Here is a 51,080-nt window from a genome sequence, read left to right on the forward strand (position 1 = left end):
GTTAGCTATAACGAGCCAGGCTCGAGCTATTCATCGAGCCGAGCAAACCATTGCTTGTTAGCTATAACGAGCCAGGATCGAGTTATTCATCGAGCCGAGCCCAGCGTTGCTTTATTCTTATTAGCTATAACGAGCCAGGCCAAGGTAGCTCTTTCCACAACCAAGGCCAAGACTTCATTCGGACTTGGATAGTTGGATTGGGGCTGGTCAAAGAAGCAATAGTTAGGGGGACTCCAGCTTCCAATCAGTCTTGCACCTGGAATTGCTTTCCTTGTTTCCGGCCATTAGGAGCCTTAAGAAACACACCTAAAGTTTACAAGAATTATATATCTTATTGGGACATGATCTAGCATATCTTAACTCCCTTTTAGACACTTGCTATGAAAATGCCTGGAGGATAACTGTGCAGAGGATCAGCGGGCTGATGAGATAGCAGACTGTGGCTTTTCGTCTCATGCTTCAATTTGACAAGGAGGTTTGTTGCAATTTTTTTTTCTTTTTGAGGGAACATGTTTGCTTGGTTTCAACCTTGACAAATAAGTAGTTTTAATTATCTGGGCATAAATTTTGGTTAATTTTTTTTAAGTAACTCAAACTAATTTACCATGTCCTTAATATAAGGACTTAGGCTGTGTTCGCCTACGTGTGTAAGATAACTTAGCTCCCTCTTTTTCCGCGCGTAAGCTTTTCGAACTACTAAACGGTGTATTTTTTGCAAAAAATTTTTATAAAAAAGTTGTTTTAAAAAATCATATTAATCTATTTTATATTTTTTAATAATTAATAATTAATTAATTATATACAAATCTATTACTTTATTTTTCACGCTGGGTAAGTTAACTTACCCTCTCCCTTACCGAGCACGGCCTTAACAGAGGATATCCTTTTCCTTCAAAATCAGAGTTAGGTGAAAAAAACAGTAAAGTGTATAGTTATAGTATTGTGAAACCTGATAATTAAGCAGCTGCTGATTAGATCAAATCAGTATGTTAGTCTACGTTGTTCTATTGTAGGTAGAACATACGCTTGTTTATAAACTGAGATGCATGACAATGGCGTCGCATAATTAATTATTAACATAACCTGCAGAGGGGCAACATACACTCTATAGACTACTACGCCACCAGACTGCTAGCAAGAGAGAAAATGATCATGTCATGATTCTTTTGATGTGTTTAAACCTCAACAAGGATCTGAACCATGAAATGAATACTGGATTTTGAAGTTTCAGGAATAAGTACACGAAAGGTCTTCAGGTTGACAGTTTTACTGCCTCTGTGCCTCTGTTTCGTATCGTAAGACTTGCCTCTGTTTCATATTATAAGATTTCATAGCCTTGTCTAATTCACCAATTAATAAATATATATAATTTATACATATATCTATATTCATAGCATCCACATAAATCTAGGCAAGATCAAAAAGTCCTACATTATGAAACAGAGGAAATTGATTGCAACGATATAGCACATTTAGTGTAATGTTGGATCATGAAAATGGCATAGTAAATATCATTTGGATAGGATATTTTCAGTAACCAACCATAAAAAAAATGGCACTTCCTATTCCTAACCTTTTCTTTTTTAATCTAAATTTAAATTAGTAATACATGAAAACCTTCACATCCAGGATCAAGAGATTCAAGGATGATACAACAATTCCAAATGCGCATATGTCCTCAAGATATATGACTTTTGATTGGGTAATCTAGCATTGAGTCATGGCCAACATATGTCCTCAATACTACAACAGACAATTCAAAATTGAACAATAATTAACAGACTCCGTTTCAAATAAAACGAAATGCAGAACTATTAAAAGCTATCTGCAGACTTTCCCTTCAACAACAGTAAGATACCAGAAATGAGGCTAAATCCTCAGCAGAGCACAACCAAAAATGCTCCCTCGACAATGTGTCATTGGTGATCCTGGTCGCCAGGTTGGTCTATCACTAGTAATATTCAAGATATCAACATCAGATAGCGGCTTGATGCACTGATTTCTTGGCCCAGGTCCGATCACTCCGCCAACCAGATATATGTTGTCTCCCAAACCAATCATCCCAAAACCTATCCTGCTTTGGAATTCAGAAGCACATGACACCATCTTATCAGGGAAATTCACACCACGCTGCTTCATAATGCAACTGTTGCTCAGCACATAAAGCTCCCCGCGAACCATTACCATTGGACCTTGCAGCCAAGAGTAGTCCTCAACAGCCCAATTATTGCCACCATCTTCAAGAATCTGTACTGTTGGCAGACCTTTGTGCAACACATGCATCTTACCCTTGATGACAAGTCCAGAGCATGCAGAGCTGTGTGCTTGACGTAGGTCAGGGAGAGGCTCCCACGTGTCAGCTTCAGGGTCATAAATCTCAGCCTTTGATATTGATTTGCGGCAGTTTGTGAAGCCCCCAGCAACAATTATTTTCCCATCCAGTGCACAACAAGCAAACATTGCACGAGCTACAAGCATCGGAGCCCTCTGGGCCCATACACGATGTAGAGGATCATAAGACCAAACCTCATTGCTTGCAAAGATCCTGTCATGGTCTCCAGTAAGTGGGTCAACTCGATCACTGCCACCACCAATTACAAAGAGCTTGCCTGCAACTGAGGCCACGCCAAAACGGGCAATATTCCTAATCTGAGATGGCATGACAGGGAGTGTTATCCACTTATCTCGAAGAGGGTCATAAAGTTGCCACATGTTTTCAGGTTCAAATGCTAACACACACAGCAGCTCTTCAGTCGCACTGATTTGATTCCTAATTTTGGAAAGCTCACCAGTGCGAACAGATGCTCTCCAAGAGTGGCAGACCAGTTGAAGAACAGGATGTGACAAAAATGGTACCCGTGCAAGGCACTGAAGAGCAACTTCATTAGGGAGACCATCAAGTAATGTTGACATCATTGTGCACTCAGACATACGGTCGCATTATACAGCAAGAAAGTGGCAACACTTGTAGCCTGAAAATAATCAAATATATAAAGTTATGATTACTCTACAGAAAAAAACGATGAGAATAAATTCAAATGAATAGTCAGACATTCATCTTAAAGAAATAATTGAAACTGATACTCTGTGAAAAATGATATGATGCAAGCAAAAGTACTCAAATTTGAAAACAGCACATAACGCACAATTAAGGCGAACACCCTAAAAGTGGCTAAAGGTGAGTGTGTAGGCTCCGCACATTGCATATATTCTAATATTACGGATTTTGCCACACAGAAATAAACATAATATAACCAAATTCATGATTGACTTCCTTGGCCATAGTGTTGGTAGCCACTATACATGTGGAAGGTCTCATGCAAAATATATTTCGACTGAAAGTAGAAAAATTCATTTTGAAGTAGAATGAATTTTATGCCAATAAAAATAAAAGTAAATATTAACTATGATACAAAATAAACACGCAATATGTTCTTCAAGTTTCTGACTGAATGGTCCTATATATATATACTCTATGGTAAATCTGTTTATCACAAGGAACATAAGAGAAACATACATGTTACTTTATTAGTATGCTTCAAGCCACATAATTTCTTTTTAAGTGAACACTAAGTTAGTAAGTTATATTATGAATGAAACCCAGAGCATAAAAAAATGGAATAAGGTCGTTTTGAATCAAAGGTTTCACTGAACATATCGAAGTAGAATAAAATAAATATATGTATGAAAGAAACAAATAGCGTGTAATCCAATGGTCCACTCGAATTTGGCATTTGTCTGAAGCCTATTAGAGAAATGGATTCTTAAGAAGGTGTGATAACCCTACAGGTCATTTCGGCCCACATTTCATACCTGTTACTACCTGAAATTAGCAGCAACCAAACCTAAAACAATACAAGAAAGGGCAATAAAAGATTGATAAGAAAGGTATCCATTGTATTAGTTACATTTTTCATATACAAAATTAAATGATGGCTAAGAAAATATGAGCAAGACAAAAATAAACAGAAAAAAAAGGTCGGGCAGTACAGCTACAAAAAGAAAGCACCAGCATCACATCTTCCATACCGATTATTTTTCGTTGGAACCAATGATGTTGACATGGATAGATTACTAACGAGAAAAAGCAATTGACTAATACGCCATACAAATACACACTCACAAACAAATGACAGAGAAATTGAAAAGCGCAAGGTTGTCCAACATCCATGGAACACGAGCAACCTACACAGATACTTCCAAACGGACCATCCGGCACAAGGAGAAGGAGACTCGCTCGGCCGGACGCCGGACGTGTCATTGATATCACATAGCAGTCGGCACGGAAATGACGTTAATTATAATGAACCAGCAAAAGAGATCAAAACAGCTAAAAAGAACACGGAATCCGCGTTACTCCGCGCGCTACAAGGCGGACGGGGAATCGGGGTTCACAGGGAGGCCGGGGGCACCGGCCGCGCCACGCCACCGGGAGAACCCGCGGGATCGGGAGGAAGGCGGCCGCGGCACGGGCCGTCCAAACCCAAAACGGCACGGGCATCCAGCGGCCACGGGACGGAGGGAGCGGGAGAGAGAGAGAGCTGACCTCGCGTGAGGCGGTGGTGAGGCCGGAGAGGAGAGGAGAGCCGCGGGCGGCGGCGGCGGGGGTCGCCGGGGAGGAAGCGGTGGCGGTGGCGGTGGCGGTGGTGGTGGGGGAATTGGGGATCGAGGGAAGGGAATGGGTGGGGGATCGATTGATGGGATGGAAACGGGTGGATAGCGTACAAGACTGGTATAGGTGTTGTTGTGTTATGGTGGGTTTTGGGTCTTGTAGAGAGCGGGCCAACCCGACAAGCGACCCGACAGCGGGCGGCATATTCCTCCAGAATTTCCGTTACGAGAATTCGCCACGAGTGGTTGTTTCAACAGTGGAAAAACATAGGGTTTGTCTGTACTGTCAGCCTGTCAGGTCATTTTTCCTATACAGGGCTTCCCCTCCAGAAATTTTTTTATTTTTAAAATTTTTTTAAAAAAATAAACCTCCGGTAAAAATATTTTCACCGCATAAACATTTTGGCCACGCAATTAATATTGACGTGACCAAACGGCTTGGCACGACATTGTCGGTGGCGTAACAGCATTATCTTACCATGCCATCGACAATAGCATGGTAAAACTACCACGGCATGCCCGAGAGGCAGTGTTGTCTTGCCACGCTACCAACACTGGCCCTCAAAAATTTTAGTTCTGAAAACTTTAGTAATAAAATTATTTCTTATAAATGTTTAAAAATAAAAAAATTTCTCCCCTCCACCAGATGCGCTCACCTTTGGTTGTTGTGGGTTTTTTTGGGCCACAGCAAAGGTCTGGGATTATTTTAATTATTTTTTTACCGAGGCTTGTGGCAGTAGGGAAAAAACGCATTGGTGTGGTTTTTGGCTTATTCAGATAAAAAATTAGACGATATACTTGTAAATAAAAAATATTTTATAAGTAAAAATTTCATATGCGTGTTCTAATGGATCTAAAAGCTAAGGTTGCATTTGGTTCCCAAAAATTTTTGGGACACATGTCACGTCAATGCGTACGGTTGCATATTTCAAGTATTAAACGTAGTCTAATTATAAAACAAATTTCAGAATTCGCCTGGAAACCGCGAGACGAATCTTAGAGTCTAACTAATCCATCGTTAGCACATGTTGGTTATTGTAGCACATCTGGCTAATCATGTACTAATTAGGCTCAAAAGACTCGTCTCACGATTTCTCCCATAATTATGTAATTAGTTTTAATGTTCATATATACTTAGTGCTTAATTTAGATGTCCAAAGATTCGATGTGATATTTTTAGGAAAAGTTTTTGGAAATAAATAGGGCCTAAGACTACGAAATAAACTACAATACGAACCCCAAAATCTATCTTAAATTTAAATTTTAGCTTATAAATATGAGCAAAAGTAAAAAAAAGCCAGGGATTCACCAGAAGGGGTAACACCAGCGGCAAGTTACGTATATCATGTATTCATGTGCTTGTCAAAAATACACAAAAAGAGAACTCCCAGTAAGTTCCAAAGAAGAGAAAGAAATAGATAGAAGAACAAGATCTATAAGGGAGGATGACAAGACGGTGATTTTGAAAAAAAAAACTGATTGTTTTTTTATGGGTATGATTTCTTCACTTTTATACATTTTTGTTTCAGAAAATCTCTTCCTCCCGTCATCTTCTCCTCCTGGATAGTCAAGATTAGGGGTAGGCTTTCGGTTACTTCAGTTTTTTTAGTTCGGTTAGTATATTCATATGGGAAATTCGGTGATCCGAAAGTTAGGACAAAAATTAGCTTAGGAAAAGTTACGACTGAGCAATTTGGTTTTGGTTAATTTGTTTTCGATTTCCGTCATGACTAAATTTGGTAGACTGAACTTGCAACAAAAAAATGAATTGAAAAAGAGTTACCAACACATCCTTTTATATGTCTTCTCTTTTGATAGTTCAATAATCGAAAATAACACCAAATCACAAATATATCTCTAATCATAGCATCAGAGTTGCACAACTTGGTGGATTTTATAGGGTAAGACTTTGTTGTATTGCTATTTAATTTTTTTTTTGAGTTAACCGACAACTAATAGGAATTATTTTGGTTATTCCCCCATTCGTGACCGAGCTTGTGACTGAAAAAATCAGTTTGTGCTAGTTCGGTTTTGATTCAGGTTATTTTGGTTCGGTTTTTCGGTGCCCACCCCTAGTCAAGATCATATGTTTTCTCTCTGCATCATCTTCCCTCTCTCGCTCACATCATTGACACCCTTCACTACTATAGATCCCTACAAATACGACGGCTCAGACGGAGCCCAAGAGGTTGTCACTGGCAAAGTCGGCCCATCACCAAAAGTTATTTCCGACCTTAGTGCAGCCCATTACCGGGTCACACGATCCGTGATGGGCACTAATAACTGGCGTATCACAGATGTATCATCTCTGATGGGCCAAACATTAAGGCCCGTCAGAGAAAACTTTTCTGTGACGGGCCGTTGATGATGGCCCATCAGAGATTTGCTTTAAGTGACGGGCCTTGAAATAAGGCCCGTCAAAGATGTTTGTTCTGTGACGGGCTTTAGATTATTGCTCGTCACGGATGTTTTGACCCATGGCGGTTAGATGTTTACGGCCCGTCAAAGAAGTGCTGGACTGGCCTAAGGGGTCACTATATATATGTATCAATGTCGATCGCATTCCCTATCCCACTATTCATATTTCTGGTGGGAGGTTGAAGGGGGCGAGTTGTTGATCCGAATTTAATTAATTAGGAAAAAAGTTTGGAAATATACTCAAGGATAAACTGCAATAAATATTAAATAATTTCAAAACAACTACTATGTCCAAATTTCCGTTTTTCATGAATTGCAGTGTTCTGTTCTTGTTGTTTTAAAGTTGAAGTGTGGAGAAGCATATCTTTCGCAAAGGTAAGAGAAAATAAAATATAAATAAATGATATACACTAATAAAAGTATATTTCAAAATTTTTTCATGCAGGTTTGACCATGGATAGAAATTAGATGTATGGAGTCGACCGGCTGAGCGAAGAGTATAGAAGTGGAGTCCAAGACTTCTTAAACATTCCCAAGGACCACATGAAAGGAAAGAATAAAAAATATATGACATGCGTTGATTGCAAAAACAAGAAGATGTTTGCCGATCGAGTACATGTACACTCACATCTGATTCGTCGAGGATTCATTAAGGGTTACATGTGTTGGACAAGTCATGGAGAGTAGGAGTCACTTAGTACCGTAGGACACGGAGAGACAGGTGAACAAATCGAAGAACAAGAAGAAGATGACATGTTTGTTCCATCTCCTTTAGACGGTGACATGATCGATATGGAGAATGATAGTCTTAATGCAATGTTGCGAGATGCTAAGTATGCCGATTATAACCAAAAGGACTATGAGAAACTCACAAGATTGATGAGCGATTCGGAGATACCGCTATATGATGGATGCAAAACCAAGCATATAAAACTATCAGCAACCTTAGATCTGATGAAGCTGAAAGCAAACAATGGTTGGTCGCACAAGAGTTTTACGCAGCTACTAAGTTTATTGAAGGGCATGCTCCCAAAGGATAACACCTTGCCACCCAAAAGGTCTACGACATGGTCCAAGACGTGTGTAACGAGTTCGGAAAGAAGATGAAACCATCCACCCAAAAGGACAAGCCGTTATGGAAGAAGAAGTCCATATTTTGGCGATTACCGTACTGGAAGGACCTAGAAGACTTGAACATTCGAACAGAACTTGCACCCGTTACCATTCCAGAGATAGGCAAAGTGTTTCTTCCTCCAGCGTACCACACATTGTCCAAAGAGGAGAAGATATCGATGCTGACATGCTTGAAGAATATTAAAGTTCCTTTGGGTTATTCTTCAAGGATCAGCAGGTTCGTGTCGTTAGAGGACCTAAAGCTAGTGGGAATGAAGTCTCGTGATTGTCACGTACTAATCACACAGTTGCTTCCGGTCACGATTCGTAATATATTCCCGGTTGATGTCCGCCACACGATTATGAGTTTGTGTTGCTTCTCCGATTCCATTGGACAGAAGGTTATCGATCCAAAAAGGCTTGACGATCTTCAGACAAACATTGTGAAAACTCTGTGCCACATGGAGATGCAGTTTACACCCTCTTTCATTGATATCATGGTTCATCTTCATGTCCATCTTGTGAAGCAAAACAAAGCATGTGGTCCATGTTTTCTACGGGAGATGTATCCGTTTGAAAGGTACATGGGCATTTTGAAGACATACGTTTGTAACCGAGCAAAACTTGAAGGGAGCATCATTGAATGGTACACTACTGAAGAAGTGATTGAGTTTTGTTTTGACTACATGTCGGAGACAGATTCAATTGGTGTTCTAAGATCTCGTCACGAGGGGCGACTAGTAGGTGTTGGCACCGTAGGTAGAAAAAGAATCATCCCGGATCAACTCACTTACGGTCAGGCTCACTTTATACTCCTGCAACACATGGTTGAAGCAGCGCCATACTTCGATGAACACCTAGCGAAGCTTCGAGATGACCACACCGGGCATTCGGAAGAATAGATTATCAGAACTCATAACTCTTGTTTTAATGAATGATTTAAGAACCGTATTAGAGCTTCACTAGATAGCCATAGTGAAACATTGGAGAGGCTAGCAGCTAGTCCCCTCATGGGATGTGGACATATGGCAAGGTTACGACATCAATGGTTACACCTTCTACACCGTTCGACAACGGGCAATCGACACAGGGTTGTTGAAGTGCTACTCCTTGTAAATATCGATACCCTTAGTATGGATTAATTCCGTGAGTACAATGCTAACTGTAGCTTCTTCACTTTTAGGTTATGTTGGAAAGAGTCCCGACGGACAAGAAGCCAAGTTGGCTTTTTAGACCCTCAACAGATTAATGACACACAGCTGAACAATGCTTTGGAAGTGGTCGTCGAATATCTTAAAAACTGCTTGTGGGCACACTAAGATAAAGACTTCATCGTGTATGCACACAACCAACAGTAAGTAATCCATTCATATTTAGAAACTATTTCAAAACATATATCCTCCATTCCTAACCAAAAAATATGTTACGAACGCAAATATTATTGAATTTTGGTGTGCATTGTCCCCAAATGGAGTAGGGTTTACTACCTCAACTCTCAAAAGAGTGATAAGTACAACTTCTCTGCTCTAACCTCCGCCTTGGACTCTGCATAGGACCAGTATGTCCTAAAGGGGGAAAAGCATCAAGGATGAAAAACAAACCTACACCACCACCTTGACTTCCCTATCCAACAACAGGTTGGCGACACGTGTGATTTCCACGTGTGCCACCACATGCAAAATCTTATTATGCAAGTGAAGAATTCAGATCTTGAGGTTCGTGTAATGTTCCATTACTACGGGTTTACTTATAGCATTCTAACCACGTTATGCAACTTTCTAATGTTTCGTCGTCATCTCTATTACAGGCAAATATAAATAATATTTCCCCTCACAACTTCAGCAATATTAGAGAAGAATTAGCTTTATTCTTGCTTTCGGAAGTTCTATCACCAAAAGGAACTTTTCATGCCACTTCGATGTCGTCCTAAACAATTTTCCCTCTAGCTTGTAGTGTAAAGCTAAACATTTTTTCCAAGTAGCTGTGTGTGCTATAAGGTATAACAATTTTCCATATAGCTTGTGGTGCAAAGCTAAACAATTTTTCCGTACCTTTCAGCTAATTGTGTGCTTCACAAATATTTTCCATTTAACATGCTGTACATAATGTGTTCTTGTATAGGGCATGGCTAGCAATCCAGAGGCTAGCCAAAAAACAAATTTTATTTTATTTTTATATTTTATTATCGGTGACGGGTTATAATAAAATACCGTTACTGTTGCATTATCCGTGACGGGCTTAAAACCTATTAGTGACGGGCTGTAATTTCAGCCTGTCAAAGATAAGTTCATGCCCATCCTACTAAATCGCCTGGATGCCTATCGGTGACGGGCTATAAATTGTGTCCATCACAGATGACTACAATCTTTAACGGGCTCTATTTCAAGCCCATCACTGATACATTATCCGTGACGGGTTGTAACACCTTCTGTGACGGGCCTACTTTGAAGCCCGTCAAAGATGCCTACGATCCTTGACGGGATTTTGTCTGTCAGTAATATATCGGCCTCATCAGTGACCACTCAACACTAACTAGGCCAGTGTCCGTCAACAAAAGGCCTTTAGGCCCATCACAGATGTCGGGTTCCAGTGTAGTGCTTGTTAGGTCATACAAAATCAAAAAAAAATCGTGTGTAAAGAAAATGTAAATAGAAAAATTGTGTGTTAATGTCTTGGATTTTTTTTCAGTTTCTAAATTCTCTGGTCCTCTAACCTCCTAGCCTAGTGTTCTCTAGTGAAAAAGATCCTCTTATGTAGAAGTTAGGGGACTAAGTAGCTGACATATGAGCCTATGGACATTGGAGACCACGTGTCAACGATCATGTCTCTCTAACTTTATGTTAGAGAAATTGTGTCCGCTCTGAGGGCCATTCTTCTCCTGTTCATCCCAAAAGTACCTTGGACTAGAAATCTCGATGCCATCCTCAGCCCATGCACGCTGATGCAAATCCATAAAACTAAAGCTACTACTGCTCAACAAAGTTCATACTACCTTTGTCCCTAAATGGTTGACGCCGTTGACTTTTTTATATATGTTTGACTATTCGTGTTATTCAATTTTTTTGTCAAATATGTAAAGCTATATATATATATGCATAAAAGTACATTTAATAATTATCCACAGGTTTCATAACAATAAAGGAAGAAACACAATCATAGTAAAAAAGTGCAGTGGTAGCAAATGCATGGAATGACCCATGGACCCCATCCAATTATGCCCCAGTGTGTCTTTAGTTGTTTAAACCTATCTCATTCATTGGTTACAAAACTTATTTCACACTTCATAGTTACTCCCTATGGACCTACAAACCTAGTCCATTGGTGTGCTGGTTGTGTGTGTGGCATGTTTTGGCATGTTTGTGTGTTCTCGTTTCGGTTGTGCTGGTTGGGCTCATGTGTTAGGATTGCTGTGCACAGGAGTTTAGATAGGTTTAGTCTAACTTATATACCCATTTCACCTCATGTATAATTTCTATATAAAAGTTATTCTATAAATTCATATCAATCCACTAGTACAGATCTCCTCATCTGTGACGGCCCATTGTATGCCTGGGTTATTGGGTCGTTAGAATGAAGTCATCTCAATCGGGCCTAAAATGAGCCCGTTGTAGATGTAGTCGCATAGCCGAATCCAGGTGCATATGTTTAGAGCCCGTCAGAGATGATACTCATCTGTGACGGGCACAAAATGTATGCCCGATTGAGATTATCTCAATCATCTCAATCGGGCCAAACTATCAAGTCCGTCAAAGATGACACTCATCTCAATCGGGCCTAGATTATGGGCCGTCACGGATAACTCTCATCTCTGACGGGCCTGATGACTCTCATCTCTGACGGACCTAAATTATAGCCTGTCACGGATAACTCTCATCTCTAACGGACCTGATGATCCTCATCTCTGACGGGCCTCACTGATGATTATTTTTAAATATGACAACTTCAAACTATATTTTTAAAGACTAAAATGATTTCAAATAGAAAAATTATCAACAACAAAGTTGTATTACTTACAAAGATTTACAACTTTTATTTTTGTCATTTTAGTATATAACATTTTTTTTGAACAATTTGAATTCGAATTTAAAAATATGACAACTTCAAAACAACATTTTCAACTACTAAATGATTTCAACTAAAAAAATCATCAACAACAAAGTTTTATAACTTATCAAGATTTATACAACTTTGAAATCATTTAGTATTCGAAAATATTGTTTGAAGTTGCCATATTTTTAAATTTGAATTCAAATTGTTTAAAAAATGTTATATAGCAAAAATTACAAAGTAAAAGTTATAGATCTTGATGAGTTATACGTCTTTGTTGTTGATGACTTTTTTAGTTGAAATCATTTAGTATTTCAAAATGTCGTTTGAATTTATTATATTTTCAAATTCAAATTCAAATTGTTTAAAAAAATATTTTATAGAAAAATCCACAAAATAAAAGTTGTAGATATTGATGAGTTATACGACTTTTTTGTTGATAACTTTTTCAGCTAAAATCATTTATTATTTGAAAATATTTTTTAAGGTTGTCATATTTTTAAATTTGAATTCAAATTGTTCAAAAAAATTTATATAGCAAAAATACCAGAGTAAAATTTGTATGAATGTGATTGTGTTAAATATATTGATGGTTGTGTTTGTGAATGAATGTATATGAATTGGGGATGTTAGGATGTGACGTCCTAGCCCAGGGGTTAATAGGATTAAAAGGATAATTATATCAACAAATTACAATTTTTTTTCCCGGAAGCAATCTTGAAAGAACTACGAGGTTAAGCGTGCTTAGTCTAGAGCAATTCCTAGATGGGTGACCTATTGGAAAGGCACACGAGTGAGGACAAAAGCTAACAAAATGCCCGTCAGAGATGGGTGACCTACCGGAAAGGCAATGAATGACCAACAAATGCATGTCAGAGATGACCAAAGGCACATATATGATAAAATTTATTTTTTCGGATTATACTCATTTGTGACGGGCCGTAATTATGGCCCGTCAGAGATGAGAATCCATAGATAAAAAAATTTATTTTTTTTCAGAGATGAGAGTCATCTGTGACGAGCCATAATTACGACCCGATTAAGATGAGTATCGTCTGTGTCGGTTGGATGCCCGATTGAGATATTTTCTCACATCACTGATCTTTGTTTAGTGACGGGAGCCATGTCCGATAGAGATGACACTTTAAGCCCGTTAGAGATAACCGGTTCTGTTCTAGTGATCCATTTTTATGTTTTTATATCTAATAGTTAATTAATCGTATATTAATCCGCTGCTATGTTTTCCGTGTAGGTTACTTGACCTACCGCTGAACGCGGCCCTCATTAGTACAGATTTTAGCATTTGTCCTAAACCGTTGTTCCGAATTAGATGAAACCAGCACGGTTAGAAAGATAATGACAGTAACTATAAACTTATTTTAAGAAACCTAATCTGAACCTCAATGATTAAGAATTTTAATTCACACCACTTGTGAATAAACCGATTTCTATTTGAACATTAAACTTCTATAGACTAAAATAAATTTACTGTGTTAGGAAAGAACTCAAGACTCAATAAGGAATTGCAGACAAGACATCTCGCAAATTAAAAAAAAAATAGTCTAAACAAGGAAGGAAATACATGAATTTTAGGAACCACCAAAATTATCCCCAATTTCTTCCCTTCGCCTGTCGCTCCTCTCCTTCCTCTCCTCCTACTTGCCTCCTTCCGTTTTCAGCAAACCGCAACAGAAACAGCAACGTGTGTCACGTAACACAGCCATGAACGCAGCAGCACACAGGCATAGCAGCATCGACCACGGCAGAGTTGATGACTAGCGGTGGTGTGAGGGAAAGCACCTAGGGCGTCGATGCAAGTGACGAGAAAAACTTTCAATCTATCTTTTTTTTTCTATATATAAAACAATTGCATAAGGCTTAGGAAACTTTACTTAAAGTTGAACGACCCAAAATTATTTCATAGCCAAAACTTCAACCAAACTCCAATTATAACAAATGTATAGTCATTTTGTATAGCCCGACGAGCTCTACGTGATTTATAGTCTCCGATCATCCACTTGAACAAATGTTTCAAAAGTCAAATTTTCACATCCTTACTTGTTTTTTTTTTTCATAAAACATCTTAATGGAAGTGCGGGGTATTACACCATTATCCAAACAAACCGATAGTTCAAGTTCGGCCTTGTGCCTGCAACACAAGTGCAAAGGATATCTTTGCTGTTTTGTACTCCCTTCATTCTAAAAATAAACCAAATTCTAGAGTTTAAACTGTATAAAAAATAAGCAAACATTTATGTACCTATTATTCATCCAAAAATAATAATCACTTAAATACCCTTTACCAATCCACGACCCAATACTAATTTTTCATTAAAGAGCAGAACTTTAGTCTTTTTCTCTCTATTTATATTGACTTTTTGATTCGAACTTTAGGAATCTATTTATATGACGGATGGAGTAAGTGAAGAATCTTTTTTTTTTATAAGACGGATGGATGAAATAAGTGAGCAGAACTTAAGTGAAAGGGGAGCAGACGGACGGTTTGCTTGAGTTTAGAACTTTTTAGATACTCCAGCATAGGGTAAAACGCTACTACCCCTGAGTCCCTGGCTCATTAGAAAATGTTGCTCACAATAGTGTTCATCTTTTCAACAGAGAAGAGTTTACCGTACCCGACCGTCAAGGCGTCAACAGAGAATAGTGTTCATCTTGACATTCACGAAAGGAAAACATTTTCTTTTGTGTAAATTTCTTTTGAACCTGCTGAGTTTACCGGGGAACAATAGCTCACATTACTGTCAGTTTTTACCATTTCAACTTATGAACAAACACACGTCACTTCGTGTTTTCCAACTCACACTTTTCCATCTTATGTTAGAATAGTCGTACATTAGAAGTTTAGAGAGTTGTACCAATTTAAAAATAAGAGAGTCTCTCAACTCTCAATATAGCTTTTGGGATAGAGCAATGCTTCCTTGCGGTTGAACAACTCTTTTGGTTTTAGACTAACATATGGTATTAGAGCTGGGGCCAATGTCTCCCGATTTTGGGTGTTCGGCCAACATCTCCGGTCTCTTTTACCTACGTATATGTGTAGTAGTCCAAAGTGATATAAGTAAATATGAACAGACTACATAGTTATTCTTGCTATTAGCTTTTCAATCCACATTCATTGTGGTTGAAGCATGTTATTTTAGACGGCTTATGCTTTTCCTTGTCCTAACATATTTTTATGTTTTTTTTCACCTTTTTGGTTAAATTTTGGTCAAATTGAATTTGAAATTCTCTGCCCCATTTTCCCTATATTTTTCTACCATAGTCATACTATTTTCTGTCCCAGACGGTAAGGGGTTGTCATCCCGGGGAACTGCAGGCGAACCATGGGCCTACGAAAGGAAATAGTGGGCCATGACGGCTCAACTGGCCAGCTGGCATGAGATGCGCGAGTGGGCTGGCGGACGATGAGATTGGAGGCCCGTGAGGCCTGCTAGGCCCATGATAGAGGGAGGGACGGCCCATTTGGATATATTTCCCTTCTCCACGTAGATCCCGTTTGAACTTTTAAATAAGTTCCCATTCCATGAAATATGGGTGACAAAAATTAAATCAATTGACCCTATGGTTAAACCAATAACAGCACAAGAAAAAAACAACACCAACATGCATAAACTGTCACGAGCTAGCAATTATCTCCTACATATGCCATGGCTAAACCAAACTCCAAATCAAACCCAAACAGGCGAGAAATTAATTAAGCATAAAAAATATATGCAGATCACTCCTACTTACACCATTCAATCCCTGCACAAACACCACAGCTAATTTAATTAATTAACCCACGGCTAGCACTGAGCAAGCTCTGCAGATCAGAGAGTGTACACACACACACAAACACGGTGATCGATCGATCAGCCATCTCCTCCCTCAGCACACGACGCTCCCTTCGGCGATGCTCGGCAGCGCCGGCCTCCACTGCCCGTGCCGGGAGACGGCGTTCATCCGCGCGCCGGCCGCCATGGCCGCCGCCACGAGCTCGGAATCAGGCCCGGGCTCAGGATGAGGATCGCTGGGCGGGCTTGGGCTGGATGGGTCTTCTTGATGAGACTGGGCCGCCACCTGTGTGAATTAAGTGTAAGAGAATTTTAGTAAGTGTCATGTGGAGCACGGATCGAGCTAATTATTTTCATGGTTAACAGAATCGGGATTTGAGACTTTAGTTTAGTGACATGTGTCTGTCCGCACACGTGCGTGGTTAATTAGTTTTTTGTAACGTGGTTGATTCGTTTGTGATTTTCATTTGTTACTTAATTTTGGTACCTTCCTATCTGTTTGAAAATTCTCCGGGCCTGATAGTTTTTTAGATAAATTTTCACGCTTTGAGAACTCTTGATGACCACACGATCGATATGATACCCCTAGATGAATTTTACACATAATTTCACTCAAAGTTGGCTCTGATTGTTTGTTTCATCTATAGCTGATAATCCTTATAAATACAAACAAATTAAGTAGCAAAAAATATTAATGGATAAAATTACTTTCGTATTATCTGTGATTTAAATGTTATTAATTAATAATAAACTACTATGAGAAAAACTACCATTAATCCAAAAATTTATGTTTTAAAATCTAATTTTCATCTGTAATAAAGAAAAGTAAATCTAATATGATCTGTGTGTTCCGAACTTTGATCATTTATCGGCCAGTTTAGTTGCTAGAACCTCTCCATCCATTGCTGGTTTGCACATCTTACCCCCATAAAGCCTAAACAATACTTGCTTTGTTTCATATTACCAGTCACGGTGAGTTTGTTTTAAGCCAAACGTCGTCTTCAAGTTTATCTAAGTTTGTAAAAAAAATATAGCAATTTAACAATGAATTAAATTAATAAAACTAATTTGATGTTGTAGATGTTAGTATATTTTTTTATATAAATTTGGTTATATTTAAATTAGAACTAACGCAAAGTGATTTATAATACGAGTATAAGACAGAGGGATCAGTAAAACCATTTCATAAAAAAAATCACACATGACACGGTCCTGCTAACAAAGATGCACCCTCATCTGAATTGTGCTTATGGTTATGTTTATAAGCTAAAATTTTATTTTTAACCTTAAATTTGTAGTTGAAGTTGAGGTTTTTTCATCGTAGTTTATTTTTTAGTCGTAGATTTTGGATCGATAAAAACACGTATATAAATATTTTATTTATAAATTATTTTTATTTGTAAATATACCATTTGAAGATCATCTGAATGCTCTTGTGTTCTTCCGGATAACCAGATGCAATTTATTTTCACAGTTCTTTTCCAAAGATATATCGAAGCAGTAATATTGACTTTCAAATGTGCCATGTTTGCGGCATGTTTAATTGATGCTTTGGGCTAGTACACCCTCCTACCTAAAAACGGAGGATTTGCATGCGCCGTGCCGACATTTCGTCCTTCTCGAAAGCGAAAAAAACAATGGAAACCGTTTACTGATTAACTCACGTCGCCAGCTCGCAACTAAATGCTAGTACAGCTCCAACAAGTCGCGCTAATTATAGTACTGCCTCCTCAGTTTCACAAGTTTGGTTAATTTTTTGGTGGTAACGTTTTGATCATTCGTTTTATTAAAAAATTTAATATAAATATAGAAAATAATAAGTTATACTTAAAATTATTTTGATAATAAATAGAGTCACAAGCAAAATAAATAATATTTTTATAAATTTTTAAATAAGACAAATGATCAAACATTACAGAAAAAAATTTAAATGATTAAACGGAGGGCATAGTGTTTTTTCTCTCGATCGGTTGGTTGCGACGCACCAATCGCCATTAATGGTGACCAAGAACTCGATCGTACTCCACCATACGACGTGCCTAGCTGGTCGCAAGTAACTGTACGTAAGTATGTTTTGGATATGACGTGTACCTTGGCTGGCGCCTTGCCGGCGGCGCCGCTGGCGCTGGCGCTGTCCCGTCGTCGCCGGTGGCCGTCGTTGTCGTTGTCGTCGTCCTCAACCGCGGCGGCGATCGTGCAGGCGTTCCGCTTCGACACGAACTGCTTCAGCACGTCTGCGTCCGGGGAAGATGATCATCGCCATTGACGCGCGCATGCACAAATCGCACGACGCGAGGATTGAAGAAGAAGCAGTACGTGCGTACCTTCGAAGCTGACGAGGCGGTAGACGCCGCCGAGCACGAGCGTGTCGTCGGGGCGGAGCAGCTTCAGCCGCCGCCGCCTCACCGTCTTCGGCAGCGGCGCCGTCCCTGGCGCGGCCGCCGCCGGCGCAGCCAACGGAACAACCGCGGCGACGTAGTGCCCCGGGTTGGCCGCCATCACGGCGGCCGCGGAGACCGCACCATAGGCGCGCTCGACGCGGCCGCCTCCGCCTCCGCCTCCTCCACCCGGCGACGGCGGGTGCTGTATCACGACGGCCGCCGCGTCCGCCGCCTGGCAGTTGCCCATGTACGTCGAGCAGCACGTACAGCCGCAAAGCCGAAGCGAGCGATGGGGAGTGGAGGAATTAATGGAACAGTGGATGGATGAGGGTAGGGTTGGGCGGGAAGGTGGAGAGGAGGTGAGGTTGGGTTTGGTCGACGACGACGACGATGGCCGCTCGGACGACGCGAGTATTAATTAGGGTGGGGGCACGTGCTACGAGGCGTGGTGGCCGGAACTCGTCTTGAATCGGCTGACGTGGCCTGCTCGGTCGGCCTTGCTTCCTACGCGGCACGAGCAAAGCATATTTATATTGTCCGTATAAAATGCAGTCTGCTGTTTTATTTATTGGGACAAACGATTTAATGTACGTCGTTACAGTGATTGGTGAATGGATGAAACGATTTTTTGTGTGTGTGTGTTTTGAAAAAATCAACTATGACATGTGACACACATTACGGCATTAGGCTACCAAACATTTCCGATGTATGTCAGAAACATTATTTACGTACGAGTAAACCAAACATCCCTATGTCATTATTAAATAACATATTTATAAACAAACAATAATTTATAAATAAAAATATATACGTGTTTTAGCTATTTGAAAGCAAAGACTGAAAAATAATCTTTTTTAACAAAAAATTCTAAAATCAACTTCAAATTTAATCTTAATATTTTATATTTTGACTTATAAATATAAGAAAAAGCGAAAGGATGCACCGCCTAAAGTTTACCACAAAATGTGACCATCAAAACTGACCATCGGTCATGCTAAGGGCATGTTCGAATCAGCTGTTGGATAAAGATTTTCTAATACATGAAACATCGTTAGTGTATGTTAAATTAAGTATTAACTATTATAAACTTAAAAAATAAAAATATTTAATTTCTGAAAGCAACTTCTATATAAAATTTTTTTATGAAGTGTAGTTTAACAAATTAACTGTGCTTTCCAGAAGTAATTAAATAACTCAGCCCATGAGCTGTTTACAGTGCAGCCTAAGAGGATTCACAAGTACACAACCATATTTTGTTTTGACAAAATGTACAACTGACCATCCTTCTGTCTTTGCTTAATTTGATATTTTAAGCGGACCGCTGGTGTCTGTATGACTTCTAGCCTTACTATTTGGCTGCAAGCGTAAGTCAAAGTAGTTATTAATAATTACAAAAGTATTTTGAGAGGAAACTTTTTTATATATATATTCTTAGCAATCTAAAAGCAAAAACTGAAAAATAAAGTACGACGGAAAAAACTATAAAATCAAATCTAAGTTTAAATTTTGAAATTTAAATACACATAGGCCAAAAAGATGGGGTGCTTGATAATAATTCGAATCCTGCATTTCTATTCCACGCCGTGTGCCTATAGGTCTGATGTAAGGTGTCTATTAAAGAACAAGTCAATTTTCTGTTTTTTCTCAGCTAACTTAAGACTTAATTTAAGATTTTTATTAATATGACCAACTACTGCATTCAGCTTGATTAGCACTTATAGTTTAGAAATACTTCTTCAAGTTACTATTTACATAACAAAAGTATAAGTTAAAATGATGTTCCTATTCTGACACGCTTGCCTAATCGAAGTTAACAGTTCGTGTCCTCAACGTCTACGACGAAACTTAGTCTTATTTTTACCCTGCAAACTTAGCTAGGGTCCAAGTCCATGCTACACTTTGATATTGTTGAAACTTGTCATCATCGAAACAATAATTCCTCCAAGACTTGTGTACTGTCTAAGCCAAAACGACGTCCAGTTTCTCCTTTCATTACCTCATGAACCCAGCGCCAATAATTAGGTTTGACATCATCGAAATGTATTTATATTTACACTAAATCAGAATATTATTATTTGACATTCTCAGAAAAGGAAAATACTGATAGACATTAGTTTAACAACCCAGAGAAAATGGGGTTATTTTTTGGGTTTTTCATATAAAAAGTCGAATAACATACGTACAAACGAAAACTAATTTATGAATGAAACTTTTATATACCTATTCTTAGCGATTTAAAAGTCAATACTAAAAAATAAACTTCGATAAAAAAACTCTAAAACCAACTCTAAATTTTAGGTTGAAGATTTAAATTTTGGCCTATAAGAATAAGCATAGGCAAAAGAGAAGTGTAAAGTAAAGAATTTTTAGAATTTTGAATTTTATTTATTAAATAATTTATAAATTTAATTTTGTATTTCAAAAATTCACAGAACTAACCTCCTGCCACCTCTAGGATGGCGGAATGACAACGTGGCAAACGGCCACCCGACCATGAGGGACTGCAGGTCGACCTATTTTGTATTTAGCCCCTTTCCGGCCTCTATGAGGGGGGGCAAAATGTCCATGGGCGTCAGGAATTTTTCGTGATTGAACCGCGGTTTGATACATATAAGTATAATGTTATAATTATTTAATTACAAGCACCTTTTTGGTTTAGTGGTCATTGTCATTCTCTTCTATCCTTGAGACTAGAGGTCGAACCTTGGTAGGAGCATATTTATTTCTATTTTTTGCTTGGGCTTTTTGGTTGGCAAAAATAGAAATAAATATGCTTCCATGGGGGATTCGACCGGCTTTTTGATTGGTGAAAATAGAAACAAATAAGCTTATGTGGGGACTCGACCTCTAGTCTTGTACATAGAAGAGGGGATAGTAACCAATGAGCGAAGGGAGAGGTCTTGTACATAGAAGAGGGGATAGTAACCAATGAGCGAAGGTAGTGCTTCTGATTAAATAATTACATATGTTATAATATATGTATCAAACTGCGGTTCAATTCGGAAAGTTCCTGGGTGCCCACGGACATTTTGCATTTACCCCTTACCACCTTTAGAAAGGGTGGACATAGGCTAAATGCAAAATGGACCGACCCGCCATTGCCGGTCATCCCTCCCGGCCGGGTGGCCATTTGTGTCACACCCAGAAATTTTACACCAAATTTCTGAACAATAGCATGCATTAATCTCGGTCCAGGAATCAGCCCGAGTACACACTATGACAAATTAATACACAGTTCCACGACATAAAAACAAATAAAAACAATTATCTATCAGAATGCAGCAGAAAAAGAAAACAAACTAAAACTCAACTAATCTTTAGCTTCAGCTGGCGATGACGGCTCCACACCACAGGCATTCTTGACGGTGGACTGAACCTCACTTTAACCTTGGGAACAACCTTCTTCTGACTTCTGACTCAAGCTCTGGCAGTTACTTTGGTGGGGAAAAATTAAGCAAGGCTGAGTGCAAACAACCGTACTCAACAAATAACACCCAAGAGAAAAAGAATAATGATTGCAACAGGGATTCAAGGATAGGCTAAGGTTAAATTGCACAAAGCTACAGTAACTTAGCAAAATAGTAGATAAAATATACTGAAATAAAAGTAAAGTAACATTTAAAATAATCATCCACTGTCCAACGTTACACCACGTTGCAACAGGCCCTAACCACTGTCCAGCGTTACACCACACTGCAACAGGGTCAACCCTATGTCCAACGTTAAACCAGGTTGCGACAGACCCAAACACAATGTTGATTACATAACCATCGTTCTTAGAAACAACTGAAAATTACACTTATTCTAGTGGAAATGCAGCGGAAAGAAAAAGGTAGACTAGCTCCAGCGGGTACGGCTCCAGTCCACAGGCAAAGCTTCGACGGCGGAACAGCTCACTCCGGAGAGGCACCTCCATCGGACTCAACTTCCAACTCTGGAGGAAAAGTTAAGCAAGGCTGAGTACAAACCACCGTACTCAACAATTAACACGGACAAGGGGGAAAATAATGATGCATAGGGATTATCAAGGGCAGGCTAGGGTTAGTTGCAGTAAAGCAGCAGTTAAACAAATAACAGAGATTAAAAAGAATAAAGGTAATTGAATACAATAAAGGATAAGTAAAAAACAGTTGTAAAATAGCACAATACTGTCCAACGTTACACCACGTTGTAACAGGTCCAACCACTACTCAACGTTACACCACGTTGCAGTAGTCCCGGGTGAAAAACCAATTTACTCAAGTTATTAGAGGTTCACTAATCACAGTGAAGCTGGGAGCTTGCCCGTAACCGTGGGCACGGCTAATTGAATAGATTATACTCTGATCAGAGGTGTACTACTGTACCCACAAGACACGACTCCACTACACTTGAACGTGCGCTGATATACCACTATGGTATACCGGAAAGGAGACCGTGATAGGACCCGTCACATAACCCTCCCTATTTAATCGCACCACACTTCAGGTTTCACCCCCTCCTTTACACCAAGTCGGGCAGTCCCCTCTTGTGCCTTGGTAGATCCGGAAGCAGCAGAGGCTTTCGTTACACCATGATTGCCCGTCCATACTCCATCACGCCTACCCTTGCCTCGGTACGTCAAATAGTTCGAAGTCATGCTTCAAATCCCACCTTACCCATTTCGGCATGTGGTTAGCACTTAATTACTTCTAGGGTTTCCCGTGAACCGGTCCTTAATTGCCATGGGTGTGACTCTCAAAACCATGCACCCACAGCCCACCATTATCAATATTTTAGTTGACATTAACCCGAACCGGGTAATGAATCAATATCTTAGCTATTCAGAACTAAGCATGATTAAATGTGATCCCATGAGCTATTTGTTCTAAGCAGAGCTAAGCATTAACCTAAGCCTAACTCTAATCAAGTTACCCCTGGTCCATCAATGAATAAAGTTGGATAAACAACGGCATAATAATAAGGTTTACCCGAAGAAAATAAATACAGTAAACACTTTAATTAAAACAATGCATATTTGAATAAATAAAGCGGGGAATTTGCAATAATGGGTTCAATATGATCAAAGATGAGTGTCACTTGCCTTGCTCTGGTCCCTGGGGAACTTCGGCGACGATCTCGAAGTAAACTGGCTCTTCGGCGGGGTCCGAATCTAAGCGACAAAGCACAAAAATAAATAAAACAGGCACAAAGTCTACTGAAACAGCAAAAGAAACTATTTTTAATGGATTCTTGACAATTTTATGAATTTAATGAAATTTGAATGGACCTAAACAGAGACTAGATGAATTACTTATGAATTTTAGAAGTTTTCTGGGTTTTTTAACTAAACAGAAAAGTCCTAAATCAATTATTGCGCAATTAATGGGGCTGCTGACGTCAGCGAGGAGAGAGGAGCGCTGACGGCTGACAGGTGGGGACCACCTGGCGGTGAGGGAGAGGAGGAGGGAGGGACTGACACGCGGGCCTGGGGAGGAGAGAGAGAATGGGAGGGGGAAGCGGTCGACTGACGGTTGGGGCCCGCTCGTCAGCGAGAGGGGGGAGGGAGAAAACAGAGAGAGGAGGTGAGCGCGGCCGGCGGCGGGAGCGGGCGGCGACGAGAGCGGCGACACACGGTGACGGCGCACGGCACGGCGACGATGGCGCGACAGCGACGACGGCGCGACGGCGATGACCGGCGACCGGCGACGGCGTGCGGCGGACAACCGAGACGGCCGCGCACGCGGCGCAGCCGAGCAAGGCGACGACAGCGGACTGGCGCAGCGCCGACGACCGGGCGGCGAGCGCAGACGCGGACGGGCGCGGGTGGCGGCGGTTTGACGACGGCGTCGCGAAGGCGACGACGACAGCACCGGGTGGCGGCGAGGACGAGCTCCGCTTACATCCAGCGACGGTGTGCGGCTCGGCGGCGGTCGGCCGGGAAGGGAGAGAGAGAGGGGAGGAGGACGGAGACGCTCACCGGCGGCGGCGACAGTGCGGACGAGTCGGCGAGATCGAGGCAGAGGTGGCGACGTGGGTAGGAGCGGAAGATCGGCGGTGGCGGCGGAGATCGGTTGGCGACGGTGAGGAGACCGGGCGACGAAGGAATGCGTGGCGCTGGGGATGTTCACCGGCGACGACGGGGCGGCAACCAGTCGGCGACGGTGGCGCGGAGGCGGTGACGTGGCTGGACGACGGCGAAGGTGTCCGGCAGCGAGATGGAACGGCGGCGGCGAAAGGTGACGGCGCGACGGCGGCTTGGGCTGAGAGGGAAAGTGGGCGACGGCGCGGCGGCAGGGGGAATTTATGGGGTGCTGGCGCCGGCTAGGGCGGGGCGGGGGTTGGAGACCGAGTCGGGCGCGGCGAGGACTCGGCGGCGGTCGTTGCGGCGGCGGCGGCGCGGACTCGGACTCGGCGCAGCACGGCGCGGCGCGGGCGTGGGCGCTGACGGGGGTCGGTCGCTGACAGGTGGGTCCCACCTATCAGTGGCGCGAGGGAGGAGGGAGGGGCAACGGACTTTGCGGCGCGGCGCGGGCGAGCTGGGCCGAGGCAGCGGCCCAAGCGGGGGCGCACGCGGGGAGGAGGCCAGAGGCCGGTCGGCTGGGCCGGCCGAGGGGAGGTGGGCCGGCTCGGCTGGGCCGGCCCGGGAAGGAGGAGAGGAAAAAGAAAAAGGAAAAAGAAAAGGAAGGGAGAAAAATTGGACTTCGGCCCAACATGAGAAGCAAGGGAAAAAGAAAGGAAAAAGGAGGGAAAAAAGAAAAACCCCACTTTTGCCGAGTTTTAAATTAATTTGTTTGGCCAAATTTTATACTTCTGCAATTTGAATTTAAATCCAGTTAGTCGATTTGCGAGCCTCGATTTAGTTGAATTAATTTCTTTAGAGGGATTTTTCCTGAGTTAATTAAGCCGTTTGTTATTTACGAATTTCTTCTTACGATTTAAGGCTTAGGACAAAACTCCGGGTGTGACACCCTAACCACTGTCCAGCGTTACACCACACTGCAACAGAGTCAACCCTCTGTCCAACGTTAAACCACGTTGCCACAGACCCAAACCACTGCCAACGTTACACCATGTTGCGCAGGGTCAAACCAGTTCCAGGATTAATCAGGTTATTAAAGGGGTTCAACTAATCCCATTGAATCTGTTGGTTCGCCCAATAACCGCGGGCACGGCTATTCGAATAGTTTTACTCTACAGAGGTGTACAACTTTACCCACAAGACATGGCTCCCAAGCATGTTACCATGCCCCAACGTATCACCACGATACCTCAGTACGGAAACCATGATAAGACCTTTCACCTAACCCTCCCTAGACAATCGCACCGCACTTTAGGTTTTATCCTCTCCTTTACACCAAGTCGGGCAGTCCCCTCTTGTGCCTTGGTGAATCCGTAAGCAGCAGAGGCTTTCGTTACACCACGATTGCCCGTCCATACTCCATCACGCTCACCCTTGCCTTGGTATGTCGAATAGGGACAAGCTAGATTACGAGTCTCACTGTTGCCCATTCTGGCTTGTGGTTAGTACGTGTAAGACTTCCAGGGTTTCCCGAGAACCGGTCCTTAACTACCATGGTTGCGACTCTCAAAACCATGCACCCACAGCCCACCATAAGCAATATTTTAGTTGTCATTAATCCACATTGGGAAATGGGTAATGATCACAAGCATTAAAGGTCTATCAAAGTCTAATCAATAATTAAATAATAATTGGTGAGCTAGTTGAACTAAGCATGGCTAAGCATTGCCTAAGCCCATTTCTAGTCAAATTAACCCTGGGATGACAATAATAATGAGTGGGAATCAACGGGTATATTGGTAATTGCCCAATAGATAAATAAAATAAATAGATTTGCATAAAACAATGCATGTTTGAATATAAAGCGTGGATTTTATAACCATGGGATCAATATGTTCAAAGAAGGGTGCCACTTGCCTTGCTCGGACCCACGAGGAACTTCGGCGACGGCTTCGAGAACGAACGACGCTCCAACGGGGCCAAAACCTACGACAAACAAGGCAAAACAAGCAAAAACAGACTATAAAACTACTGAAACAGAGAAAGAAACTATTTTTAATGGATTCTTGGTATTTTTCTGGATTTAATGAAACTTGAATGGACCTAAACGGAGACTAGATGAATTACTTATGAATTTTAGAAGATTAACTGTGTTTTTAAACTAAACAGAAAACCTTAATTGATTTATTGCGCAATTAATTGGAGGAGCTGACGTCAGCAGAGAGGGAGAGGGAGCCGATGAGTCGGGGCCACCTGTCGGTGGGAGAAGGGAAAGATAGGGGCTGAGAGGTAGGCCCAAGAGGGGGAGAGAGAGGAGACAGGGGAGGCTGACACGCGGAGCCCACGTGGGAGAGAGAAAGGGAGAGAGGGAGTGAGCTGGCGGGCGGGATCCACAAGGCAGTGAGGAGAGGGAGTATGATGGGTGGGTCCACCCGTCAAAGGAGAGAGAGGGGAGTGGGAGGCTGGCCGACTGATGAGTGGGGCCCGCTCATCAGTGGCCCAGAACAGAGGAGGACGGGGCGGCCTCGGCCGAACAGAGGGGAGAGGCGGCGCCGACCGGGCAGGCGGCGGAGGGCGGCGACCGGCGGACGGCGGCGCGGACAAGCGGGCGGCGACGGGCGGCGGTGATCCGGTGGACGGCGATGCGAGAACCGGCGGCGGCACTGAGAGCGGCGGCGCCAAAGGAGGACGGTGGCAGCTCGGGGAGAGCGACGGCTGTGACGTGACGAGCGCGGCGGCTCTCCGATGGTGGCAGGGTCGCGTCGGCGATAGCAAGGCGAGGGTGGCGGCTGGCGGACGGTCGACGGAGATGGCCGAAGCGCGCAAGAATGCGGCGGCAGCGTCGGCTCCGACGGCCACGGGCGGAGAGGAAAAGAGAGGGATAGAGAGGATAGCGACGGCTTACCGACGACAAGGACGGCGGCGGCAAGTCGGTGAGGACCGGGCACTGGCGATGACGCAGCTCCGTGGCCTCTAGCGGCGACCAGCGACGAGATCGGCAGTGGATAGCGCAAGAGCAGCGGCCGGGACGCGCACACGCGGAGGTGGCGAGAGGAGGAAAGGGAGCGGACGGGGAAGGGCAGCAGTGTCGGCGGCCCGATGCGACGGGGAGCACCGAGGGAGAGAGGGAGGAGGAATAGTAGAGGGGCTCATCGGCGACGAGAACGACGCCGGCGATGAGGATGGGGCAGCACCCCGACGGTGAGGGCAGCGGTGGCTCGAGAGGGCGAAGGGGGAGCAGCGGCGGCCGCAGAGGGGATTTAAAGGTGGAGGCCGGCGCGTAGGGTAGGGAGGTAGTTGGCGATGGGCGCGGGAAAGGGGGCGGCGCCGGGAGAAGCGGGGCGGTGGTTACGCCGGGCGATGGATTTGGCGGCGACCGGGGAAAGCGGAGTGGTGGTTATGCCGGTGTGAGGGAGCAAGGCGGCAGCGCACGGCGAGGCATGGCAGCGGCGCAGCGTGATGGCGCCGGCGAGGTGGCAGGCAGAGGAGGCTGGACGGACGCAGCGCGGCGGCGCAAGCGTGAGGGCGACGCGACGAGGCAGCGGCCGACGGCAGCCACGGCAAGGCAGCGGCTAGTGGCTCGGCGCGGCGTCTCGACGCGAGGGAGGGGCGGGCGCCGGAGGATGAAGACGCCTCCGAAGACGGCGGGGTCGCGTCGGCTACGGCGAGGCGGGGGTGACGGCCAGCCGAGGGGAGACGACAACGGCCGGAGCGCGCGAGAGCACGGCAGCGACAACGGCTCGGTGTGGGCGGTGAGCGGGAATGGGTGATGACGTGGCTCCGCGATGGCGACCGGTGGTGAGGCGCGAGCTCGACTGGCGGCGGCGAGGCAATGGGCGCAGCGGCGGCTCAGGGACGTGTGGAAAAAGGCAGCGACGGCTCGAGGAGAGGGGGATTTATAGGTGGCGGCTACCGCGCGTAGGGCGGGGGGGGTCGTTAGCGTGGCGGCGCGTGGATCGTGGCCGGTGGTTGGCGACGACTCGTTCGATACGGAGGAGGCGGGGGAGGTTGTTGGCAGCGGGCACGGATTCGGGCCGGCGGTTGCGGCACAACCGTTGGGCCGGCGCGGGCGGAGCGGCGGCTCGACCGACGACGCGACGACACGGGCGGGCAAAACCGGTGCGGCGAGGGGCAAGACAGCTGTGGCGAGCGGGCACGGAGCAGTGGTGAGCCGCTGCCGGGGCGAGCAAAACACGACGGCGCGGTGGTTGCGCAAGACACAGGCGATGGCGGTGTAGCGTGGGCAGTCAGCTCACGGTGCGGCGGGCGTGACCAAGATGGAGCAGTGCAGAGAGGCGAGCGCGAGCGCGGGATGAGGCGGCAGCCACGGCGAGTGCAAGACCAGCGCGGCGGCGAGGCGACAAGGCGGCGTGACAAGCGTGTGCGGCGGTGATGCGCACGTGCGGCGAGCGAACGCGGCACGACGACGCAGGTGAGGCATGGCTGGCGCGGCGGTTTGGGCCGTGGCCTATTTGGCCCAGGCGGGAAAGACAGAGAGGAAGGGGAGAGAGGGGCGAGTTGGGCCGGGAGAGCTAGCCTGCCGGGCCACAGCCTTTGGGAAGGGGCTTGCGCAAGAGAGAGAGGTCGGTGGGGCGCAACTGGGCCGAGGCTTGGGCTGGCCTAGCACAGGAGGAGGAGGACCGAGTGGCTGGGCAGCTGGGCCGTGGCCTTTGGGCCGGCCCAGTGCGGGGGGAGAGGGAAGGATGGAGAAGAAGGGGAGACGGGCCGGCGGGCTGGGCCTGCGGCCTACTGGCCAGGTGGAGAGGGAAAAGTAGTGGGCCGAGGGAGGTGATGCGGACTTTGAGCGCCGGTTGGGACACGACTCAGGAAATTGCACAGTACACGTATTCACACGACACAACCAAATCATGCACGAATTAGAGATTCGTACGACAAATTAGATCCGATATGTGAAACCGTGAACTGTTAGTGGAACAACGGCAGGAGTTAACGACCCATTAAATTGAGATTTAACGACTCGCTAAACTAGAATTAGACGACTTTAACGTTAAACCAATCTACGTGTACGAAATTGAATTTCATACCGTAGATCAATTTCACGCTAGCTAATTAGATAAGAAACCTAAGCAATTAAACAATAGATCAAAGATAGATTGATTCGCATGAGTAAAACGTATGTGAACCTGATATTTGGTGGAGAGATCAGCGATGGATTGCTGCTACTCCTCGCCGTTCGGCTAGAAAACCTGAACAATTAGATGGTGGATGAATTTAGATTGATTCGCAAGAATAAAATACATGCGAACCTAAGATTCGAGGGAAGGAAAACCAGCGAACGGCTGTGCTGCTGCTCGCTGCTGGACAGGAGGTGGCAGGAGGGGCACGAGAGAGGGAGAGGGGGAAAAGAGGCAAGGGTGTAGGGGGTATTTATAGGGAGAAGCTAGAGATAGATCTGGTTACCCATCTCCTATTAAAATAGATAAGGTTTCAAAGGGATAAGAAAATAGAATTCTAATCGATAGGAATTAGTTTTATCATGAGAGAGGAGGTGAAGGCGTGAACAGTGTGGAGAGGAGGAGGAGATCGTACAGGGAGGAAAAAAGGAAAAGAGAAAAAGAAGAGGGAAAAAAGGAAAAAGGGAGAAGGGAAAAAGAAAAGAAAAAGGAAGGAGGGAAAAAAAGAAATTGTCTCCAATTTTGCCGATTTTTATTAAGTTGATTTAAGCAAATTTTATTGACTGCAATTCAAATTTAAATCATGTTAATAATTTAAAATGCTTTCGGGACATTTTAGAATATCCGAAAAGCTTCCAATTAATTAAATTAATTTATACACTGCTTTTCTCCTGAACTTTAATTAACAAATTATTTTTAATGCATTATTTTATTGAGTTTTAGCTAGGGTAAAACTCAGGGCGTGACAGTTTGCCACGTCAGCATTCCGTCCTTCCAGAGGGCAGCAGGAGGTTAGTGCTGTGAATGTTTGAAATACAAATTAAGTTTGTAAATTATTTAATAAATAAAAGTAAAAATAAAAAAATTCTAAAATAGACATATATACTCACAGGTAGCAAAGGTAAACAATAGTGTTCTTAATTAGCGCCGCAATCGATGTAGCTATAGCGGTAATGGGCGTTATAAAAGCTAGCGCACCTAAGATAGTGTTTGTTGGATCTGTATTATGCTTAAACAATGTTCTTAGTAAATGGATATGAGAAGTTAACATTGTGTGACTTCTTTACATTTTATTTTTTATATTATTTTATATTTGTATACTATGAAATATATAATATAAAGTCATAGTTATTTTTTTGGTTTTGCTATTGGAACATAGCGCTCACGGTAGCATGCACCCTAGGCATGCCAATGGGTTGGATCAAAATGAATTAAATGGGTTGGTTCTAATTTGGATTGTCTTTAGTTGGGTGCGAACGGATTGTTACTTTAAATAGTTTGGATTGGATTGGGTTGTACAGATAAATAGATTGGTATGGACTCAATTTGGTTAGCTGATTTCAGGTTCTAAATAGATTTAACCCATGGACGGCAAATGGATCCTTTAATTAGGTAGATAATAGATAAGAGAATAGAGATGTGGGACCCACAGGTAGAAATTGATCAAAATTTGTACAAAGTTGCTCTCATACTTAATAAATCATCCCATCAAATTTCTGTCAAATTTGATAAATTTTTATAGTGTGAACACAAGTTTTAAAATTTTAGGTCCGAGTTTATACATATCAAATGGTGCATCCATTCCGCAAGAGTGGATTGGATCCATTTTAACCAAATGGATTAGAGTGGGTTGGGCTAAAATCAAAATTGGATTGTATTGGATTGCATCCTAATAAAAAATAATTGGTGCGGGTTGGTTTGGTACACTAACTGGTAAAGAAGATTGTTACCCCATGTTTTTGTTTCTACTTATACTTATAAGTTAAAATTTGTATTTTTAACTTTAATTTAAAGTTGATTTAGGTGATTTTTTTACTCTAGTTTGTTTTTTTTTTTTGGATTGTTAAGGACATGTAGATAAAATTTTTAGTCAAAAGTTATTTTTCGTTTGCCTACCGTTTGGCTTCTTTATTAAAAAAAATATGACCCGTCTATAGACAAAATACAGTTTCTCGGGGAGAAACAGGCTATAGTTTACTGTTATTCGGACTACGCAGCTCCTGAATCTTAATGCCTACTATACGTTTTCAGAAGAAATATACTATATGTATAACTGTGTTAGTGCTACTTGTTGACGAATAATGATGAATATTTTAACTTTGTACTTAGTATTAGGACGGGGCTAGCTAAACACTAGTCTTGGGTAAAAATCAGAAATTAAAAAAGGATAACAACTCGATCCATCATGGATAAATTAATTAATACAACTGACCCTATTAGCTGATGGAAACCTAATTATAATTAATATAGTTTCATCATTTGATAATTCGTCGTACCATTTGAATATATGACAATTAATTCATGATATTAAGGACACTTTGTTTATCATTGACATTTGATCGACCACATCCGGATAAATATGAACTTCAGTTGGTTGTGTTATTGCTTTCAGTTGAGGTAATGCACGGCGGTTGAGCTATATGCTTTGGGATGCTGAAGCTGCTATCTAGCGTTCCTCTCTAGCCACTGTTTTCTTTGGTCTCAAGAGTAGTTCCATAGCCCAGGCATGTGAATCGGTGGTGCTGCGTCAGGATGGCTAGCTAGCTGCATCCATTCCCTGGTCCCCTGGAAATAGGTTGGAATATATAATCACTTAATTGTTAGTTCAAAGCTAGCCATAGCTAGTTCTTTACCTTGCAATCCGATATACTTCACCCGTTTGTTAACGAAAAAGATCTGACTATAGTATTTGAGGCGGGCACAGGGTTTGTTCGATGATAAGGATATACTGTATTTACTATACTGTGAAAGAAAAAACATACATAGATTTTTATACAGGCTCGAACCTTTTATCATAGGTAATAGGCTTAGGCCCTGTTCGGCACCCCCATGTTAGATATCTAAGCACCCTCTTTTTCTGCGCGCACACTTTCCGAACTACTAAACGGCGTATTTTTTGAAAAAAAATTCTATAGGAAAGTTGTTCTAAAAAACCATATTAATCTATCCTATATTATTTTAATAATTAATAATTAATTAATTATGTACAAATTTATTACTACGTTTTCCGCGCCGGATAACTTATCCTCTACACCATCTAGCCGAACGGCCTTACTCCTATTGGTTAGAGCGAGTGTAGTCTTTATACCGATATCTCATTATTACAACATATGAGGAGAAAAACATTAATTTAGTCTCCACTGTTGTTTGACGTCAAAAGTTGATCCGATGACGCGTTACACACCTAGAACTAGGAGTCTTCTAATCGCTCTAGTGTATGACCTAAATTCTTAGAAAATACGGGTGTGACAGTTAGTTCGATCCTGCAACTAACAAGATGAACGGTAAAATAAGCCGATCGGCTATCAAGCTGACAGGTTTCTGAGAACATAGCCGATAGGATATTAATGTCGCAGCATTTAGCCGATAGGTTGAACAATTGACTATTGAAAGCTTGGGTCAGCTAGGAGTCCGATACGAATAATCTCAAGTAATTAAATAAATAATAAATCATTTGCTATGATCGGCCAAAACTAACTAGTATATAATCCTCATGAGCCAATGCAACACAAATAACTACAAGTCTAAATAAAACCGATTGGTATAAAGGTAATACAATAGGGCAATTGGCTATTCTACTGACATAAATACAATGAGTATGTGAACTGACAGGGATCATAGACTATAATCAACTAAAATATATAAAATATCTAGCCTAACTTGCTATGAATATTCTTAGAAGATCGGAACAAACCGAGACAGTTCAAGACTACGCCTAGAAATGTCAGAGAAGATACTGAACATATCATGATCAGTATCAAGCCGATGAGCCAATGACTGATAACTTATCGGCTAAAATTCCGATAGAACTATGAGCAAGATACATCGATATGATACCCAATCTAATAAATCGGACAAACTGAGACATATCATGTTGAATATGTCAAATAGCGAATATTAAACCAAAATAGATCATCCAATGTGGTCAACCAGATTAGCTCAAGATATGAAAATAACCTTAAGTTGAAACCGATATGATAACTAACAACCATATAACCAGATCAGAAGATCGGATTGAACCGAGACAATTTTGATCTAGCTGATATGATTGCTGGGGCCAGCGGAACATAGATCTTACCCCTCCGCCGGAGATCGAGACGATGCAGCCCCACGTGGGGTGCCAAGTTCCGTCGGTAATGAAACATCGGTGAGGAGGGTGGCGATGCACCAAAATTTATATTTGATCTGTGTATGTAGATATTTACAATGACCCCATATCACATATTTATACCCATGGGTGAATCCAAGTCCATACTAAACACAACACACGTTTTCTAATAGATAAAAGGAAATAAATTCCCGATCGAACTCTAAATCTAGTTTGCATGGTATGGGATACATGTTTCCTAAAAGATAAAAGGAAAACTAATAAAATTTGCATAATTAATAGGTAGAATTAAACGTCATGTCATGGTTTTGACGATTTTTTTTGAATTTAGACTCTTTTGGATAAACTTTCCATCGGTTGGTCGCGTCATTTCCTTAACTGAATTCACTATTTTATTTTACACTCACCGCAATCCCTTTTAGAAAAGTATAAAGGTAATTATATTTCAGGAAAAAATGGAGTATATGGAATTATGGATAGTGTACCAGTTGTTACGAGAGGAATATATCGGGTGCATCTTCATGTGTTCTCTCTATCATAGTATAGCATAGAAGATCTCTTGAAATTTCTAGTGAAATTTATAACATAGAATTCAAGAAAATTACCATCGGTTGTGAGAGAGAAAAAACTCCTGACGAAATATCGGGGGTGACAGTTCCGCTTTTTGATAAAAAAGACAAACAACATATTTGAAAATAAAAAATAATTTGTAAATAAAATTTATATATGTATATCCTTAGTGATCTAAAAGTCAAGGGTGGAAAATAAAATTGAGTAAAAAAACCGCAAAATTAACTAAATTTAAGTTGAAAATTTAAAATTTAGTTTATATGCATAAACAGAAGCGAAACTTTGGGGTGATTATATGCAAACTATTCTTCTTTAGCTATATATGTTGGGGTCGTGGTTGTGTAGGCCTGACATTTTTTTCCATTGCCTATGGAAAATGTTACCCAGAGATTCGTAGCAACGAAGCCGAGATTTACATGCATGAGTAATTCTCAACGGCAACGTATTGATTTTTATCTGAAAATCAAGCAACATCCTTGTCTCTCCCGAGAAAAAACAAACCGTTCAACTCAAATACGACGATCAAATTGAGATTTTTATTTTTCGGTTAGACGACGATCAAATTGGGATGGAGAGAGGGGCCAAGAGTGTCAGTCAGTTTTTTTAATTAATAGCATTTGAGTAAATTTTCCATGGTACAAGCATGTTTAATGGCAGAGTCTACAGTGAATTACTATTTGATTCATATCACCGATAAAAACCTAGCTTATAGAGTAGTATTAAGGTAGAGTCACGTATAATTTGTTGATCAATACAAAATATTTTTTATTACTCTATTTTCCTCTTTTTACCTATGCAAAAAATCCTTTAATAAATGATAAGAATTGATTATGATACGGTCCTATGTTATACAGTGTAATTTTTATTTTTTATTCTATCTCTATCTCTTTCGTTCTAGCTTCGTTATATTTTTTTCGTACGTGGCGTTGTAGAGAGCTACTCTCTCTGTTTTATAATGTAAGATGTTTGACTTTTTTTGCTTGTAATGTTTGATCAGTTTTCTTATTTAAAAAATTATACAAATATCATTTGTTTTGCTTGTGACTTACTTTATTATCAAAAGAATTTTAAACATGACTTGTCATTTTTTATATTTATACTAAATTTTGAATAAGACGAACGGTCAAACATTAAAAAAATCAAACAACTTATATTATAAAACGGAGGCAGTAACTAATAAATGATTTTCTTCGTACCATAACGTCGGCTACCTGCAGGGTCACCGACAGTTCACTTCCAGCTATTGCTTTGACCACGACAAGTTCTCGACGTTTGTATAATCCCAAATTCTCAAATTTGATTCAGTGCAAGCAAAAAATAACCACCAGAAATCCACCTTAAAAAAATCCGGGTAATAAATAAATACTCCTAGACTGGCATAAATAAGAAGAAATTGACGCCGCACCGGCCGGCCGAAGCATGACAGAGATGGAATTAATTAATGGAAGGAGAAAAAACAATAGAAAACTGAGAACAGAAGAAAACAAAATTTGCATCAATATATATACGATAATTTCTAAGCAACTTACATGTCTCAGTTGTGACATATACATAAAGTTCGATGCTATATTGGAATGGGCAGTATCTAGAGCTACAGCAACACACTGGATGGGGGCCCGGCACCGGTGTTTTTCGCCCCACATTTGCATGATGCAGGTTGGTGTCAATAGTACATCCAACTACCCCTCTAATTCATCTATAGTCAATCTAATAGCTAACTTATATAATAGTTACCTATAAAACATTCCCACATATCATACACATGTTTTATTTTAGAGCCCGTATACAGCTGGCTATAAATTAGTAGTTCACCTCTCTTCTCTCCCCTCTTATCTTTTTAAAATATGCTTATAGCTAGCTTATAGCCTTCGTACCTGCTCTCAAATAGACAAGTACAGATGCTTTTCAGAGAAGAAAGTTGAGAGGCCCTTTTCAGCATTGGGAACTGTATTTCTTTTTGTTTGGTCTATATGTTGTGTATATGCAGCACTCAATTATGATGTTTGTAATGCACGTCTTTGAAGCTTAATTTTGAAGATGTATTTTTAGTTAGTAGAAAATCGTAGTCATACAGATGTTCAGACGATAACATTATTTTAAAACGATGCTGCATATAATATTAAGGCACGTACAAAGATATCTATTAGCTGACTCTCTCCATCACCACGTAAGCAAATTTAGTGACGTGGAGGACAGAGAGGGAATTTAGTGACGTGGAGGACAGAGAGGGAAAGAGAGAGAAAAGCTATTGTCATGCATGACAACGACTTAAAGTCGACTCTTAGCATTTATTAAAGGAAACGTTCTTGCATAAGTGCATAAGAATGTATAAAAAGAAAACTAGCTTAATAAAAAATATTTTATTGTATTAATAAAGAAACTATAGCTGTTTCTACCTTTGTACGTATCATTATCAAATACACTTCTGTTGCTGACGTGGCTTGAGATAGAACCCACAATGGACTCTATCCATTAAACATACCCTTATGGGTGGATTTGTCAGCAAATAATTATAATGAAATAAATATGTACATACGGGTCCTCGTGGTAATTTAGTAGGCCTTTCCCCTAAATCTCTAATCTCTAATACCGAATTCCATGCAAATTATTTGGTCCGCAGTGTGCCACGTGTCACTGCCTGGCAGCTGGCAGCTGCTGCCTGCCTATTTTCTTTCCATTTCTCTTTCCCTCTCTCTTCTCTTTCTTCTTGTCAGTCATGGTTAGATTAGGAAATTGAGAGAGATCGACCGGCCCCACTTGTCAGTCATGGTTAGATATGAATAAGAATTCTGATTAAATAATTAATTAATAACATTACAGTTTCACAATTATTAGAATTAATTCAAATTTGAATCTTTGAATAAGCGTAACTTACTTATTTTTAATCTGATTCGAGTGAAAATTGAACCTAACTTTATCTAAATTGATAACCTTCCCGCGATATTAATTTTATTATTTAATAAGTATTATTGTATTTATGAAGTAATTAATATCCGATGGTTAAACAGTAGTAAACCTAAAAATGTGTTCAGTGGCCGAATGGGCCGGCTACCCACGACCCAATTGCACAGTCCGCCTAACCGGGTTTGGTGTTAATATTACTTCCTTCCAAGTAATATTTTATAGTTAATTTTATAAAAATATTACTTGACCCACACCATCAAGTGGTATCGAAATAAAGCCAGTTACCAGTGGAGCATGTTTTGTTAATTTTATAATTAGGCCCTTACATTATATAAAATATTACTTTATACTTCCTCGCAATATTTAAAATTAAAAGAAACACACCAAGCTCATCGTTTCGATAAAACATATTTACTCAGAATTCCTTTAAATATCTTTTTAAATTAAATAAACAAATTTACATAAAAAGATATGCATGCAAAAACAACATAGACATTACATATAATGAAAAGAGCAATAAATACATATTTAACTTATTAAATTGGCTTATCTTTAATTACTCGTGGCAAAATTCCACGTGTTAAAATGTGGTGATACTAGACGAATGATGCACCCAATAGATACAAGGAAAAATTTCATCTATGCCACAAACTATTGAGCGGTACTTTAAAAAATACCACAAAATTTTCCACATTTTCAACAATACTACAAAAGAACGGAAGTGAAACCGGACGGCATGGAAAATAACGTAATAGACATATTTACCCCTCTCTTAAACCCCGTTCAAAAAAAAATCATCGAACATAACTTTTTTTTTTGGAAGGGTCGAACAGAGCTTAAGAGAAATCGGATCTGGGCGGCGATGGTCCCGGCTTGGTGGGTCGCTTGCCGGCGCTCGCTGCCCCTAGCCGATGCCCGCCTGCCATCCGCTGTCCAGCCCGCCGGCCGTTACCCCGCCCGCCAGTTGCCGCCCTACCGGCCGACGATCCGCCCGACGGCCACGCCCCACATGCCGACGCTCCATCCGGCGCCGATGCCCCGTCTGCTGCTGCATATGCCCCGCCTGCTGACAACCTTGGCCCCGCCGGCTAACGCTCCGCCCGGCGGCGATGCCCCCCCAACCAGCCGCTGGCCAACGCCCAGGCCGCCGGCCAATCCTGCTCGCGCGGTGGTCAACTCCCCCCTTCCTCTTCTCCACTGAGTACATAGGGGTATTTTGGTCCTACAAAATGTGATCGCTATTTTCCGTTTCGCTCCTGTTGAATTCTGTGGTATTGTTAGGAAGGTGAAAAATTTTATGGTATTTTTCTGGTACTGCTCAAAAGTTTGTGGTATAGATAAAATTTTTCCTAAATACAATCATACACTCTAAAATACATTGATCTTGATTAAAAATAATTAATAACGGTATTAATTACAAATTTATAGTTACAATCCCAAAAAAACTAAACGGGTCTATTTCTAATTACGCGCAGCAACGCCCCGCGTTCTTTCTAGTAAATACAGGAAAAAAAGGTCTCATAAATTATCGTGAAATTTAATTTCTGTCGCACGGCGTCTTTGACTCTGCTACGATACCGACGCATATTGGGCTTGCATGACTGAAATGAAGTTATCATTATCACGCACTACGATACCGACGCATCAGTAGTAGCTGTTGGGCTTGAATATGGGCCTGGCCTATGTACGTACGTGTATAGACATTCTATTATTCCCTCCAAATATTCTGAATTTACATATATTCATCAATATATCAACGTATATGTTTTGTATATGGTACACATATAAATCTAATCTAGATAAGTACAGAAAGTCTTATAATATATAATATAGAGCGGAGACAACATAATATATATACTAGATACAATTTTGCAGTCTAGTTTTTAGTTTTTACTTGGTCCGATGATGATTATTGTTTTGGGCAAGCATAGGATTAAAAATTTAAAACTTTAACTAGCAATATTTTTTAAAATATTTAACTTAAAAGACACAATGATAACCTGTACAGATAAGTCTTAAAAATTACAATAAAAATAAAAAATATTTACTTCTAAGTATATAGTTTAATAGAAAGTTATGGTCAAATATAAGTTCCGAAGACCGTGTTATCGTTCAAAACAGCAAAATAATTATTAAACCGGAGGGACTTTCATTATTCTGCTTAAGCAAACAAAAAACCTAACCTCCTGATGAGGTTGTGTACTTGTGTGCCTGCCTAAACGTACATCTTAGTTCTAAAAATTTGTGATTAGCAATCCATCTTCTAAAAACTATGCTCCCATTACACATTTACACCTGAGCACACTACTCCGACCTGTTTGGCACAGTCCAGATCTTAGATCTATGCTGCATTTAACACTCAGCTGTATAAATCCATGATTGTTTTTTGGAGGTAGAAATACTTGTCTTGAAATAATCTTGGATCCAAAGCTATACTAAACGGGGAACAGGATCCTCTGTAATACTCTTGGTATAGTACTCACTGACATGTTTGGCCCCACATGCTATTAGGTTAGCAGTATTGTTTAAGCATAGAGGATTTGAACCCATTAAACATGGTCTCAATTATACATATGATGTGCTTAGCTCTTTTTTCCTTTTTCTAAGATAAAAAACAACGTATATTCTGGGAATGTATAGTAGAAATATGAAATCATACATTTACGCTATAAATTTCAAAACATACATTGAAAATATTTTGGCATACACTACATAAAATAAGCATGATGATGTGGGGATGTACGTCAGTTAAACAAGAATCTTATGAGCCACAACTATCCAAGATTTAGTTATGCACAGAAAAGGTAAAAAAATAATTACTTAGAAAAAAACCAGACAAAAAAAATGTATAAAAACACAAACTCAGTGAAAAATACTTACTTAGAAGCGGAAATTAATATGGCACATTGCCCTACCTTTTTGAAAAGACCAAAGAGGCAGCAAGCAGAAGACTCAACGACTCTCATTGTTTCGCTTTTTAGAGGAATAAGCGAAAACGCGTTTTTACAAACGAAAAAAAATTTGCATATAAAACTTTTATATGCATGTCCACAGCGACTCAAAAGCAAAATACATAAAACAAACTACGATGAATAAACCACAAAATCAAGTACAAAATTAAGTTCTAAAATTTAAATTTTGGCTTATAAGTAGTTGCAACTGCGAAATGATAGGGCCTAACGACTCCATAGGTAAACTTGAGCAAAGGAGTGACCCTAGAACAAACAACCTTGTCCAAAACTTGATCTTCTTAACCACATTTTATGCAAGGGGTGAGTACAAATCTACCCAACAAGCCATAACCATAATTAAACAATTATATTAAAATGTAAGCAGTACAAAGGATTATGTTTCATCAAGAAGGGATTCATAAAAAAACCTATCATAATTAGTTTTGCCCCACCTTGATAAACATTTTATTCGCAACAGGTGTAAACCAATATTTTATAATAGTAGCAATATTAAATAAGTATAATCCTCAAGATTATCATATCCACATTTTAATTATAATAGACTACTAATACCAGGAAAATAGGAATCACCCTTTGATGTATCTTCATTAACTAGAAGCATGATGTATTCAAATAATGTACGACTATGCAGCGTCTGCCAAGATTTACCCACATGATGCAAATAGCTGGCAAGGCTGAGGACAAAATAATCGTTCTAGGGTCCCACCTACTACTAGTTACTGCATAATGGGAATGAAGCTGTCAATCCGTCATAGCAGTCGTTCTAGGGTTCCAACTACTACTAGTTACTGCATAATGGGAGTGAAGCTGTCAATCCGTCATAGCAGCTGAACAGTGCTCGGTCAAAGCAACTTATAGTTCTCTGGTTGCTTTCATGGGTGAATAGGTGTTTCTGAAAAGTATTTGAAAGTCGCATCGATTAGTACGGCTGGACCGTCCAGTTGGCGCTCTCGGGTGATATCGGCTCTAGCCGGATTGTCCGGTCAAGAACACCAGATCGTCTGACTAATAAAAGCTAGGATTATAAGAATCCCCTTTTATGTTGAAGTTCTAGGGAACGTGGGGTGCAGTTGTGCAAGAGATAGAAAGACATAAATCAAAGCAACAGTAGTAAAAGTGATTGAACAAGACATTGACACGGTGAGTTTTCCTAAAGTTTGGATCTTTCAATCCTACTATCCGTTGAAATGCTCTTGCAAACCGGATTCCTTTCAATACTATTCCTTCCATGAAGTCAATTCGGGTCTCCAAATTCACACCCCCTAGGTTTATTGATCCTTGATCGACCACCAAGATCAAGATCAAGTGATTCTTCTCAACCCTAGGTTGTGATTTGCTCTACCCAGCAACTCGCTAGAAGAAAGCCTGAGTTTTCACTATCAGAAGTTATCTAATTTCCTTGCAGAGACTAGGTGGAACCTTCACAAACCTCCTGAGTCAATCCACAAGAATCGAATGCCTGGGCCATGATGGCACACAAAAGACCCTCTCTCGTCTTCGCGCGGATTTCCATATCGCACGGGACAAGAGTTCTTGCGAGCATGCCTCATGTGCCATGGGTGTTAGAATTGATCTCCAGCCTTTTAGCCCAATGGCTAAAGGGGCCTTGATCGCGCTCTGATTGGGGGCGTCCAGCCCAATAGACTGGTGGGCCCCTGTCACACGGCGCCATATAAAAGGGGTGGAGGCTGGCATGGCACGGGATACGAGATTCGCCACCGTCGCCACTCTACCCTACAAAACCCTAATCCGATCCAGAGGGGACACAGCCAGTGACGGGAATTGCCACCAGCCGTGCCGCAACCTCGCCGGAGTTCGTCCATGACCACCGTCCCCGCCGTCAGCCCAAGCCGCAGCGAAGACGATGGCCGGGTCTTCATCCTCGGCGTCTGGATCCACTGGTCGGTAAAAGACAGAGCATCTTCAACCGGCTTGCCTGATGCAATCCTTGCCGATGCCATCGGCGGTGTGGGTTGACATCGCTATGGTCTTTGTCCAAGGGCTCCCAAGAGTGCACGATAAGTTGGTCATTTTGACGGTGGTCGATCGCTTCTCCAAGTTCACCCACTTCATCCCATTGGGCAACCCATACACGCCAACATCTGTGGCAACTGCATTCTTCACAGAAATCGTCTGCTTGCACGGGATCCAGGTGTCCATCGTCAGCGACCGCGATCCAGTCTTCACCAGTAATTTTTGGCGCAAGCTCTTCTAGTTGGTAGAAGTGCAGATGAACCTCTCCTTGGCGTTCCACCCTCAATCCGATGGCCAATCCGAAGTTACCAACAAAATTATTGCGATGTATCTTCGATGTCTCACCGGTGATCGACCTCATCATTGGCTTCAATGGCTACCATGGGCTGATTATTGCTACAACACATTGGCCTCGTTCAAAACCGACCAACCAGCGATACTTTTTCCTTTTTTTCCACGCGCACACTTCCCAAGCGGTTAAACGGTGTATTATTTGAAAAAAAATTTTATATGAAAGTTGTTTAAAAAAATCAGATTAATCCATTTTTCAAGTTTACAAAAGCTAATACTCAATTAATCATGTGTTAATGGCTTTCTTCGTTTTACGTGCGCTGATTAGCCATGCTGACATAGTCAACTTCGAACGCTGCCATTGTATCAATCGTCGCTGCGATCATCACCGTTCCGCAGCATCTATGGCTTCGTTTGTGTCATCGCCCGACATCATCTCTCCCTATCACAGGATGCGCCAAATTGGGACCTAAGTTTTATGGACCATACAAGATTGTGGAACGCATTGGCACGGTGGCGTATCGCCTTCATCTTCCACCAGGCGCTCGACTACATGACGTGTTTCATGTGGGTCTTTTGAAGCCTTTTCGCGGGGTTCTGCTAGAGCAAATGCCACCGTTACTGCCCACTCACCATGGTCAAGTATGCTTACAGCCGGCGTCGGTCTCCCAGAGCCGTTTGGCCTACAGCATTTGCGAAGTGCTTGTTCATTGGAAGGATAAACTGGCAGTTGAAGCATCATGGATACCACTGGATGATTTTCAGTCCCAGCATCCAGAACTTCAGCTTGCGGACGAGCTGCTTCTCTAGGGAGGGAGAGATGTCATGTGGGGATTCCAGTATAAACGGCGCAGCAACAGGGACGGGCCGGCAATCTACTAGCCCGTGACAGATATAGATAAAATAAAGAGATTTGCTTCGGTCTAACAAAAAAACAAAAAATACCTCGAGGTACTGGTAGCCCGAGGTACTAAATTGTTTTTCACCATTACATTTAGTTAAGTATGATGCGTATTGTTAGATCCAATGATCAGAAATAATTTAGCACCGCGAGGACCGGTATCTCGAGGTACTTTTTTATTGGACTCTAGAAAATCTCTAAATTAAATCATCTTAACACTCACTCTCACCGCCCTACAGAACTCTTCTCCTCTCCACGTCACTATAAATCATTATCGACAAAACATCACTGATAAACTAACGAATCATTCCAAATATATATCTTATACTCCCTCCGTCGTTTTGTCCGTAGCTTCATCAGCTTTTTCTTCCTTTTTTAGCATCTCCATTCGTAATTGAACGATTACAGTCTCATTTTTTTTAGCTTAGGCTTACGTTTGTAAGTAAAAATTTGAATTTTTTTATCTTAAATTCGAATTTGATTTTAGAAATTTTTTATTGTAGTTTATTTTTCAGCCTTTGCTTTAGATCACTAACAAAAAATTTTATTCATTAATTATTTTTTATTTATAAATATAGTTTGACTTTATCTCTGAAAAAACCAAACGATTAACCCCTTGATATCTAAGTGTTCCGAACATCCTCGAACGAAGATAATAGGTAATTTATTCATTTCAGAGTATAGCTACCTGATATATGATGAAACATATTTTAGTACTCTTAGTAGACAGATCTCTATTTAAATTCATAATAATATCATATGTCACATCTATACCTGCTATCTCCGTCCCAAAATAAGTTTATTTTCCAGTTTTTGGATACAATGTTTCGACTATTTGTCTTATTTGAATTTTTTTGCGATTACTATTTTCATTGTTACTAGATGATAAAACATGAATAATACTTTATACGTGACTAATTTTTTTAATTTTTGTACATTTTTTTCAAATAAAACGAATGGTCAAACTTTGGACACGGAAATCGAAAAATGAGGTTATTATGGGGACATGGAGAGTATATTTTAAGAGCAGGTGCAATAGGAGACTATAAGCAAGCTATATACATATTTTGAAGAGAAAAGAGATGAGAGAGAGCAGTGGCCTACTATTTTATAGCTAGCTACAATACGGGCTTTAAAACGTTTAGTATGTATGACATGTGGGACCATGTATTAATGTTTTGTAGATAACTGAATTAACTATAGATGAATTGGAGGTAGTAGTTGGCTATACTGTTGAACTTGGTGTAAGATCAAGGAGTGATTTACATGTTTTTGTGATGAACAACTTGGTGGTTTGCGAGTTAAATGTTTTTGTGAAAATTGACCGGGCGGTCAGACCGCAAGTATATGGGCGGTCAGACCGATCGGTTAGTCCCGACAGTTTTAGATTTCGGTGTTCTTTTCGGTTTCAGATTTGTTCTTCGTGAATTCGACTTCTAGTTGGTTTCTATACGTATGGGTACTGTTGTTTTGCTAATGAGAGTCAAGATGGATATAGCATGGTCTCGGAATATGGTTTCTTTGTTTGATTCATGTGTAGGTGACTTGATGCCTCAGGAGAATATATCGGTGATGGATTGAGAGTCAACTTAGAGATAAGGTGACGTCCGGTGGTCGAGATATCATACGGGATACTTAGGCTAGAGTTCAATGCACGTGGTGGTGAAGATTCCATGTGGCATACGATGTAGATGTTGTGTGCGTATGGGATATGGAAGTTGAATTCGGATAGAGTCTGAATCTGAGAAGATTTGTTGTATTAGAGATAGAGATATGGTTAGTTACGGATAAGGATTTGTTTCCCACGAGTTTGGGAGTCCTAATTCGTGTTAGATACGTGGGCTTTGCATGACCACGTCGAGATTATAAATAGACACCGAGGGGTATGTCCTCGGTGAGCTTTTTGGTGCCGTTTGAGAGAGAAAATTAGGGTTTTGACTCTATTTCGATATTAGATCGAATGTTTTTGTTAGGAGTGCTTTCTATACACTTTGTAAATACTGGTTGATCAATAAAAGTCGAGAGATTCAATCTACATCTTGAAGAAGCGTTGTTGATTGGCGTTTTTCCAGAATCCCAATAGTCTAACCATAGGTAGGCTGGCGGTCTGACCGGCCACTCAACGTTGATCTGATCGAGGTTATGCGAGCGGTCTGACCGATCACATAACGGCGGTCTGACCGGTGGTACATTCGCAGTGCGACCGAAGGCTTCGGTAAAACTTTTGTGAAGGTAATCTTTTATTTCTATGAAAAGATTTGAGTTTTTGATCTACCTACTATTCACCCCTTCTGATAGTTGTTTTAGTATTTGCTATCTAAACTTGCCCTTACGGAGGAATATACACGGTGGTACGGACTAACATAAGTAAATCGAATTTCTCGCTGAGTTATGAACATCATCATTAGAATATCTTTCTCTGTCAGCAGCTATATTGGACGTTGGGCCTCCACTAATTTCGACGCTGACACAAAGTGGTTCGTACTTTAGGTTTAGATAAAAAAAACAGAGTACAAAAGCAGGCATTATATTTATAGACAACTGTAGTTAGCTGTAAAATAAAATATTATACGTGTAAGAGATTAGCCCGTAGATATGAACTATATGCATAGCCTATTGGATTGAATACAGATAACGCATCATTTCTTTAGCTCCTATCCACCTAGTTCCAAAATATAATTATTCTTAGCTTGTTTAGCCAGAATTAAATTATAAGTTTATTTATATTCTAAAATATAATTATACGTTGGCGCTATCAAAAAGATTTATTTATATTATAAGTTTTTTTAAGGATCTGTTCATAAAATAAGTTTTTAAAAAGACAAAAACATCAAAATTCCACCCACTACCATGGCAAAGACTGGTCAGTCTCTGTTGCCATCTACTAGCTTAGTCCTAAAATTTTTCTCCAAAAACATTATATCGAATTTTTGGACACCTAAATAAAACATTAAACGTAGATGAACCAAAAAACTAACTACACACTTATGAAAGAAATCTTGAGACGAATCTTTTAAGCCTAATTAGCCCATAATTAGCCATAAGTGCTACAGTAACCAACATATGCCAACGACGGATTAATTAGGCTCAAAATATGTCTCGCGGTTTCTAGGCTAGCCATGAAATTCGTTTTTTCCTTCGTGTCCGAAAACCCCTTCCAATATCCGATAAACATTTAACGTGACACTTCTCATAAAAATTTTCTCCATCTAAACACCACCTAGCTCCCTGTGGCTAGCAGCTTAGCTTAAATGCCATTCGTACCTTTGCCTCCATAGTACAGTAGCAACTTCACACACGAAGAGGAGGCGTAGTTCAACAAACCCTTCAGAAGCAGCGCATGAGCTTGCAGGATGGATGGGATCTTCGAGTGAGTACAGATCCTATCGTGATCCAAAACAGGTATGCACACTTCCTGAAGAAGTAGCGAGCAGATGTGAGCTGAGGCTAGAAATACTTACTAGATCTGTTTACCCAATTAACAGCTCAAAGGTTGAAAGCCAATAAGTTGTACTCTATTTGCCTGGACGGATCGATGATGCAGTAGGCAGCAAACTAGGTATGTTTGCACGATGCTTTCCTCGCTTTTATCTTTCTGTTCTGAAACTCCGATTTTTCTCTGAAGAATCTCAGACTCTCAGTATGGTGGTATGCCTACGTACGCTCCCAACATTTTTTCTTTATGGTTGCGTTGTTTCTTAACGATAGCAAGGCATAGATCTGAGCTGAGGCTAGAAATACTTACTGGACCTGTTTAACGGCTGGAAGGTTAAAAGGCAATAAGTTGTACTCTATTTCCCTGTTCTGAATCCCCATTTTTCTCTTCAGGGTCTCAATATGGTGGTCGGTCCAACATTTTTCTTTATGATTTAGCACAGGTTCTGGACTGTAGTTCGAAAAGGAAAAGGCAGAAGGATGATCATTTAGACTGCGCACGATTTCAACTCAAGTGTTTCTTTACGCCCTCAAGTTCGTTGAACGGTATTTTTTTTTTTGGTTTAATGGTTTTCATATATCCTCGCAAATTGTTGGACTAGTTAAAATGATAAATTTCCCATCTGTGCAGTGAGATTTGACAAGCAATCATCAATGGCTGAGGCTGTGATTCTTTTAGCTGTTAAGAAGATTGGTGTTGCCCTGGCCAATGAGGCGACCAGTCAGGCCACTTCATATTTCAGAAAGTTTGTCACACAACTTACAGAGCTTCAAGGCAGCATGGGGCGCATCAGGAGGGAGCTTAGGCTGATGCATGAGTTTCTTTCCCGGATGGATGTCCGCAATCGCAACAACCACACAGACGAAATCTGGGTGGAGGAGGTCAGGATGCTAGTTCATCGGATCGAGGACATCGTGGATGACTACTTGCATCTTGTTGGCCACAAACATGACGCTGGATGGGGTACCTATCTGAAGAAAGGATTCAAGAGACCAAATGTTTTGTTCTCTTTAAACACAATAGCGTCATCAATTAAGGACGCTGAAGCCAGTTTAGTGCATCTATTCCAAGCCAAAGAGCGATGGGTGTGGATGTCTGGTAGTGTGGCTACCAGCAATAAAAGCTCAAGCTATATTGTTGAGACATCACGACATCTAGCTAGTATTTCATGCTCCCTCGATGAAGATCTTGTAGGGATGGATGTAAATAGAGAAAAACTCCATGAATTGCTGACAAGTGATGAGTTGCAACGCGAGGTGATAGCACTGTATGGGATGGGAGGTCTTGGTAAAACTGCTTTGGCAGCCAATGTGTATAGGAATGATAGAGAGAACTTTCAATGCCATGCTTGGGTTTCCATCTCTCAAACCTTTTTTATCAAGGATGTTCTGAAATGTTTGATCACTGAATTAGATGTGAAAAAGAAAATTAGAGGTGACATTGGTGACGTGAATACAGGAAGACTACAAGATATGCTGAAGGAATTCCTAATGGACCGGAAATATTTGATAGTATTGGATGATGTTTGGGAGCCAGAAGCAGTTAATGACTTATTCGGTATGCTTGTTCCAAATCTCAAAGGAAGCAGAGTTATTGTGACAACACGTATTGATGGTGTAGCTCACCTTGCTTTCCCAGACAAGAGGATAACACTAGAACCTCTATCAAAAAGAGAGTCATGGAAGCTCTTCTGTCAGACAACTTTCTCAAAAGATAGAGAACATGAGTGTCCTGCAAAACTGACAAAACCAGCACAACAAATAGTTAGCAAGTGCAAAGGCATACCTCTTGCAATTGTCTCTGTCAGCAGGCTTCTCTTTGTGCGTGAAAAGACCGAAGAGGAATTTAGGCGTGTACTAAACCAGCTTGATTGGGAGATAATCAACAATCCAAGCCTAGAGCATGTCAGGAATATACTTTACTTGAGCTACATCTACCTTCCAACACATCTGAAAAGTTGCTTCCTATATTGCAGCTTATTTCCAGAAGACTATCTATTTAAAAGAAAGAATCTTATACGATGGTGGGTAGCAGAGGGGTTCATCGAGAATAGGGGCGGAAGCACAATGGAGGAAGTCGCAGAAGGGTATATCAAGGAATTGGTTCATAGGAATATGCCACAGCTTATTGCAAGGAACCCATTTGGTAGAATAAAATTATTCAGAATGCATGATATCGTACGTGAGTTGGCAGTTGATTTGTGCCGGAGAGAGTGCTTTGGCCGTTCATACAGTTGTGAGAATAAACATGGAAAGTTTCTTCAAGAGAAGGACGAACGTCGAGTGGTAATACACAAATTAGAAAAAGATATTAATCAAGTTGTTTCAAGTGGCTCCCGAAGCCTTCGGTCTTTGATTGCACTGTATGAAGACATGCCTTCATCCACTCAACTACCTCTGGTAGCAAACAAGTGCAGGTATATGTCCGTACTAGAGTTAAGTGGCCTATCTATTGAAATTGTTCCAGATGCCATCGGTGATTTGTTCAACCTAAGACACCTTGGCCTGCGGGATTCAAAAGTGAAACTCCTCCCAAAATCAATCGAGAAGCTATCCAACTTGCTCACGCTAGACCTCTTTAGATCGCAAATACAAGAGGTTCCTAAGGGCATAGTTAAACTAAAGAAGCTTAGGCAATTGTTTGCCGAAAAAGTGAATGATCGGTGTGGACGACAACTCCCGTGTCGCACTGGTGTACAAATCCACAATGGCTTGGAGAAGCTCATGGAGCTACAAACATTGCAAGGATTGGAAGTACGAGACGAAGAGTCGGCGAGGCAATTGAGGGAACTGAGACAGTTGAGAAGCATTAAGATATGGGATGTTAAGGAAAGATACTGTGAAGTCCTCTGCGAGTCCCTAAATAAGATGGAGTTTTTATCCTTCTTAAGCATCTGTGCAAGTGGTACGGGTGAGGTCCTCAACTTGGATGGTCTGAACCCACTACCTCAAAATCTTCAAAAGCTATGGTTAGGTGGGAGATTAGCAGGTAAATTGTTCGATGCAGTAGAAGGACAGGATCAAAATAACCACTCATTGTATTCGGTTTCTCTATCTTGGTCTCAACTAAAAGAGAACCCACTGCCATCCCTCTCTAGGTTGTTGAATCTAGCAGAACTATGGTTGACAAATGCATATATTGGAGAGGATTTGGTTTTCTGCAAAGGCTGGTTTCCCAACCTTAAGGAACTCTATTTAAGGGACATGCCTAATCTGAAGTGCCATAATTTGCCTGCAACTACTACAACTTACTAACCTCCGTGGCATCACAGAGGTTCCATCTGGCATCGAGTCCATTCCCACCCTCAAAGATCTGTACTTTACGGAGATCACGCCGGGATTCGTCAAAGCTTTGCGCGAATGTGACAGAATTGCCGGTAGGCAGTGGTGGTACAGTCTGCGGTAGGAAATGTACGGAAATTTCTCATGCCGTGATATGGATTGTTGATGGATGCATCACCCGTGTGCTATCGCTCCACTGGAAACGGGGGCATTTAACTTTTTGCCACTTTTAAAAATGACAGCTAACATATTTGTCACCCGCTGTCTATTACATATCAGTCCGTATGTGTCTATGACATGTGGGTTCAGTAGCAAATATGTTAGCGTCATTTTTAAGAGTGACAAAAAATTATTTTTTTCCCTGGAAACGTACTACTGGAGTACTAATGCCTCATCGAGCTTAGCTCCGGCGTCTGGTTCAACCGGCATGGATAATGCATTGCCTTTAGTAATCTTTTTACTACTACTCGAATGCTTACTACGTAAAAAGGATTTATTTGCTGCTCCGTATATACAGGACCGATAGAGAGCATTTGGAGATTGGCACTGTTAGACTTTCATGCCGTTGGATTGATTTATTTCTTGCCCTATATATTTCAGCCTTTTGTTTACTAATAATGTACCAACTTTCTATAGGTGGTATGGTTTTGTTTATCTTTTTGTCGTCATTCAGTACTTTGTAATGTTGCGAGTGGTTGGTTCTAAATTTTGTAACAAGTGGCCGTAACTTCTTTTGAAGTAAGGGTCGAATCTTTATCTATTATGTTGAAAATATATTTTGTCCAGATACATCTTATGTGCATAGAGAACGGATTAAACTCTGTATCTAAAACATCTATGCCCCACTCTCTGCGTATCTATCCATATGTGTATCTATTAAGGAGACTCTGTGTTATGCATTTGATGATTAAGAGATTGATTCTACCATTCCTATGGACGAATATAAGTGCTATATACTAGTTTTGAATGCCATTGCACAGGCACTTTCCATCCCTTTTTACTATGACCGTAACAGCTGTCACCTACCCTGTCTTCACAATTGTTTAACCGTAGAATGCACTCTCCAACCTGACATCTAGGGGTGTTTAGATTGAGAAAATTTTTGAAAGAAGTGTCACGTCAAATGTTTGACTGAATGTCAGAAGGGGTTTTCGGACACGAATGAAA

General features: G+C 41.3%; 2 protein-coding genes and 1 pseudogene across 2 annotated transcripts; 1 reads left to right on the top strand and 2 right to left on the bottom strand.

Moving 5' to 3' along the window:
* Positions 1-1,490: 1,490 nt before the first annotated feature.
* On the bottom strand, positions 1,491-4,635 carry LOC102721308 (F-box/kelch-repeat protein SKIP30). The gene is made up of 2 exons (XM_006661648.3): positions 4,547-4,635; positions 1,491-2,972 (listed from the first exon to the last, which is right to left on the bottom strand). Exon 2 carries the CDS (start codon positions 2,929-2,931, stop codon positions 1,870-1,872), a length of 1,062 nt encoding a protein of 353 aa, XP_006661711.1. The 5' UTR covers positions 2,932-2,972; positions 4,547-4,635; the 3' UTR covers positions 1,491-1,869.
* Positions 4,636-15,710: 11,075 nt separating this feature from the next.
* Positions 15,711-18,752, bottom strand: LOC102712117. Its single transcript, XM_006662225.3, has 3 exons — positions 18,305-18,752; positions 18,072-18,214; positions 15,711-16,266 (listed from the first exon to the last, which is right to left on the bottom strand). Exons 1-3 carry the CDS (start codon positions 18,606-18,608, stop codon positions 16,075-16,077), a joined length of 639 nt encoding a protein of 212 aa, XP_006662288.2. The 5' UTR covers positions 18,609-18,752; the 3' UTR covers positions 15,711-16,074.
* A 27,763-nt stretch (positions 18,753-46,515) lies between these two features.
* Positions 46,516-50,694, top strand: LOC102721583 (annotated as a pseudogene).
* Positions 50,695-51,080: the final 386 nt, after the last annotated feature.

Source organism: Oryza brachyantha, chromosome 10 (genome assembly GCF_000231095.2).
Source record: "Oryza brachyantha chromosome 10, ObraRS2, whole genome shotgun sequence".
In the NCBI taxonomy this organism is placed as follows: Eukaryota; Viridiplantae; Streptophyta; class Magnoliopsida; order Poales; family Poaceae; genus Oryza; species Oryza brachyantha.

Excerpts from the sequence above, each read along its gene's own strand:
- LOC102721308 (XM_006661648.3), bottom strand. The coding sequence starts at position 2,931 with ATGTCTGAGTGCACAATGATGTCAACATTACTTGATGGTCTCCCTAAT.
- LOC102712117 (XM_006662225.3), bottom strand. The coding sequence starts at position 18,608 with ATGGGCAACTGCCAGGCGGCGGACGCGGCGGCCGTCGTGATACAGCAC. Across the intron at positions 18,215-18,304 it reads CCGCCTCGTCAGCTTCGAAG|ACGTGCTGAAGCAGTTCGTG; the intron begins GTACGCACGTAC and ends CCCCGGACGCAG. Across the intron at positions 16,267-18,071 it reads CCGGCAAGGCGCCAGCCAAG|GTGGCGGCCCAGTCTCATCA; the intron begins GTACACGTCATA and ends TAATTCACACAG.